The 72,089-nt window shown below is 36.2% G+C and overlaps 3 protein-coding genes and 1 non-coding gene across 5 annotated transcripts; 2 read left to right on the forward strand and 2 right to left on the reverse strand.

Moving 5' to 3' along the window:
* Positions 1-20,015: 20,015 nt before the first annotated feature.
* On the reverse strand, positions 20,016-22,612 carry LOC145133006 (UDP-URONIC ACID TRANSPORTER 1-like). 2 transcript variants are annotated; one of them, XM_079067956.1, is made up of 4 exons: positions 21,859-22,601; positions 21,471-21,574; positions 20,932-21,160; positions 20,016-20,431 (listed from the first exon to the last, which is right to left on the reverse strand). In XM_079067956.1, exons 1-4 carry the CDS (start codon positions 22,315-22,317, stop codon positions 20,285-20,287), a joined length of 939 nt encoding a protein of 312 aa, XP_078924082.1. In that variant the 5' UTR covers positions 22,318-22,601; the 3' UTR covers positions 20,016-20,284. The 2 variants fall into 2 exon arrangements, with proteins under 2 accessions (XP_078924082.1, XP_078924083.1); XM_079067957.1 differs by lacking the exon at positions 20,016-20,431 and adding an exon at positions 20,491-20,638 and having other exon boundaries at positions 21,859-22,612.
* A 24,255-nt stretch (positions 22,613-46,867) lies between these two features.
* On the forward strand, positions 46,868-49,260 carry SFGH (S-formylglutathione hydrolase). The gene is made up of 8 exons (XM_079068462.1): positions 46,868-47,152; positions 47,597-47,714; positions 47,815-47,862; positions 47,994-48,190; positions 48,279-48,377; positions 48,465-48,530; positions 48,627-48,805; positions 49,131-49,260. Exons 1-8 carry the CDS (start codon positions 47,003-47,005, stop codon positions 49,156-49,158), a joined length of 885 nt encoding a protein of 294 aa, XP_078924588.1. The 5' UTR covers positions 46,868-47,002; the 3' UTR covers positions 49,159-49,260.
* A 554-nt stretch (positions 49,261-49,814) lies between these two features.
* On the forward strand, positions 49,815-49,887 carry TRNAE-CUC (transfer RNA glutamic acid (anticodon CUC)). Its single transcript has one exon. It is a non-coding gene; the product is annotated as a tRNA-Glu (tRNA).
* A 430-nt stretch (positions 49,888-50,317) lies between these two features.
* LOC145134375 (uncharacterized) lies at positions 50,318-52,885 on the reverse strand. Its single transcript, XM_079069230.1, has 7 exons — positions 52,590-52,885; positions 52,081-52,285; positions 51,809-52,010; positions 51,541-51,734; positions 51,322-51,475; positions 51,064-51,228; positions 50,318-50,948 (listed from the first exon to the last, which is right to left on the reverse strand). The coding sequence occupies exons 1-7, from the start codon at positions 52,768-52,770 to the stop codon at positions 50,490-50,492; spliced, it is 1,560 nt and encodes a 519-aa protein (XP_078925356.1). The 5' UTR covers positions 52,771-52,885; the 3' UTR covers positions 50,318-50,489.
* Between the last annotated feature and the right edge of the window lie 19,204 nt (positions 52,886-72,089).

Raw genomic sequence — 72,089 nt, forward strand, 5'->3', positions numbered from 1 at the left:
CTTCATACGAGATCTACAACTTTCATTTAGACTTCGTTGTCTAGTTTTGACTTTATTTTTAAAGTTATATTTATAACAGTCTTAGAATGTTAAAGTCCGTTAAAAAATCATAAATCTCTTATATGACATCCGTTCCTGACTGTCTTTGTATCGACGGATAGGTATTGACGAGATCTTCAACTCTCGTTTAGATTTTTTTTTCCTAACAATCGACCGATTCTAATTTCGGTTTCTGAGACGTATACTGCTATGCTGAAATATTAGAAAAAACATAACTCCCTCCCACGAAGTCAGATTTGGGTGTTCTTTATATGTACGTAATCCTTGTAACATATACTATAACTGCGGTTAAGATTATTTATCCTAAACAGTCTTTTGTTAAAATTGTTGGGTTTTGAGCATTCTAACACTTCCTAAGTGTACATGCAACCCTATTAAACCTTGGATCTATGTTTGTCTAAGATACATGCAAAATATTATTTTCCAAGGTTTATAACCTATCTAGCATGGCATGGGGTACTTTTAAACATAAAAGAACTAGATGAGTTACATACCTTTTGTTGATTGTTGATTCCTTGGAGTTTGAGAGCCAAGCACCAATAATGTGAATGCCTCAAATGGAAATCACAAATCACCACAAACTTGGAAAATGTATGAGAGAGTATACTAACTCTTGATTTTGGCCACCACACTTACACACACACTTAGTGTCTTTTTCATGCAACATAAGCTTGTTTATATAGTGTGCATGGTTAGGGTGAAACCCTAATAACCCATGTCTTTTCCTCTTCCAAGGATCCATGGGTTAAAAGCTCCATGAATCATCCATGGACTTCCATATAAGCTTAGCCCATTAACAAATGAGCATTAGCCCACACCATATAAATACAATAGCCCATGATTTAATTAGTCTTCCTTTTAATCACTAAATCAATTCATAATTAATTCAAGATTAAAACTAATTAAATAACATGACTTTATATTAATATATTATAACTTATAATATATTAATAAATCGTAAGTATACAATTCTCATAAAATTATCCATAAACAGTTTGGGTGAAGTGCAACCCAAATGGACCATGCCGGGTCGGGTCAAGTATATACCAAATAAGTTATGGACTTAGACACCTTATCCAACAGTCTCCCACTTGGATAAGTCTAATAACTGTATTTGCGTATGTTACTTCAGGAACCAACCAGCAATCGTAGCTCTCGAAAACTCTGTTGAACTATGAAGCGCCATTTTAGATAAGTGATCATATAATCCTCTGTTCTCATGATATCAGCCGGACAAATACATGGAACAACGTCGTACTTATTGTCCAGCAGTTTGTTTCCCGATTTCCGATTTGTTTGACAAAGAACTAAATTGAACACATCAATTAGGTTCTGACCGGGCCCGGTACATAGGTCAAAACAAAATCATCGAGGGGCCCAGATATCGCTTCTAATCCTCCAAGGACTAGAAGAAACAGATAAACTTCGACTCATATACTTGTTTCTACTACTTGTTGAATTATACACAAAGGCATGTTTTATAACATCAAGTTACTGATGCGTTTACGTGCAATCAATGCATAACCAACTCATAGGTAACAACTCATATCTCTAGGTTTGAAGACTTATATGATATTACCGTCTCACGATCACTCGAGATAAATTCCATGAAGTGATACAAGTGAGCGTGGGTTGAATCCAATACTCATAACTTATGAGCACTCATGAGTGTTGTAGCCATGTCCAACATCTTAGACCTCTACAACCAACTCATGACAGTCTTGATTCATATCTACTTCCAACATATGACCGACTGTGGATGGTTTGAATAACTTAATCATTCGGAAAGAATAACCTAGTTATTATGGAAGTCAAAACATACAAAGTGAAACACAATAATAATCGAATCCAATATGGTCTCAGAACCCTTTTGAATATAAATAAAACCACCTTTTATTTATCACCATATTGATTACACATTATTCATTGTATAATGTTTCAAATAATCAACTTAATACTTGAACAAAAACAACAGTCGTCCCATGCTCCTAGCATGTACACTTTGTTTTTCTAAACAATAGTTATGCCATACTCCAAGTATGCACACTATGTTTGTCTATGATCTTTACTTTGTGAAACAGATCAATTGAACATGATTCCAATGATGCTCATTTCACAATCCCAAATCCTTATTGTAAATGTAAGAATTCCTAATTCCTACCATTTACCAAAAAACTGTTAGATTTTAAACTTATATGCACTGATCCTCTCGTAATGGTTATGCACCAGGTCACCAAAACCTTGTCATCAGTCATTACGGAGGATTCCAAAGGAGATCAACTCTATGGAAACGAAGTCTCATATTCAAAGTACATTGCTTTGAACATCCTTCTTGCATAAAAGTTTCTAACTTTCTCATAGATTCCTAATATCCAACTCCCAATATGGAAAATTTCCATATTCCTATTTCGATTATCATATCTGAACAAGAGCTACCTCTTTTCAGAATATATCCATATGGTCCTTCCAAAATTTAACACTATACTTCCAACTGTCCCTGAGCTACCAATCTTTGGAGAACTTTAGATTGTCCTCGACAATTGCTTAATCATTTTAGTCTTATCTGGTTCTATTCCTTTTTCCCTCTTAATGCTCTAAGCATTTTGAAAAATTTAGAACGGATAAATATTATAGCACATGTGACCGATCCTATATCCGAAGCATATGGGACACGATTCATGATGTCTCACATAAAGACCTGATACTAGATCAGTCTTTTGCTACAATATTTTTTATTTGCCATGTTCTCAAAAATCGACTATGAAGAGGGATGCCGCAATCATAATCGAATTTGAGAACGCAATATATATAGAATTTCCTTATGTTGAACCATTCCAACATAAAATTCATATATATATCCTTGACTAAAGATGATTAAAACTCAATCTAAGCTTTTAGAATTGAAATGAAGTATAATTTCCTCTCCCTTAATTATAGCAAAACAACTTTTTCAACCCCTACAACTTTTGTTTTTCTATAATTAACATTGCTAACTTGCAACACTAAACATAATAATCATGCTCCCACTAACATGATGATTATCAGCATAACACTTATGCTCCCACTAGCTCTGACATATTTCCAGAAATCAGCTGGACTTCTGAAATTTAGATTCGTACACCCTTTCTTAGATAGCTCACATGTGTGTCTAAACAATTTCCAGAACTATGAAAAGGGATGCCGTAATCATAGTCTTAATTGTTTAGACCTTTGCCATTTCTCACAAGTCCATGTTAGTGTGTCGGTTAACCACACACGCTCCACTAACGACTTTGAGAATGCAAACATTACAATTGCTATCTACTTAAAATCTTCTTAGTGAAAGCATTTCCTCACCATCACTTTCATGAATCGGAGAGAAACCTTATGACACTTAGATTTATGGTGTATGAGTTCCTATCCATGTGAATTTGTCAAAACCATAATCACAAGACAAGGTTAGTAACAGATTCAGCCTTACATGGATTGAACTTGTTCAATCTTAATTTCTTGTCATCTGGTAGCACAAGGCCCACCAATGCTTCCAAGCTGTTATGCACACAGTTTAGAACTAACAGAACTCATATGCATAGTCAACTTAATAGGAACAGACACAGACACAAGAATTATGTCAACTTAATAGGTTTCAAACCTTAAGTCGTGTGCTAGTGATAAAACTCAGGTTTTACTCCTGATTAAATTTTGAAATCCTTTCAGGATCTTTAAGACTCCCACTGTCCTCTTGACATATAAGTTTCCCTAGTCAAGAACCATTCCTTGACAAAACAAATATTCAAGGGATAGTGCAAATTCTTATTAAGATAAACACTTCACACAATTGGTCTTAGTTGGTCTTTGTCTTATCCAAGACATCACAACTTACCAATTTCAAATGTACAGGAGTAGAAAACATTTTACACTACATTTGATAAGTGTTTTAAACCTTACTTTATGTCACTCAATGTTACAATCTTGGAGTATGACTCTAAGAGTTGTTTTGGAACGAAGTATGATCCATCTTCTTGATTTTAACCATTCCAACAATTCATGACCCCTCATCTTAGTCATAACAATGCACTAAGATGTCCTCAGAGTATGAATTTGTGATATGGTTTCATAATCATTAACATGATCATAAAAACATGTATGATCCATCTTCTTGATTTTAACCATTCCAATAATTCATGACCCCTCATCTTAGTCATAACAATGCACTAAGATGGCCTTAGAGTATGAATTTGTGATATGGTTTCATAATCATTAAGATGATCATAAAAACATGATACTAAAGTACTCTCCCATCTTTTCAGATTTGAGAAACTTTTATCTTTCTGCCAAATTTGATTCATCTCATCCGTTCTGCCATACATTGAAACTTTTCCAATGTTACAAAATTATACTTAACCTTATAAGTATAACCATATTTACTAATCTCTAGTAAATCATGACGAATTGATCTTTGTGGTGGACCTTGACCAGCACACACCCAGTGTACCTAATTCCTTAGTCCTTCAATTGACTCACATATGCATGTGATCAATGAATTAGTCTCAATTTTACAAAGATGAAAATTCTCATTCATCATACAATACAACTTGTATGATTCCAAGTTTCTGTCTAACTGAAGCTTGGGTGATGAGAACTTTTCCTCATTTGGTAAATTCAGACACTACCACATATGAGAGAATCAAACTCATATTTCCAATATTGCTAGAAACATACAAACATCAATTTCCATAAATGCCATTGTAAGGGGATATAATATAAAATAAACTAAACAAAACTTTTATTTCTTTATTAAAATGCGGAAAAATATTCCTTACAATGCATCTTCAAATGAAAACTATGATATTACATATTTCCTAGCAACCTATCATAACTTTTAAGTAGTAGCTCAAAAAATCCGATCCTCGAACCATGCGATAGAAATCCATCTTCGTGATCAGATTCAGCACACTCTTATTTTAACCTTCCTTTTGCTCGATCCTGCTAAACATCAAGATGCAACCTAGTCACATCATGTAATAAGAATCAACAATTAGGAATTTTAACAAAGTTAGATAGTGGACTTACCTGAAGCCGAGTCAAACATTTTGTCTCTACTTGCTTTCAAATATTTTAGGTATTCAGGGCAGCTTCGCTTCCAATGTCCCTTCTCATGACAATAAAAACATATAGACTCTTTGGGAATGGTACATGAGACAATCACAGACTTAGCCTTTCCCTTTACCTTTTGGTCAACCGGGTTGACCAAGGCCGATCCCCTTTCATTGGGAAGAGAAAGCTTTTCTGGACTTCCAATGTTACCATTGTCCATGTCCATGGAAGTTTGAGAATTAGACCTTCCATCAATATTTGCTTGACCATTGCGCCAAATCATTGCTGATTCAGCAGCAACAAGCAAATAAGAAAGATCTATTAGGGTTATGTCAGGATCTGTCATATGGTAGTCTTTAATAAACTCACCATACGACTCAGGAAGTGACTGAAGAACCCAGTCAACAGCGAACTTCCTTGAAATAACAGCACCCAACATTCTCAACCTGTCAATGTGTGACTTCATTCCTAAGACATGAGTGCACACAGGTCTTCCATCTTTATGTTTCATTTCTAGTAGAGCTTGAGTGACCTTGAACCTTTCAAGTCTTCGGACTTGTGGGTCAGGGAGAATAAATGGAGGAGGTGGAGGGAGTGAAGCATGATGTTGAGGGACATCATCTTCAAGAGGAAAGCTTGTTCCAAGCGATTTGGGAAGATCATAGTTGTCTGAACCAGACATCTACAATGGGAGAAAATCAAGTTAGTTGATTCAAGTCCTTAATATAACACCCAATATGAAATATTAAGGCTAGGACCCAACACAATATTTTATAACTTGGAAGAGGGATGCCGTAATCCAAGCTATAAAATATTTGAAGGTAGGTGAATGACGATTCACCAATTTCCACCATGAAAAACGAAATAATTTATTAGGTTTTAATTGGATTTGAAACTCCTAGATCTTTTGAGATTCATTGAACTTTTCAATGGCATGTTTCAATCTCGATTGTGCCCTTCAAGTTTTGTGACTGGGATGCCGAGGATCACAAAACAAGGTGTGAATAACCATGCAAACTCACTTGGTACCCTTAATATTATCACTTAATCGATGTGCCGGTTAACCACACATGCTCCATCGATCTATGATAAACATTAAGTCACCCTTCGTGATCCTTACTAGTCCAAGTTAGTGTGCCGGTTAACCACACAGGCTCCACCAACGACTTGGTAAGGTACAAAGTGTGAATTTCATGGGTTAGCACCATATTCACATTTTCCTAAAGTAACTAAGATTGGGAATTTATAAAAGGTTTAGTTACTTTATAATATTCATTATACTTTTAATGAGAATTTAAAGTCATTGTCCTACCCGTTCGGCTAACGACCCTCCACCGATCAAGGAAGCGGTGGGTGAGAATGGACACCCATTAAGTTGCCATTTTATAGGCAACAACCTTATACCCCCCTTATAGACCGGCTTCGCGAATGAGGCCTACTAACGGTAAAACGACTTGATCTTATACATATATATAATAATTAACCATTAATGTTATAAATAGTATAAGGGTTGAATTTTAACTTTTAAAACTCTAAGGGTTTGGAATTAAAGTTTATTAAAGTGTGTGAAACTTTACAAATTCCAAAACTTGAGGGCAAGTTTTGTAACTATCCAAAACTTTTCATTTCATAACTTATGAATTAAAGGTTCATAAAATGAAGACTCTTCATTTTATGTAACTTATGTGTTTTAAATGTGTGTTTAAAAGAAGTGACCTTTGGAAATCCATAACTTGAGGACAAATTATGGATTCCATTAAAACACATAAATGATCAAGAATTAATCCTAAACAATTCAGCAAATAATTCCTATCATCTTCTAAATTCATAAGAACATGAACATGATCATCAAAGTTTCAAGAATTATATGAACACATACAAAGCATGAAATTTTGATATAAGCTATTGTAAATGGATTAGAACAACCATTACACCAACTAAAACAAGTTTTAAAACACCAAAACAGTTTAGGGTAATGTTTCTAGTCCATTTCCAGCAGCAAAAGTCGAAAAACTGCATTCTGAGGCTCCTACTCGCCGAGTGCACGAACCTACTCGGCGAGTAGGATGAGTTTACACATGAACTCGGCGAGTCCCCCCATGGACTCGGCGAGTTCATCAGTCAGACAGCAAAAAAATCGACTTTTTATCACTATTTTGCATCAAGTATCAAACAAACAAGCCTAGGCTCTGATACCACTGTTGGGTTTTGAGCATTCTAACACTTCCTAAGTGTACATGCAACCCTATTAAACCTTGGATCTATGTTTGTCTAAGATACATGCAAAATATTATTTTCCAAGGTTTATAACCTATCTAGCATGGCATGGGGTACTTTTAAACATAAAAGAACTAGATGAGTTACATACCTTTTGTTGATTGTTGATTCCTTGGAGTTTGAGAGCCAAGCACCAATAATGTGAATGCCTCAAATGGAAATCACAAATCACCACAAACTTGGAAAATGTATGAGAGAGTATACTAACTCTTGATTTTGGCCACCACACTTACACACACACTTAGTGTCTTTTTCATGCAACATAAGCTTGTTTATATAGTGTGCATGGTTAGGGTGAAACCCTAATAACCCATGTCTTTTCCTCTTCCAAGGATCCATGGGTTAAAAGCTCCATGGATCATCCATGGACTTCCATATAAGCTTAGCCCATTAACAAATGAGCATTAGCCCACACCATATAAATACAATAGCCCATGATTTAATTAGTCTTCCTTTTAATCACTAAATCAATTCATAATTAATTCAAGATTAAAACTAATTAAATAACATGACTTTATATTAATATATTATAACTTATAATATATTAATAAATCGTAAGTATACAATTCTCATAAAATTATCCATAAACAGTTTGGGTGAAGTGCAACCCAAATGGACCATGTCGGGTCGGGTCAAGTATATACCAAATAAGTTATGGACTTAGACACCTTATCCAACAAAAATATCGTTTTATCGCTTATTTGACTAGCCCCTTGATAACGTCTATTTTATACATATATTTATGATGTTTTCCTATTATTTATAATATGTTTTTATGTAATTTAGAAATAAAATATAGTTAATATGGTTTGAAATGCTCAATTACAGTTAAAATAGGAGCTGGAATGCAAAAGGAGGAGAAATGAGCTAAAAAGACGCAAAAAAAGATGTTGTTGGACAGCTTGACCCCTCGTCATTGTTTTGGCCATATATGATGACTTGTAACTCTGATTAACTAGACACAATTTTGGACGACTTTACTGTTTTGAGAAAATGCTGATTCCCACTCACCACGATGTGGTGATCTAAGCACGATGTGGTGAATGGAATATTCGCGACCAATCAAATGACAAGGAGGATACGAGATTTCGATGAGGACCACGACGTGGTGGCGCTCAACTATGATGTGGTGACTAAAAATTACCCCTAATCATAGATCTTCAAACCTAATTCGTTCTCTAAGAAAATAATGCCCTTAGTTGATTGAGAGTCTAGAAGGCGGCCGGAGGGCCGTTAAGCTGATATGGAGCGAAGATCTGAAGGATTCGAGAGCATATTCATGTCGGGAATCATTCAGTTTGCTTTTCTAATCACGATTAGTATTCCAATTGTGTTCCTACTGTTTTTACTTTTTGAATTCATGTGTTAAAACTGGTTCCTTTTGTATGGAGTAGATAAAACTCGATTTTATCTATAACATCCCAAAAATCCAAATAAAATTTTCACTTTTAAATTCATTTCAATCATACGGTAATCATATAAAAACAGTCGAGAGTATATCATAATAACATATTATCAAAGTACAAATTTCCATAATCACATGACACATAAAATCATAGGTGGATGCAGTGCGATCAGGCCGAGCCCTTCCCTTTAGAGTTGGAAGTACCTGAAACATAAACTAAAAACTATAAGCACAAAGCTTAGTGAGTTCCACCAAAATACCCCATACCATACATTCATAACAGACAATCATATATGGGTGCTCGAAACCCCTTCGGTCTCTTTCAACCTGTATTAGGTATATTTCAACCCCTTTGGTCTCTTTCAACCGGTACTAGGTATATTTCAACCCCTTCGGTCTCTTTCAACCGGTATTGGGTATATTTCAACCCCTTCAGTCTCTTTCAATCGGTATCGGGTCTATTTCACCCTCTACCACTACGACATAATAACATAACAAAAGAGTCACAGAGACATCAAGCAAATACAAGCATAACGGACAGTTGTCACGAAGACAGTCATCATACTACAAGCATAAACGAGTGGGCCGACATTGGTGCCTTCGACCCACAAATACAGTGAAGGAAACTCACCTCAGAGTGAAGATAATAAATCACACTTGGGCTGCTGACTCGCGAAATCCTATCACTAGATCACAAGTTTAAAACCCTAATTAGAAATTAGATCAATAATCTAACCTGAGAGTCCAAACCCTAAATTCAGACTTAAGGGTTAAAAGTCTGCTTAAACCCTGCCTTATTGGGTAAAAATGCATTCCAAGTCTAACTAAAAAAAAGTACCCTAAGGCCCAACCACGGGCCCAAGAAATCTATGATGGCCTAAGGCTCACAAATGACCTAATACTGCAAATGGGCCCAAGGCCCAAACTCGATCAAGGCAGAAGCCCAAAAAATCCTAAGCCCAAAAGGCCAAAGGCCCACATATAGACGTACGCGCGATGTACCTGGCACGTACGCCCGGCGTATGCTGCTAATCCGGAAATCAAGGCGTTGGCCCAGTATGCGCAGCGTACTCATGAGTACGCTCGGTGTACTGGTGAGACAGCCATTCATCAAGAGTTTGGCTTAACCCATTAAGCTTTTGACGTCCATAATCAGATCCAAGGTCATTATAGTGTATTAAGCCATAAAGTTTCAAACTTTCTACTTTTGCATGACTTAATGGGACTCAAACCATATATTAAGCCTTCTATCTCCCTTAAGTGGTCACCAACTCATGCATGGTTGAGTTCTAACCTTTAAGATATGATTTTTATGACTTCATGCACCCCTAAGAGCCCAAAACGACAACTCAAATGATTTGGATTAGTCCATACTCCAAGAGACCAAGTTATGGGACCAAAAGATGTTACGTTCTTCCCTAAATCTAGATCTAGAATTAGAATGAGCAAGTTTCCGACTTTATACCTCTAATGAGCTAGAAATGATGCACAACCCCTGGATCTACAAGCTTCTTCTTGTCCTTTGCTTCTCCTCAAGCCTCCTTCTTCCTCAACATCACAAAAGGAACACCCAAAACTTTTAGTAAGCTCAAGAATGCTCTTCAAGAAGGCTAGGGTTTCGAGATTAGCACAAAAGGCAATGGGAGCTGATAAGGTGAAAGGCTTGAGGGGTTTAATGAGCTTAAATAGGGTGCAAACCCTCAAAATTAAGCTTTTCACCTGGATCACATACGCCCTGTGTACGCATGGGTACGCCCAGCATACGTAGGGGACACCCCGTTTTTGCGCATTCATGGGAGTACACTGCATGTACCTTGTGTATACCCAGCGTACTCAGGTGTAGTCCAGGGGTAAAAGGAGTATAATTCAAGAGTTTTTACCAGGCGAATCTGGACGTTACATTATCATAATTAGAATATTATGATTTATAGCCTTAGCATAGTTAGTGATCAAGTGTCAGTATATATACATGGCATTCTCATGTATCATTCATATAATAAAAACCCCAATTACTTATCATTAAATTCTCAGTCCTAACTGATCGCAGGGTTTGTTTTTATAAGTTATTGGTTGTTGTTCAAGGTGATCGATCAAGGGTGAAGAAATTTGGTTTGTGTGAAAAACAAACTTAGTTTCACTTTTCACACGGGATTTGGTCAAGATCAAATTTTTTTTCAAAATTCTCGTTTCACAACACTAATGACTTATTTGGGGTGTTTTCACGAAATCAATTTAAAATTGAGGTAACAAAGACAACCAAATTTATTCTTTTTGTTAACAAGTCTTTGTTTTTGGTAATTTGAATTAAGAATGGGGTCCCTCCACAAAGAAATCTTGTGTTGAGGTGGAGTTTGAAATAAAGCACACAAGATGTTCAATAAAAGTCTCACGCGAGTTAACATTGTTCTTGAGGTTTAAGAACAGTGGTCTTGTTGCGTTTTCTGAAGCGGAAGTGTTAGGGAAATTGTTTGGTGAAAGATAGTGACGATCTTGATTAGTTTTCTTGGATTGAAGATGGTTCTTCTAGTGGTAAACAATATGTTACGGGGAAGAATAATATATGGTGGGTCAAGATGTTGTTTAAGACACAAGTAGTACTAAAAAAAGAGTATGGCTTCCATTTTCCAGGATAAGGTACACAAGTTGGGTGATATGCTATAATCTTGTAACATAAGAAAGGGTGGTCTAGCAAGATGTTTTTTTGGTTATGACAGAGAAAGTAAAAGACTGTCGACATTCAAGTGGTGTTGAGTGGTGTCAAGAAAAGAGTCAAATTGTTATAGTTGGGATGGTATGTAAATTTCAAAGCTATGTATTTTTAGTGGTGGAATTGTACATGGATGTTTCTCAAGGTTGAGTCGAAGGGGGTTCCCCTTCAAGTGCTTAATATGGTTCAAAAAGACAAGTTAGACCACTGGTTTGGTGCATATTCGAGGTCAGAAGAGCCTATAGGTTCAAGTGGCGGGTGACACTAGTCGGGAGGCGGTTGTATTGAATAAGGCATGTCTTTAGCTAGGAACGAAGCTAAAGAAGGTTGGACCGTTTCATAAGAACAAGGTGTGGGATCTTGTTCATTTTTCGAATTGGAAATGAGTCATGGGTTGTTAAAGGTTCTTTAAGGAAAAGACGAGTTTACGATAACCGAGCCCACATAAATCAAAGCTCGACTTGTAGCTGATGGTTATAGCCGATAAGGTGTCAAAAAGGTCGAAAAAAGTTGGGAGAACTTTTTAGTATTTGATTTGGCAAAGACGCGAGTCCCATTGGAAAGTTTTTGGATATGAGTTGGCTATCCGAGTCTTTGGGTTCGAATGCAATAAGGAGTACTACTTTTCACTAGCGGATGACTTTTTGTATTGAAAATAAAGATTGGACTTGGTCTGTAAGTTAGATGGAGATAGTAGGTAATGTTGACTTAAAACAAAAGGTCTAGGGTTATAGTCACCCACTTACTATAATTTAAGGGTCATTGGTGTAAATATGGTAAATGCAAGTTTTGACCGATTAATTAGTTTGGGGTTTCACGTAACTATTTATCTATACAAAGGTTTATGTGGTGTACGAATACATCACAGTAAAATAAAGGAAAATTAAGTAAATTAACCATTAATTTAATGTTTATTTGAAAAATAACCAAAAAAAAATTATTTTTAGCAAAAATAACTACTTGGCTATGTGAATTTTGGACCAAGAAAAAAAATTCTGACAAAAAAGTTTATTTTGAATTGTCATTCCGGATTCCAGACCAACATTCTGGATTGAAATTTTGGATTTCGAAAGGAAAAAAAAACATTGGAATTCAAAACACTTCTGAAATCCGTTGAACAATTCTAGAATTTTGCGAAAAAAAAAATATTTTTTACTTAAATGAGTTAAATCTAACAAAAAGTAAAAACAAACATAGTAAATGTGAACTATACATATCTGACCTTGACATTTTGGAGGCCTTGTACGAAAATCAAAGTGAAACCCCATAAAAATCTTCTTCTCTATGTTCTTACACAATATGTACATTACGATGCTATTCCGGAATTTTTTTGACGAAAAATCAATTGATAAATCCTCTTTAACTATGAATAAATTGTTCATTTTTTTACGTTTAGAACCACCCGATTCAGCTATCTTGATTGAATGAATCTTTTTTTAACTAAAAAAATCAATATTAATAACTTAGCTATATATATATATATATATATATATATATATATATATATATATATATATATATATATATATATATAGGGCTAGGTTATAATGTGGATGAACAACTATTGTGCGGACGTGTGGACAATGTTATTCTATGAGAATTACTAATAGAGTAGGTTGTTTAGTAATTTGACTACGTTCAATCTTATACAACTATCGTTATTTTCATGCATTCTCACTAATTATTATTCATTTTTGTTCCTACACATTGTTTTTCTCTCATTTTCATTCTTACAGAATACAACTCAATAAACATTCTGACATAATAATAATAATAATAATAAGTCTATAATAACCTTATAGACGATTTAATTAATGAGAATGTGTGAGAATGACAATAGTTATGTAAAATTGAACGTATTTATATTATTAAACAACATATTTTCTTTGTCATTCTCACAAAATAGCACTGTCCACACGTCCGCACAATAGATGTCAATCCACATTTGAACCTAGCTATATATATATATATATATATATATATATATATATATATATATATATATAATTTATCTAAAAGTTAATGTTTAAAACTCTTAGAGCATCAAACAAAATTCTTGTATTATAATCTTTCTAAGTATTAGACTATATTATATTAATACTAGAAGCTCATTGCCCCTCCCCCCATCCCACCCTAAAATCGATCAATGCCCTACTATGACTCTTCTATACCAAAATTAAAAAAGCTAAAACAATAAAGCATAGTGATAGAATGATAAACACAATTCACAAGACACTATAATATACAAAGTGACAAACCAAGAACATGGTTTTCACTTTCTCTGCTTCATTATTCATTAACTTCATTATGAATTCTAAAGTAAATCATTAAAATAAAAAGGAGCATTTATCTTGGGAGAAAAAGCAGTCAAGCACAATTGAAACCTAGGAAATTTAAAGAGATAATAGATACTAACATGTAGTCAGCGAGTCGGATAGAAAACTTAGAGGAGGACAAGACGAATACCAACGACTCAACGAGATATCAAGATTCAAGACAACAAAAAGATAGTTTTTGGCGAGAGAGACAAGTAACACTGACGATCTACTTGCATCGTTATTAGGTTTGTTAAGGTTTGATGTTTTTGGTGGTTTTATAAAAATCTATAACGTTTACTTGAACTTATATTCAGAACATATGTGTTGAAACCCAAGAAGTGATCATAACAGAATGCGGATTTGGAAACCTAATCTGTAGTTATCGTGTCATTAATAGTGTTACCATCTCAGCAGTCTATCAACACGCTCACAGTCATATCACAAATGGATCCCACCTTTGTCCCTTTTATGTTAATTTGTTTATTAATTGCATGTGCACATTAGGCAGTAGTCGGTATACTATGTACCAGATATGATACTTTTGTATTATCTTAGAGCAATGCTTCTAAGATCCGATTTGACATGTCATACGATGTTTGCCTATAAAATGCATAATGTAACGTCTTACAAAAACACTTATCTTTTCACTGAAATCATATATCTTGTTCTCCATCTCTATGCTTATAATGTCTTACTCTTAGTTTATTTGCTTACTTAGATGTTATTTATTTATTTTAAAATTCATTTGTCATGATTGTTGGAACATAAGTGTATTTTTTAAATATAAATACTTTCCTTAACATGTTGATAAATTATAAAATTTATGATAAGATTTTGATTTTTTTATTTCCATTGACTTTTTCACAATTAAAATTACTTCAAGATTGAAACCAAATGTTACATTGTGTATATAGCTAACTACTAATTTTCTTTAATAATAATACATAAAAATATATTTTATGAAAATACCAACACCATTATTATATATTTTTCCATAAATTTGGAGGTCTTTTAAATCAAAGGTCTCATGTGACTCCACCATTCGCACACCCTGAGGGGCGAGGGCTGCCACTGAAACTATATATGATATTAGTGTATAAAGTTAGACATTTTTATTGAAAAACGGTGATATTAAACATTTCGAAATAGATATTTTAGACATAAGTGAGGATATTTCTTTCAAAAAAAAATTAGAAAAAAACTAAAAAATAATTTCGGAGTTTGAAAATCAAACCCTCAATGAAGCTTTCTTTGAAAAAAAAGGAAAACTGCAATAAAGTCCATATGTATTGCCCGTATAATCGATTTAGCCCCTATGTTTTTTTTTGCAATTTAGTCCTAAATACCGGTAAACGTAATCAAAACGGGATATTTAATGGGTTAACCGGTATCTAACTGATGTGGCAGCTTACGTGGAAGTCATCATGTTAAATAACATCCTACGTGCCATTTAAGAGGGCTAAATCAATGAATCGAGCTCTTCTTCTTCATTCGACAGTCAAAGGAGCGAACGATTAGGGCAAATTGGAAACAGGAAATCGATGTCGAGTTCGTCAAGCACCAACATCAGAATGTGCTATTGTGGAGATTGGGTTGGAATGTGGACATCATGGACTCGAAAGAATCCAGGTCGGAGGTTTTTTGGTTGCCCAAATTACATGGTATAGAATCTTCAAATCTCACTTACATTCTTCTATTTCACTAAATTACCATTATTCTATGTTAAAAACATGCATCTTTCTATGTTATGTAAGATGAAGAGAAGGACTGTGGGTATTTTCGTTGGATTGATCCACCACTATTGAATAAGTGGTATAAAGAAAGAATGTATGAATTAGGAGTTGTTGCTAATGGGGGTGTAGCTATTCCTTTCAGTAACCCTGTTAATGAAGGTGAAATACCTGTTGATGGCCCTATTGCCCCTGTGAATGTTGATGTCCCTATTGCCCCTGTGAATGCTCTTGAACCTGATAATCAAATTGCAATGTGTGAGAATACACATGTGCCAGGTAATGAATTTGGATTCTGCAAGTGGATGATGGTTTGTTTCGTTTGTTTCATTGTAGGGATGATGTATGGTTAGTTTAGTGTAAGTTGTAGGGTATTATGGTATGGTAGGGATGATGTAATCTTTTGGTTTGTTATCATGATGTAATGGATAAATGTTCTTGTGGATCATGTAATGTTTTGGTTAATGAAATGGCAATATGTTATTATGGTTTGCATAAATGGTGTACACTTGACAAATATAACCATGAAGTATGCACACTTGTGGCTAAAATAATTAAACAACAAACTCCAATATGTCATTACCAACCATGTTAAGGGCATTCACAATGTTTCAATGTGTTTACAAAAGATGTACAAAATATGGCTATCAGTAATTTAAGGGCATTCACAAAAGATGTACAAAAGTAGCATTCACAAAAGATGCACAAAAGTAGCATTCACAAAAGATGTACCAAAATACCCTTACTACCCTTAACACCCTAATCCAACTCCAATGCTGAATTTGCAGAAGTCCCAACACATCCCATCTTCTTCAGCTTGGTTTTAACAATCCTCTCAGAGGGCCTTCTTCTTTTCACAATCCTAAGGTGTACTGGTAATTCCTGGGTGTCATTAATGCCTTCTTCTTCTTCTTCTTCTTCTTCTTCTTCTTCACTTTCTGGTTGTGTCTCAGGGATAATTTCTTCAGCCCCATCTTCTGTCTCAGACTGAGGTGGATACTCCTCTTCCTGTAAAACATCAAGCAATTAATAACATAAATGAATGTTAACCTTAAGGTAATATAGAGGGTTTACCATAGACATAGGAAGAACTTGTTCAATAGTGTCATTGTAATCATTGAGTTGTTTCATATGTGAATCTGTCAGACTAAGTGTATTTTTAATTTCTTCAATTGAATACCCTGATAGTTTCAAATCTTGCATTGCCTTCCATAAATGGACTAAATATTTTTCAGGAATAGTGTCATCCTCATTTTCAACTCCACCACCTTCAACTTCAGCCACTCCACCACCTTCAATTCCAACAGATGTCTTACTGCCCCTACCACCTCTTTTACTACCCCTACCACCTCTTTTACCACCTCTGTTACCCACTGCACCACCTCTTGCACCACCTGTGTTACCCACTGCACCACCTCTCTTACCCCCTGTACCACCTCTAATACCCCTTGCACCACCTCTACTACCTCTGACACCACCTCTTACACCACCTCTAGTCCAATGACTAATATCAAGATCCAGTCTTGGTCTACCCATTTTTTTCTTGGGTTTGGGTTCTGGTGTGACCTTGGGATTCTTACAGGATGCCTTGTTATGACCCCTTTGAAGACAGTTTTTGCATTGGACTGTCCTTCCTATTAGTAACCTTCATCTTATTTTGGGAGTATTTGTCTTGAGATTCAGTGACATGCCTCTTTATTTTAAGAGTTGGTCTCCCTGACATTCTTCTAGCTAAAGGGGGTAGAGGCTTTATGTATGATGTTCTAGGCCATAAATTTCTACCATTCATAGGTAGTATATTGTTTGCATATATGGCCTTGAACCTGTCCACATTAAACCACTCACTTATGAATTGAACAGGATCTTGTCCAGTGAATAATATTGCACACTGTGCATGTATACATGGGATTCCTGAGATATCCCAAAGCCTACAGCTGCACACTTTGCTTTGTAAGTCAACCACATACCCTTCTAATCCATTCCTGGCTTCAAAAATAGATGGTCCACTTGGATTCACATTCCAATTCCTACAATGACATTACTAAATGAAATCAGAACAATGAAATTAGAATAATGATGATAAGGAACAATAAAAATGCTAAGACAAACCTCAAATCCTCTCCAAACTTGTTCATTTTCTTGATAGCAGCTGGACAAACCACTGATTCCCACTTTTCTGCTTTTTGTAACATATGGTAGAACCTATCTATCATGTACAACCTAATTTCTTCAAACATTGCTAGAAGGGGTTTCTTTCTAGCATCCAATATGATGGCGTTGAAGCACTCTGCAATGCCATTTTCAACTGCCTCACATGCTACATCAGTCCTAAAAAATGCCTTGCACCATGTTTGAGGATGTCTTGCAAGCAAATGTTCATAAGCATTGGGTTTAACCTCTTTTATATCATCCATTTTCCTTAGAAATTCACTATCTACAGTTGAAAAGGAAGTTGCCCAGAACATATTCTTGAACTCCACTCCAGAATAGGTCTTCCTAAAGTTAGCATATATGTGTCTTGCACACTGTCTATGCTCCACATTTGGTAGTACTTCCTTGGTTGCTTCAAGCAATCCCTACAATGTAATGAATACATAAACATATAAGATAATGGTAAGGAAAAACAATAAATATGCTAAGAAATTACAAACCTTATGTTGATCAGATATTACAGTAAACCCTCCTCCACCTAGCAGATTAAGATCCTCTGTGAGCAGTTCCAGAAACCATTTCCAATTAGCTTTGTTTTCAATGTCAACAACTGCCCAAGCAATTGGATAAACTTGGTTGTTTGCATCCCTCCCTATTGCTGTGAGTAATTCTCCTTTACATGTCCCTTTCAAGAAAGATCCATCTAGACCAATTACCCTATGACACCCTATTTTCCAACCTTCCTTGATTGCTTTAAAACACAAATACATCCTGTGAAAGTATGTTGTTTGATCTGGATTTACAGTGACACCCACTTGGACAGTGCTACCAGGATTTGACCTTAGTAACTCATGACAATAGTCTCACACCCTAGCATAATGTTCTGTGAGTTTACCATCTATAATGGCCATTGCTCTACACCTTGTTCTGTAAGCCTTAGACCAAGACACACCACAATGAAATTTGGTCCTAATTATTGATTGCATCTCCTTACACTTCAAGTTAGGTTTCATTATCAACTCCTTCAAAAAGTGTCTTGCTAGCCATCTGGGACTCAGTAAATTTGAAATATTGAAATTTCTAACACATTTGTGCTCATCGACTAAGGTTTTAATCTGAAAAGACTTTTCTTGAGTCATCCAGGAAGCATGAACTCTGAATGGACAGGGTTGAGACTTCATCTTAGAACCACATTTGGCAGTTAATCTCACAGTGTCACACTTCGCAAATTTAATGTTATACCTTGACTTAATAGCATAATTAGTGAGACATTGTTGCAACTGATGTGGTGATTCATACCTTTCACCAAGAAGGGGCTTCATCTTATTCCACTTAACTGATGGGTCATGAATGGGGAAGCCTGCACCAACCGTATCTCCCAAATCAAGATCATTAGCCCCTGATGTGTCATTGATTTCCTCTTCTGAACCAAACCCTTCTTCATCTTCATCAACTAAGTCATTGTCTTCATTAGCTTCATTATCTTCATAATCGTAACTGAAGTTAAGGAAAGCATCCTTGCATCTCTCTTTACCCTGTGTCTTGAAATCATCTTCTTCCATTTCCACATCTATGTGCTCAGTATCGAGCACCTCCTCATCATCTTCGTATTCTTCAGAGTCGTATTCTTCAGATGAATCATGGTGAACTTCCTCTGATTCGACAGCCATTGGGTTTTACCTTCGTTTCTCTCAGTAAAACCCTACTTCCTTCGTGTTTCACTCTGTAAAAACCCTAACTTTTTCTCTCAATTGTTTTACCAGACGTCGAATGCAGTGGAAATGGAAGGGTAAAACTCTCTTGTACACGTAAGGTGCCACATGCACATAGTACTGGTGGGATACCGGCTAACCCATTAAATATCCCGTTTTGATTACGTTTACCGGTATTTATGACTAAATTGAAAAAAAAACATGGGGGCTAAATCAATTATACAGGCAATACATAGGGACTTTATTGCAGTTTTCCCAAAAAAAATTGAAAAGTAGTCTAAAATGTAAACAGCAGTTCAGAACGTGGCATTCGAGAGAAAATTATTTTGTAAAAACTGGAAAAAAAATCGTTATTAAAAAATAAAAATAAAACTCATTTATATAGATTACTTAGTTTCCCTAAAATGAAGGCATACGATTTCTTTTCCTAATTATTAGTTTAAGCTTCTTCATTGGCACAAAATTGCATATGAAAAACCATCGTTTCTTTTTGTTTATAATGACATGATAATTTTCTTTTGCAAAGGTCTATGAAGCTCGAGATTTTGGTCGTCTTTCCAAGAACATGAACTAACCATGTTATAATAATGACCTTTAAAATTACATACCACAAACCAAATCTAAGTTTCACATGAAAGCACTCACAAATTACATGACTTTCATCTGATATATAGCATGAAAGCTACATGTGAAAGCTTTTTCTCTTATATGTTCACAAAACCAAGGAGTCTATGGTGCTTCACAAAGTTGTTGAATCCAATTCAAAAAATAAACCTCTCTTAGCTCTCACTTCTAATCGTAATCAATAACTCAATGCTCTAACTGCTGCTAAAACTTTTGGTTGACAATCACTTGTATCTCCGCTTGGCTTCTCCATAAGCAATCACCCCCATAACAGTCATCGAGTAACCAGCTATTCCTACAAATGTCACGGGATTTCTGAAAAGAAGTATGGAGATAACAACAGCTACAGCTCCTTTCGCATTCCCAAGTACCTGATGATCACACACACACACACACACACACACACACATATATATATATATATATATATATATATATATATATATATATATATATCAACTTCAATTAATAAGGGTGTGAAGTCCGCACAGTTGTTCAGGGGTCAAGTCTGAGTTCGAAATCCAATGTAAATTGGGCTTCCTTGGAGGCACTGGTCCCTTATGTCAGCTACTGTAAACCTTTTGCAGAAAAAGTATGTGATGAACGTCACTCATAACTTGTTTGACTTTTTCGGTCAAATGGACAAACTATTTTATTTCAATTTTTAATAATAAAAGGAACTTTGATAATATGTGGAGTTTCGCAACAGGCATTGGAAGATTGAAACTATTAGTGTTAATTCTCAATTAAAGTTCATATGAATTTTGAACTTGTAAACTACTAGGTTTGACCTATTAAAGTCAAAATGCATCTTTTTTTCTTGGTATATACAAAGAAAGTGCATTAGGAACCAAGAGGGTGAGAGAGGAACCTGGAGTGTCAATGCACTTGTGTTCTTGGTCACCAAGAAATTGGTCAAGTTGGCTGCATAAGCCATGGTTGAATTGATCAAAATCAATAGCCACATGAATCTATGTTTCAATGCAAGAGAAATGGTAACTTCTATCACATCCGGTTCCATTATAAGTGCAGCAGGCAATAAAACAACGATAGCAATCGGGGACATATATAGCAACAAATTCATGGAATTCAACTTCTCCCTGCAAATAGATCAATCATATGGTAACTGTTAGTGAATTACATATTCAAATTGGGACTTGGCAAAATGTCACAGTATAATCATTGTATTCGAAATAAGATTTTACATATTCCAAATGGGAATTTACATGTGACTTTATAGCAAAATGTCACAGTATAATCATTGTATTGGAAATGGGCTTTTATGTACTCGAAATGAGATTTTACATGTGACTTTATAGCAAAATGTGGCAGTATAATATCATTGTATTCAATCGTTTCTCCTAAATGAGATGTTATTATCTTAACAAGAACATGAATATACAGATTTACCCCTCGGAAGAAAGTAGGATGCCTTGAAGAACTGACTTGAAGGCCCTAGCAGCGGTCGCACTTATGCACATAATAAATCCATACAAATGAAAACTTGGCTCACCCTGCCAAAAATCGAATAATTTATCCTTCTTAAAAGATCAATTTTCAAGAAATCGAAAAATGTAACAATCTATGTGAATTTACATTTATGTGACGAATTACTAACAAATTAAGAGGTTTCCAATTGTACATGTAGTTTAAGATCTAAACGAATTTACTTAAGATCAAGAAAATTGAGCATAGATCAAGATTAAATCAAGTCAAGAACAATAACCCCATAATCTGATCCTTATTTTATCCAAAAAAGAAGTTCAATAATTCAAGAAAAAAGAAAGAAAAAACATACCCCACTGGCAATCACAACACCAGTGACAACGGGAACAAGTGCACCATATGTAACCCAAGCTTCTCTCTTTAAGGTCATCAGATACGCAAACATGGCGGTGAAAAACGGTGTCGTTGCACCGACAGCTTGGTTGAAAGAAACAGGCAAAAATCTAAGAGAAATATTCCCACCGACAACCGACGCACAAAACACAATGCTGAGAGTTGCAATCCTTAAAAACTGCGACCTCGATTTGATCTTCTGAAACGGCACAACTTTGAGAAAAACAATGGAGATGTAACTGAGGATAGCACAAGCTGACATATGACACATTGTGAGAAAAATTGGGAATTTGAAGCCATAATTGGAGAGCAAGAACTTGTTGAGGAGAAGAACACCGATGTTCGATGAGTACCAGAGGATAATGAGTGATGAAATGAAGAACACTTGTGAAGAGGGTGGTGATGAAGAAGATGACATTTTTGTGGGGTTTTGGATGGATCTAATGAAGAAGAAGGAGATGGGTCATCTGTGATGAAATTACAGAAGCAAAAAGGTGGATTTTGATTAGGATCTGTGTAGGATTTGTTTTACGAAGTGGCGATGTTTGTGCCGTGATGCAATGAATCTGTGTCGGGAGGTGGAGATGGAGGTGGTGTGGGGACATGTGTGTGCCGGCGAAGAGAGAAAAAGGAGATGTTTTATGTTTAAACGTGTCTGTTTTCTATTTGTTGGTATCCTTTATCGGAATTATTTTTTAAACGAAGCCAAAGTTGGTTTTGAAAAACTTTCTAAAGAACTCATCATTTTTAAATAGATTTTGTTATGTTGAGTTTGATGGAGAACTGAAATATAAATATAAAGACATGTTATGGTAGAAAATTCGTGGACGATTATACAGGATGTTTTCGTTTTCAAAGATACGTTCAAAATCTAAAAATGGAAATAACCGATTATTTTTACTTAAAAACCATTAGCTTGTCTAAAAATCAAAGAGCTTTTAGTACCGTATGAGGTGTATTAAAAAAACATATTTTTTTAAATGGTTGGGGTTCAAGTCTTATGTGGACAAATTATATAGAATTATGGGCGAGATTAGTAGGGTGTTTGTTTGTCGTTTATTTTTAAACGAGTCATTTTTGTGCACCAATAATAGACTTTGTAACTCTCACAAACCGAAACTCGAGTTCATTTATAATTACATTGTTTTTGTGCTAGTCATTTCTCAATTTGTGACATACTGTTAGCCAATTGTTTGATCTAATCCTCGTTAAAGTTCATGAGATATAATTATTAAGTTGTAGAGTTTGCAAAATTGCTAGATGATGTGATCTACCACGACTTAGGCGATGACCAAAGGGGAGCCGCCCCTTGGGACGGCATTCCGAAAGAAACTTTTTGTAAAATGTTATTTCTATTATCATATGTTGTATCTCTTAATTGTTTGTTTTCCCTTACAGCTTAAATAACATGAATTGGAATTTCTTAACAATTTTAAATAACGATTGGATTGTGATGGTTATATCGAACCCCACAATAGGGTTATAATCAAACTAGCTTTCTTTGAAAAAATTATAATATATTATGACTTTTTAATTAAAAAAAAATCAATTAGTTAAGAAGTTATATATTCATTTTTTACGAGTTGAATAAGAAAATTAAATTAATATAACACAAGATAATTATTTATCTTGAACCATATTAGTTGAATGAATTTAAGCTTAACATCCTGTATATTCTCATAGAAACCTAAAAACAATACCATATATTGTGACATCTTCATTTTCACGGCCAGAAAATACTGATTTGTTTATGCTTTATTTTCAAATCATAGTAACTTTTTAAAGAAAAGTGTTGTGGAATTTGTTCCCAGAAAAACATGATAAATATGTTATCAAAGCATTTCCGAAAAAAATGTATTTTATTCATTTTAATACTTTGGGATGTCATCGTCAATACAGAAACATAAGCATAAACAGAACTTACATTCATTTACACTAGTGATCTACATCTCTTTAATCTCTCGGTGTAGTGTAGCTTTATATCGACACCTGTGATACAAATAAACTGAGTGGGTCATATTGGGAAACCTGGTGAGTACATAGGGTTTTCAACCCACAATAATATAGTTATTATGTTTAAACATCAAACAATCAACCCAATTACTCATCCTCATTATCTTCTTTACTCTTAAGGATCTACCCTAAGAATCACCTACTATTTATTCATTCATTCCTAAGGATTGTCCTAAGGAATAGGCACGAAGTCCATCGTCGTCAGGGTTTATACAACAGGCACTAAATCCATAGTTTCCAGGGTTCATCCAACGGGCGCTTAGTCCATAACTCTCATTTATCGACAATATTATTTGCGGGAGTCCACCCGCAATACGTGCCAATGGGTTTTTAGAGTACACCGGGTGAACATATCGTTCACAACACCTACAGATTGCGAGCCTGCTAGTGTTCCATCAGACCTTCTGGAATAGTCGGTGGTTGTCATCCATACTCTGCTAGATGACGGGGCCAACGCTTAGGTAAAGGCTTCTCTCATTTTTCACCTCTCACCCTCATCTCATGTTCTATATCACCTTTCATCTCATCCTCCAACTCATCTTTCATCACACATCAACTATTTCATCTACCCATGTTCTACCCAACATATTTGTAGATATAAAATACATATACAGTTCAAATCTGAAGAAAAGTTTAGATCTGAAAAGAAAATAAATATACGGTTCAGATCTGAAGAAAAAGTTTAGATCTGAAAAGATAATACATATACGGTTCAGATCTGAAGAAAAAGTTTAGATCTAAAAAGAAAATACGTATACGGTTCAGATCTGAAGAGAAAAAAGGTCTAGATCTAAAAAACGAGGTTTAAATCTTTCATCCAATATAGATCTCAAGTTATAAAATACATATATACAGTTTAGATCTGAAAAACAAGGTTTAAATCTTTCTTCCAGCACAGATCTCAAGTAAACAGATAATATGCATACATAGCACATAAATTATATAAAATACTTCATATCTATGTGAAAGATGAAAGTAACTATGCACACACCTGATAAGGTGGTGATTCCAACTTGGACGACGCTTCACTTCGACGAAACCGGGAGATTTGCTTGAAAACCGGGTTCTGCCCGTAAAGAGTTTCAAACCGAAAAACTCTTTTTCTCGGAGCCTCCGGGCACTCCGGGGATTTCTTCAAGTGCTAGGGAAGTTTCCTAGGCTTTTGGGGGTGTTTTGGGAGGTTTAGAGAGTGGGTAGAGAGGGAAAGAAAGGGTAAAAAGTGTGAAAAATGAAGGAACTCTCGGGTGGTATTTATAGGCTGAAAAAGTGCTGAACTCGTTGAGTTTCTGGCCCAACTTCTCGAGTTTTTGGCCCCCAACTCGGCAAGTTGCTGGTCCAACTCGTCGAGTTGGTGCCACGTTTCGTCATCTAGTGGAGAGAAAGCAATGGCTCAGATTGCGCCACGTCACCCACTTCGCTGCAGCACCCTGCCGACTTCTAAACCCCGTAACTTTCGCATACGAGCTTCGTTTTCGATGTTCTTTATATCCACGCGTAGATGGGAACATACTCTATAACATTCATTTAGAATCGGTCGGCTAATTCTTGACCGATTTTAAATTTAACAGTATGAGAAGATTACACTGTTAAACGACCGTGTAAAATTCATAACTTCTACATACGGACTCCGTTTTCATCTTTCTTTTTATCGTTGAACTCCTATTAATGAGATCTTCAATTCCCATTTTGGTTGTGTTGGCTGAAAATCATTCGATCTAAAATTCAAACTCCGGGCTGCACACTACTATGCCAAATCTTAGAAAATTCATAACTTCCTCATACGAAGTCAGATTTGGACGTTCTTTTTATGCATGCTCTCGGTTTAACGTATACTACGAATTTTGTTTAGATTGCTAAGTCTAAAAAGCACTTTATCGTAAACTCACTTTTTACGTCACACAGCGTCGTGTCGGTTTTGTCGCGGAACTTGGACAGGTCATAACTTCTTCGTTACAAATCGGATTTCGGCGTTCTTTATATCTCCGGAATCCTTGTAACGAACACTACAACTTTCTTCATAGATATCAAGTTTATCTATATTTTTATTTTTGGCGCTTATTTTCATTGTTAATTTATTATAACAATATAAACAAGTATAAAGCCCATAAATTCACATAATTCACATAATACTCGAATAATTCATTTTTAATTACTTCAAAATAGGTTACAATGATTGACCTTGACTATTACATCATCATATTAATGCTTAGCCTTGAAACACGGGCGTTACATATATATAATGACATATCTTGAATACAAAAACTCATAATATAGTAAATGTTAGTGTACTTGCATCTCATATAAAAGCTATGTTTATTCAGATCTGTATGTATAAATGAGGGTGCGACAAAATAATGTTGGAAAATGTACCAAAATGGTATTTATGAATTGAGTGGAAGTGACTTCAATTACCAGGAAAATGAAAGGAATGGAGATTATGATGATATAAGTGTGTCCAAAAGCGACAACCAATTAATACAATTAGGCAAGGATGAGAGGTTGTGTAAGAACCTAAAATTTAGAGAGAGTTGACTTTTAATCAACTATTGACCAAAAGGGCAAAATAATCATTAATGAGAATTTAGTAAGTTTATGAAGTTGTGACTTCATAGAAATGGCCAAGATGAGTTTAAGTCACTTAGAAGAGGTAAGATGAGTAAGTCCAAGAGAAGAAAAAAGCATGAGAATATGTATTTTGGCCAAAAGAGTAAATGTAACATTCAATTTTAAGGTGCATGATTTCGAGGTTTTCTTTAGCTTTTGGATGAAGTCACAACGTGAGCAATGCCTCTCACATCGTGATCCAGGGTTGACTTGTTGACCTGCATTCCTTGGGTCTCACGACATGAGCCCTTTTTTCTCACGACATGAGAGCGGCCTGATGACCAAAACTTTAATTTTTTAGTATTTAATGCAATGAGAGGGCTATGGTTGTTCACCCTCAGCCTCCTTCGCACTCTAAGCCTCCAGAAACCCTGATATCAATCATTATTGAAGCCCTTAGTCATTTTTGGTGCATTTTCTAGCTTGAAGAAGGAGAGAAGAAGAGGAAAGAAGTGCTTTAGTGGTGGAGTGGGCAAAGTATCATCATCATCATATTTTCTTGTTGTTGGACTTTTGTAAGTATCAAATGTTCAAACTTTATTACATATTATGGATAGATATAGGATTTTGTCCATATTTCTTCATGTTAAGGATGCTTGAGTGAAGTTAATCCATAAAGTTAGCAACTTTATGGATTCTAAGGGTTCCTTGATCATTATATTGTCTAGATCTGGAAGTTGGTGAAGTATAAGAGCCATGCATGAGACTTTGATGCATATTTTCTACTTTTTGACCTAGAATGGGTTGGGTCATGCATGGTACAAGCATGACCATAAAGAAAACATTTTATGGACCTTAGGGGTCCCCTTTAGCTTTTGGATGAGATGGATATAATGGCTTAACGAAATAAGGACTTAAAATCTTGAGTTTTGGCTTCAGACCGTGGTCACGACGTGACCAAAGATTAACCCCGTATATCATTGAGTTCATGGAACTCATGACGTGACTCTGTGATTCCCACGTCGTGAGGTCAGTTCAGTAAGAATTCATTGATGAGTTATATGAGTCAGGTGCGAGTTGTTAGGATCGGACATGGTCGACTCTCACGACGTGACCATGGACTAGTCACGACGTGAGACCCTATGTTAGGGCTTTTTCCAATGGATTTGACAAAGTTGACTTTTGACCTTGACCAAGATATTGACCAAGTTTGATTTAGAGGTATTTTGAGTTATAGCCTGAGTTTTGGTCACTGTTATTTGTAAAGGTGACCGGTAAAATTGGTTTCGGAGCAGCGTGTGGTTTCAGCTTATTATTCGTCTGTGAGGTGATTTTCTCATTGTATCTATGGGTCGAAGACACCAATTCTGGCCCATTACTATGGTAAGTAGGATGATAGTTGTTATGTGACTTATATGTGTTTGCATGGTTGGGTTGAAATAAACCCCAGGGCGGGGCCCACTATAGCATGTTCGGGTTGAAAGAGACCCCAGGGCGGGGCCCAATATTGTATGATTGCGTTGAAAGATACCCTAGGGCGGGGACCATATGTGTTGATCAGGTTAAAATACACCCAGAGCGAGGCCTTAGGGCTGAGCCCATATATGTGTATTGGGTTGGAACACACCCCAGGGTTAAGCCCAGTTGTATGATTGGTATGTGGTACTTTAGGGAAACTCACAAAAATTTGTGCTTACAGTTTATGTTTATGGTTTCAGGTACTTCCGGTTCGAAAGGGAAGGGCCCGACGTGATCACACAACATATTCCCCTCATGATTTTCGCATTTCAATAATTATAATTTGATATTTTGGATATTATATTTGGTGATGGTTTTGAAACAATTTAATGAATGAATATGATAGTCTTTCAATGAAAATTTTTATCATGTTTTTTGGGTTGTTACAGTAAAATGGGTACTATGATTTTTTGGCCAAGTTTGCAACTTAATAGATTAAGACCTGTATTAGGTTGGTGAGAAATAACTTAACAGACTTGTAGAGTATTTTCCCACCTTCGTGTGGATATAAAGATCATAGAAAACGGGTTTAAGAAGAAGAAGTTATGAAGGTTAGAAGATTGGAGAAAAATATCTCCAAAGCTAGAATGGAATCAGCAATGCACGTTATCGATCTCTAGGTACCGCGACGCGGTAAGTAGATCGCCACGGCGCAATGATGGATGACGATGATTTAGACGATACTCTTCGTCGTAAGTGGTAGGCAACCTACTTTGCACCACGACATGGTAAATGGGCACCACGTCGTGTAACAGCCCAAATTTCCAATAAAAATTTTCATTTTTAAGTACCAAAATCTTTTCCATAAAGTATAAAATTCCCATCACAATTGTTTTCAAAATCCATAACATCAAACATTTTATTCATAATATCAGAGTGTCCCCAAATAAAATGTCGGGGAGTGCATGTCGCGCCATCACGTCGGGCTCTTGCCCTTAGATCCTGAAGTACCCGAAACAACCAACAAATTGTAAGCTAATGCTTAGTGAGTTCCCCAGAGCATACCCCACACAATCCACATAATCACATAAACCATATTAACTATATCAGCTACATATACCACATAAGCCATGCATACAAACATATAAGGATGCCGTGGAAACCCTCCAAGGTCTTACTGCAGGATGTCGTGGGCTCTCCCCAGGGTCTTATGCCTACATGTCATGGGCTCCCCCATGGTCTTTACCTGGAATTCCATGGGCTCCCCCCATGGGCTCCCCCCGTGGTCTTCCATGTAAATGACATAGAGTCAACAAGCATACCACATATCACAGTAACATAACTATCATACTACATAACACATATATAAACATATAGGGATGCCATGGACTCCTTCCAGGGTCTTACTCCAGGATGTCGTGGGCTCCTCCTAGGGTCTTATACCTATGTGCCATGTGCTCCCCCCATGGTCTTTACCTGGAATGCCATGGGCTCCCCCATGGTCTAATATTGTAACATCCCGACTCTCAGAAGCTTGAAGGTTGAAAAGCTTGGAACGAGAAGGAGCATGTAGATCCAACATCTACATCGTCTTGGCTTTCATTTGAAGGTAAAAAGTCATTACCTTGACTTATCATTACTTAGATCTGATGGGTTTTGAGCATTCTAACACTCCTAAGTGTACATGCAACCCTAAATACCTTGGATCTATGTTTTCTCTATTATACATGCAATTATGAACTTTCCAAGGTATTACCCTATCTAGCATACAATACTTGATACTTGGGTAATCAAATGGATAGAATACATACCTTTGTTTGATGTAGCTTGTCTCCATGAAGCTTGAGTGCCTAGTGCCCCAAGTGTGACACCTCAAATGGTTCACACAACACCAAATGCACATGGAATGACTTGAGAGAAATGGAACACTCCTTGAAATCGTCTAGCCCTCATATTCACACATTAGTGTCCGATTTCTTGAGCCATGAGATTCTTTTATATGGTGGCTATTAGGGTTACACCATGTAACTCATAACTTTACCCATTCCTTATGCTCCATGGATTTTAACCTCCATGGAGTATCCATGGGTCACCCCATGGACTTAGTCCAACATAAGGAATCTTGGATCACAAGCCCACATATATAAGAATGAATGATTTACACAATCAACCCATATATTTAATTAGTCTCCTTTTGATCACTTAATTAATTCCAAATTAATTCTTGATCAATACTAATTAAATAACCTTATTAATATATTAGTACTTATAATATATTAACCAACCTTAAGTGTTATTTCTCTCATTATAGTCTATCCAAATGCATGATGCCATGCAACCCAAATGGACCATGTCGGGTCGGGTCAAGTCTTACCAATTATAGTTATGGACTTAGACATTAATCCAACAGTCTCCCACTTGGATAAGTCTAAAACTATTATTGCGTATGACTTCAGGAACCGATCAGCAATCGTAGCTCTCAAAAGCTTCTGTCGAACTCTGACCTTGTCGATGAACTCTGACCTTTGTTAATGACTTGTCCATTAGATAAGGGATCATATATTCCTCCATTCTAGATATCATATGGACTGAGACATGGATTATCAATCATTCTCTCTGTCCATTTGTTGTTTCCCGATTTCCGATTCATGATGACTGACTGATTGAACAAATCAAATCAGTCCTGGCTTGGCCAAGCACTCACATGTATCATCTTTAAATCATCGAGGGGCCCACAGATATCGCTTTTATCCCGAAGGTAAAAGGAATGGATAAACTTCGACTCATATGGTTTGTTCTACTACTTGTTGAATCATACACAAAGGCACGTTTTATAACATCGAGTTACCAATGCGTTTTCGTGCAATCAATGTATAACCAAATCATAGTAACAACTCATATCTCTAGTTTTGAAGAATATAAGATATTATCGTCTCATGATCACTCGTGATAAAATCCATGAAGTGATTCAAATGAGCGCGGGTTGAATCCAATACTCAGAACTTATGAGCACTCATGAGTGTTGTAGCACCACTTTGTCCACCAACTTGGACCTCTACAAACCAACCCATGACAGTCTTGATTCATATCTACTTCCAACATATGACTGACTGTGGATGGTTTGAATAACTTAATCATCCAGGAAGAGCGACTTAGTTATTTTGGAAGTCAAAACATGCAAAGTGAAACACAAGAATAAATGAATCAAATATGGTATCAAACCCTATGAATATAAATAAACACTTTTATTTATCACCATACTGATTACTCATTATTCATTGTTTCGGTTTTATCAACTTTATACTTGAATTAAAAACACTAGTTGTCCCATGCTCCAAGCATGTACACTATGTTTTTCTTAAACAATAGCTTTACCATACACCAAGTATGCACTCTATGTTTGTCTATGATCCTTACTTTGTGAAATAAACCAATTGAACATGATTTCAATGATTCTAATTTCACACTCCCAAATCCTTATCGAAAAATGTGAGAATTTCAAATTCCTATTATTTATCGAAATCTGTTTAGATTTTAAACTTATATGCACTGACCCTCCTGTAATGAATATGTACAAAGTCACAAAGACTTGTCAACAGTCATTATAAGGTATTCCAATGGAGATCAACTTCATGGAAACTAAGTCTCATATTCAAAGTACATTGCTTTGGACATGCTTCTTGCATTAAGTTTTCTAATCTTACACAGATAACTTCCACCTATGGAGACAACTCCATATTCTCATTTTGACTATCGCTTCTGAATAAGAGATGCCTCTTTTCAGAATATGTCAATATGGTCCTTCCAAAATTAGCACTATACTTCCAACTGTCCCTGAGCAACCAATCTTTGGTAAACCTCAGATTGTACTCGACAATTGCTTAATCATTTTAGTCATATCCAATTCTAGACCTTTTCCCTTCTTAATGCCTCTGGGCATTTGGAAAAATTTAGAAATGACAAATATTATAGCACATGCAATCGATCCTGTACCCAAAGCAAATGGTACACGATTCATGATGTCTCACGTAAAGACATGATTCTAGACCAGTCTTTTGCTACAATATTTTTATTTGCCATGTTTTCAAAATTTGACTATGAAGAGGGATGCCGTAATCATAATCGAATTTTGAGAACGCAATATATAGAATTTCCTTAAGTTGAACCAATCCAACATGAAATTCATATATATATATTCTTGACTAAAGATGATTAAGGTCTCAATCTAAGCCTTTAGAACTGAAATGAAGTATATCCTCTCCCTTAATTATAGCAAAACAACTTTTTCAATCCCTGCAGCCTCACGAATTGAAACTTTTGTTTTCTATAATTAACATTGCTAACTTGCAACACTAACAATAATTATCATGCTCCCACTAACATGATGATTATTAGCATAACACTTATGCTCCCACTAGCTTTGACATGTACTCAGAAATCAGCTGGACTTCTAGAAATCAATACTTTATTGACTTTCTTACCAAAGTTCAGATTTCTGATACGAGATGCTTTGATAAAACTTTATCAAAATCATACACCTTTCCTTAGATAGCATGCATGTGTGTCTAAACAATTTCAGAACTATGAAAAGGGATGCCGTAATCATAGTCTCAATTGTTTAGACCTTTTGCCATCTGCTTTAAATCTACTTGGTGGAAGTGTTTCCTCACCATCATTTTCATGAATCGGAGAGAAACCTTATGACCCTTAGATTTTATGGTGTATGTGTTCTTATCCATGTGAATCGTCAAAACCATAGTCACAAGACAAGGATAATGACAAATCCAAACTCATATGGACTAAACTTATGCAATCTTAACTTCTTGCCACCTGGCAGTACAGGGCCTGCCATTGCTTCAAAGTTGTTATGCAAACAATTGAGAACTTTCAGAACTCCTATGCAAAGCCAACTTTAACTGGAATGGGCACAGAATATGTCAACATGATAGGTTATAAACCTCAAGTCGTGTGCTAGTAAAGAACCTCAGGTTTTATTCTTGATTAGTTCTTGAAATTCTTTTTAGGATCTTTAAGACTCCCACTGTCCTCTTGACATATAAGACTATCTTGCCAAATATTCAAGAGATAGTGAGGATTCTTTATCAAGACAAACACTTCACACAATTGGCCTTAGTTGGTCTTTGTTTAATCCAAAACATCACAACTTACCAACTTCAAATGTACAAGAGTAGGACACTTTTACTCTTACATTTGACAAGTGTTATAAACCTTTCTTTAAGATATGTCACTCAACTTATAGTCTTGGAGTATGACTCTAAGACTTGTTTTGAAACGAAGTATGACTCATCTTCTTGATTTAACCATTTCAACAATTCATGACTCATCTTCTTAGTCATAAGAATGCACTAAGATGTCCTTAGAAGACCAATTGTGATGTGGTTCTTTAATCATTAAGATGATCACAAAACATGATACTAAAGTACTCTCCCATCTTTTCAGATTTGAGAAACTTTTATCTGTCTGCCTAATTTGATTCTTCCCATTCGTTCTGCCATACATTGAGACTTTTCCAATGTTTCAGAATTATACTTAAACTTGTAAGTATAACCATATTTACTAAAATTTAGTAAATCATGACGAATAGTCTTAACGAGCTTTGTGGTGGACTTGACCAGTGCACAAGAATGTGTACTCGATCCCTTTAGTCATTAACTTGACTCACACATCCATGTGAACAAGTCTTAATTTTCCAATGCTTGAAAGTTCTCATTCATCATACTATTCAACTTGCATGATTCCACGTTTCTATCCAACTGAAGCCTTGGGAATGAGAATCTTTCTTTATTTGGTAAATTATGACACTACCACAAATGAAAGAATCAAATCCATTTTCCAATATTGCTATCAATGGAAACATGTAAACAACAATTTTTCACAAATGCCATTGTAAGGATACTTAAAATAAATAAATCAAAACTGTTTTTTATTTTAAAACTTCCGGAAAAACTTATCCTTACAATGCAAATGCATATGAAAAACTTGTTGTTATCTATTCCTAAGCAATATATCATAACTCCTAAGTAACAGTTTCAAAAATTCTGATCACCAAACCATACGATCGAAATCCATCTTCGTGATCAGAATCAGCATGTACTTCCTTTAAGTTTCTTCACTTTTCTTTGATTCTTAAAGCATCAACATGTGACCCAGACACATCATGTAATGAGAATCTCATAATAGAAACTTAACAGAGTTAGATAATGGACTTTTACCTGAAGAAGAGTCAAACTTCTTGACTTGATCAACCTTATGATCTTTCAGGTAAATAGGCGGCTTCGCAATCAATGCCCCTTCCTTTGGCAAGATAAACATATGGACTCTTTGGTAATGGGACTATCTCAGACTTAGCCTTTCTCTTTACCAACTATGGCCAATCCCTTTCCATTGGGAAGAGAATGCTTTTTCTGGGTATCCAATGTTACCATTTTCAAAGTCCAAAGAAGTTTGGGAAGTTGATCTTCTAATCAAATTTGCTTTACTGGTCCTCCAAATCGTTGCTGATTCAGTAGCACCAAGCAAATAGATATGATCATTAAGGTTCATGTCATAGTCTGTTTCATAGTAGTCCCAAAGGAACTCACTATGTGACTTAGAAAGTGATTGAACATCCAACTTTCTCAAGACTTTGACACCCAACTCTCCCGGCTTGTCAATATGTGACTTCATCTCCAAGATGTGATCACACATAGACCTTGCCTTGCCAATAGGGTTTGAGTGACCTTGAACTTGTGGGTTAGGGAGAATAATTGGAGGAGGTGGAGGAAGTAAAGTTCCAAGAGATTTGGGAAGATCATAGATGTCTGAGCTAGACATCTTTTGGGAGATATTCAAGATAGTTGATTCAAAGTCCTTAATATAACACCCAATATGAAATATTAAGGCTAGGATCCAACAATCTAGTTATAACTGGAAGAGGGATGTCGTAATCCGAGTTATAAAATAGTTGAAGGTAGGTAAATGACGATTTACCAATTTCCACCATGAAAAACGAAATAATGTAATTAGGTTTTTAATTGGATTTGAAACTCCTAGATCTTTTGAGATTCATTGAACTTTTCAATGGCATGTTTCAATCTCGAGTGTGCCCTTCAGGTTTTGTGACTGGGATGCCGAGGATCACAAAACAAGGTGTGAAGTAACCATGCAAATATACTTGGTACCCTTAATATTTACCCCTCAATCGATGTGCCGGTTAACCACACGAGCTCCACCGATACTATGATAAATATTAAGTTACCCTTTGCCTACTTTGTTAAATCCAGGTTAGTGTGCCGGTTAACCACACACGCTCCACTAACGGTTTAAACAAAGTGCAAAGTGTAATTTCATGGATTAGCACCTTATTCACATTTTCCTAAGTAACTAAGATTGGGAATTTATAAAAAGTTTAGTTACTTAGTATTTATCATTAATACTTTTAATGAATGGAGAATTATAGTCCTTGTCCTACCCGTTCGGCTAACGACCCTCCACCAGTCAAGGAAGCGGTGGGTGAGAGTGGACACCCATTAAACTGCCATTTTATAGGCAGTAACCTTATACCCCCCTTATAGACCGGCTTCGTGAATGAGGCCTACTAACGGTAAGACTGACTTGCTCTTATACATATATTTATTATTAACTTATAATACTATAAAGTATAAGGGTTGAATTTTAACTTTTAAAATTCTAAGGGCTAACTTGGAATTAAAGTATTCATGGGGAAAACTTTACAAATTCCAAAACTTGAGGGCAAGTTTTGAAAATATTCAAAACTAATTAATTCCATAACTTATGTGTTTAAAGTAGTTTTAATTAAAAAAAAAACTCTTCAAGTTCCATAACTTGAGGACAAGTTATGGAAGACTTTAAACTAATAAAAGAATGTAACTTTTCTTTATTTTTGTAACTTATGGAACAAATTAAGGTTATACATTTTATCATTTAATGAAGTGACTCTTGAACCTCCATAACTTGAGGACAAGTTATGGAGTCATAAAACCATTTAATGAGGACAAGACTCTTCATTTTTGTAACCATTGCCAACTTTTTATGAGTTTTATGAAACTTAAATGTGACTTTTCATATAACTTGAGGACAAGTTACAAAAACACATTTTAGAATCAACTCTTAGATTAAAATGGATTGAAAACACATAATCAATTAACTTTTCTATTAATCTAATAAACTCATATGAACAAAGATAATTCACATCAAATTTTTTTTCAAGTAATTAGCATAACTTTTAAACTAATACAATTCGATTTTTCAGCTAATTTTGCAAGTATAACAAGAAAACAAACCTGGCTCTGATACCACTGATGGGTTTTGAGCATTCTAACACTCTTAAGTGTACATGCAACCCTAAATACCTTGGATCTATGTTTTCTCTATTATACATGCAATTATGAACTTTCCAAGGTATTACTCTATCTAGCATACAATACTTGATACTTGGGTAATCAAATGGATAGAATACATACCTTTGTTTGATGTAGCTTGTCTCCATGAAGCTTGAGTGCCTAGTGCCCCAAGTGTGACACCTCAAATGGTTCACACAACACCAAATGCACATGGAATGACTTGAGAGAAATGGAACACTCCTTGAAATCGTCTAGCCCTCATATTCACACATTAGTGTCCGATTTCTTGAGCCATGAGATTCTTTTATATGGTGGCTATTAGGGTTACACCATGTAACTCATAACTTTACCCATTCCTTATGCTCCATGGATTTTAACCTCCATGGAGTATCCATGGGTCACCCCATGGACTTAGTCCAACATAAGGAATCTTGGATCACAAGCCCACATATATACGAATGAATGATTTACACAATCAAACCATATATTTAATTAGTCTCCTTTTGATCACTTAATTAATTCCAAATTAATTCTTGATCAATACTAATTAAATAACCTTATTAATATATTAGAACTTATAATATATTAACCAACCTTAAGTGTTATTTCTCTCATTATAGTCTATCCAAATGCATGATGCCATGCAACCCAAATGGACCATGTCGGGTCGGGTCAAGTCTTACCAATTATAGTTATGGACTTAGACATTAATCCAACAATATCTCCCCTTGTGAAAGAAAATGGTCATTTCTAGTGCAAAATGGAGTCACTTTCGGATTTGAGCTTGTCACAAGGGCATGGTTTCAGATATGGATTCCACTAGGCCTTTATGGACATAAAGCCTCAAGCTTTATGAAGCTTTGACCCTCCTCCATGTCGAAAACCTTTTCCTAAGGCTAGTTATGAGTGTTTTAGCTTCTTGGAGCCTTGCATGCACGTAAAGTTAGCAGCTTTACGTGGTAACTACACCTTAGGAGGCTAGATCTACAATTTGGAGCTTTGGTTTCGCTCAAAATCGTCTGAATGAGAAAAGAGCCAAGGAACTCGACGAGTTGGATGAGGGTTTCCCGTTTTTTGGATTCTGCATGAACTCGGCGAGTTGGTGAGATAACTCGACAAGTTGGTTAGGGTTTTCACGATATTCTGGATACTGCATGGACTCGACGAGTTGTTTGGAAACTCAGCGAGTCGACTGGGGTTTTCATGATTCTTTGAGTTTGGAAGGTACTCGACGAGTCAGTAAGCTGCACTCGACGAGTTGGGTCAACATGGACTATTGACCTTGACTGTTAAGTGTTGACTTTGACCAAGTTTGACTCTAAGGGTATTTTGGTAATTTGGACCTTGATGGAAATTAGTCCTATGATTGTAGGTGTTTGAGTGTGGAGCTGCATTTGGGGAGTTTGACATTATCATCTAGTGCTGCTTGTGAGGTGAGTTTTCCTCACTATACTCAAGAGTCTAAGGCACCAAGGCCGGCCCTTTGGATTGTTATCCTGTTTTGTTATTGTTATGATCTGTTAGATCAGTATCCTAGTAGATAGGATGTTTCTATGTGATTATGATCTATTAGATCGGTATCCTGGTAGACAGGATGTTGCTATGCTTAGTGATCTGTAGATCAACTTGAGTGTCTATAGACTGTTATGTGATTATTTGATATGTGTGCACATGTTTGATTGGTGGTTGAGGCATCTGCTTTGTGCATGAGCCAACAGACCTGGACATTCCAACCCGATGGTTGTGGACCGGGAGTATTCCATCCCGAGGATGATTGGACTCATAGTATGTGGGCATTCCAACCCGATGGTTGTGGGTCGAGGGTATACCATCCCGAGGATGATTAGACCCATAGTATGTTGGCATTCCAACCCGATGGTTGAGGGCCTGGGGCATTCCAACCCGATGGTTGATTTGGCCCATAGTATGATGTTATTTTATATGTGTTCTAAGTTGTGCGGGTATTTTGGGGGAACTCACTAAGCTTCAGGCTTACAGTTGTTGATTTTGTTTCAGGTACTTCAGACGATCGCGGGAAGGCGAAGGCGTGATCGTGCACCTCCTCATGTTTTTATGATTTGATTTATGGGATACCCTGACATGAAACTATTTTAAAAACAATTTGTAATAATTATTGGTTTTGAATGATTTAAAAAGTTTAAAATTGGCTTGAATTTTATGGATGTTACAAATATCCAACTACCACGGGCTCCCTCTCGGGGTGTTCCATGGCTAACCAATAGAGTACTAGCACATTCACATACATACTAGGCATATCAATAATGCTTCCATAATAATCATCTCAACTAACTGAATGGGCCGAACTTGGTGCCTTCGACCCATTGGTATGGTGAGGAAACTCACCTCGAATGTGAACTGTAGTTGAATAGGTCCAAGCTCCGAGTATCAGCTCTGTCAATCCCCTAATCATAAACAACTCCTTAGATACAAATCAACCCTTCAACCCTTAAAAGTCAACCCTGGTCAAAGTCAAAGTCAAAGTCAAAGTCAACGCTCCGAGTTGACCTAACTCGTCGAGTTATTCGTGTAACTCGTCGAGTCCATCCCAAAGCCAGAATCGCGATATCGCGACCCAACTCGTCGAGTTTTCCTATAACTCGTCGAGTTTCTCCTTTTTCCAACAGAATCGGGGTAACCCTAACCCAACTCGTCGAGTTCTTCAATCTGCCAACCCACTTAATGCATTAAGCCCTTTTTTCTTGAGTCCAAAGGTTCCAAAATTCATATCCCTAACCAAAGAGACGTCTAGAAGGGTAAAGTTTCCAACTTTACCCCCAAGGATCATCTAATAAGCTCTAAACCCAAACCCTAGTCCCTTTAAGGAAGGTCTTGAATCATTAAGCCCTTAAACTCTCATCCCATCGTCCCAAAACACAGATCTGACGTCCAAAGGTGGACAAATCACGTAAAGTTTCTAACTTTACGCCCATGCATGCTTGAAACACTCTCCAAGGTCCATTTTAGGCTTCATAGTGGACATATTGCATGAATGGGACATGGAGGCTATTAAAGTTTGCAACTTTAATCCTCTAGAGGTCACATAGAGGCCAAATTCACACCCTCAACCTCTGGAACCCTCTTTTCTTCGAACATCCAAGCCAAAGTCCCAAAACCAAGCCCTAAACTACAAAAGATGAGATCTAATAAGCTACATGTCAAGGTTACGACTTTATACCTCCAAGATGCAGCCTTTGATGTAGAGTTTCTGGATCCAGGATCACTCCTCCAAGCTTGCTACTTCTCTCTTCAATAATTCCTTCAAGAATCACTCCAAAACTCTCAAAACTCAATGAATAAGTGAGGAAAACGATCTAGGGTTTCTTTTGGGCAAGGGAGGATGGTAAGGAGGCCAACCCTAGATGTTAAGTCCTTTAAATAGGGTACAATTGAAACGTCCCAAAAATACAGTCCAAAAAAATTCCGTTTTTAAACCATTAATAAAACCATAAAGATCTTCATCATATAAAATCATAAGTCATGTATCACAGTCACATGTCAACATAAATCAGAGTGAAAACATCCCAGGTTAAACAAATGGTGCGTGCACTGCAATCTTCCCGAGCTCCTCTTTTGAAAACTGAGTACCTGAAACCAAAACTGAAAACCGTAAGCACGAAGCTTAGTGAGTCTCCCCAATCTACCACATACCATGCACATATAACATGCAACTAGGAGATACGGGTCCCGCCCACACTCATGGAGATATGGGCCCCGCCCACACTCCGCTATCTCTAAGATACGGGCCCCACCCACACTCAGCTACTTCGAGATACGGGGCCCGCCCACACTCGACTACTGCGAGATACAGGCTCCGTCCACACTCAGCTGCTATGCCAAAACATACAAGTATCACACAGACAATATGTATAGCTAATCTATCGTTCAATCATATATCATAATCGAGTACAGCTACGAGATACGGGCCCCACCCACACTCGACTAATAAGAGATACGGGCCCCGCCCACACTCAGCTACTATGAGATACGGGCCCCGCCCACACTCAGCTACTATGAGATACGGGCCCCGCCCACACTCAGCTACTATGAAAATACATACAAGCTCTAAACGAACAACAAATATCACTAGCATATAAATATGTACCATATCAGCTATCTATGAGATACGGGCCCTGCCCACACTCGACTACTATGAGATACGGGCCCCGCCCACACTCGCATTCCTAACAACACATACAAGCATCACACAGACAACAAGTATAGCAATCCAATAATCTGACTGATATCTATACTCAAATAATAATGAGATACGGGCCCCGCCCACACTCAGCTACTATCACATCTCATATACGGGCCGACCTTGGTGCCTTAGACCCGTTCCTACTGGAAGAGGACTCACCTCGTACTGCTGAAGTCCCGCGAATAAATCCCGGGCTGCTGGCTGACAGATCATCAAGCTGTCAACATCCAAATAAACCCAATTAAAAATTGGATCCCAAATACATATCCATAAGTCCTTGCTTGGGTAAAATACTACTTTACCCCTAACTTAGCTTGATTCAAACCCAAGGCCCAATCCAAAGGCCCAATAGTCTGATAATCAACTAAAGCCCAACTATGGCCCAATTTTCTGAATTGGGCCTAAATCCTTCACATGGTCTTACTTTAATGGACCAACCATCTATTTTGGTCCAAACACTTGGAAATCCAATATTCCAATACCTCATAATCTTCAAGGCCCAGTTATGGCCCATCTATAGCCCAATTTTCCAAATTGGGCCCAAGCCTGTCCAATGGGCCTTATCCTATAGCCCAGTCTAATACTCTATTCCTTATACTTGTTCCTGGATGGTCCATCAATAGTCCAAAACATCTAGGCCCAACAGGAGGCCCAACTCCAACCCAACAAAATTAGGGTTTTCACATGAAATGATGATTAGGGTTAAGTGTTCTCACTTAACCCATTAAGGACTTAACCCATTAAGTCCATTATTCCTCTAGGTAATCATACAATGGAATCAGAATGAGTCATAACTACAGTCCACTGGTCCAAACGCGGGTCCGAAAAGGCCCAAACCATCAAACTCACAATAAGGGTTTTCTAAACCCTAATTAGGGTTTCTAGCTCAGTAGTGAACCAACCAAGCCCAACATTAAGCTTTTAGGCCCACTAGGGTTCTACTAGGCCGGGCACCACCCACTGCCACCTTGGGCAGTGGTGGTCAGCAGCGGCTCACGGCGGCAGGCGGTGGTAGCCACCATTTCCAATGGTGGTGGCTTGGAATCTTGACTCAAAAATCGCGTATTCAAATTCATATCCATAAAATACCCACTCCCACACACAATAACGCACACACAACCACCTCTCACGGTGGCTGGTGGTGGCAGAAACAATGATAGTGGCGGCAGCCACCACCTTGAGGTGGTGGTGGTGGGTTTTCCGGCCAATAACTCGCACATAGAACCTCCCAAGCCGTGAACAGCCTAACTACTTGACCGTTTCTATATTCAGCCACCTCACAGGTGGCTGCCGTCACCGGAAAAAGGTAGTAGGTGCGGTCAGAAGGTCACCGGCGGCAGCGGTGACGCGTCTGACGTCGAGCATGCACGAAAAGGGACGGAGGAGAGGGGAGAAAGAAATGGCAGAGGGTCTTACCAGGGATTTCCGACCATTTGCGAATCCAATCCGCCGAACACAGCTTCGATTGTGGGTCTCGGTGATGTCTCCGGCTGCCACGACGTCTCCGGCAACAGGCTTCGGTGGCTATTAGACGGCAAAGGTGCAGCGCTACAATGGCGAGGCAGCAGCAGCGGACGGCATGGTGACGAAGGCGGCGACTGAGGCTGTTACGAAGGGTGGTGGCGGATGGAGTAAAATGGTGGGGTTAGGGTTTGCATCTCCAACATAACAGGAGGGAACAACTGCCAAGTTCTAATCCCGCATCCCTTCAAACTTTAATTCAATTGTCTAACTTTAGTCCCTCCTCCCAATTTTGTATTCAATTTAAATCCGAATTTTTACCTTTTGAACCCTGACTTCAAAAGTCCCTTCATACGAGGTCCTTAAATTTCCAAATCAGCCCCCCACGCCTTCAATCTTTTCAATTTAAGCCCATTAATTACCAAATGCACCCTGACCACTGAAAACCCTTTTCAAATTAAATCCATAACTTACACTTTTAACCCCCAACTTCTGAAATTGTAACAATTAACCCTCGATACCAATGCCTTGCTATATAATTATTGATTTTAGGGCTACTGTACACTCATCAATTTATTTATTTATTTATTTAATAAATGGGGTGTTACAACAATGCCCAAAAAATTAGGGTTTTCATCCCCAACGTCAACTCGTCGAGCTGGGGCCTTCCAACTCGTCGAGTAGACCCTTAATCCCGCGTCGAAAAAGATTCCTACACGACGACTTGAAGCTCCCTCGCTCGTCGAGTTCCAGCCCAAACCCTAAAATATTGAGAAATAAATAATACCTGGATCAAGCGTTACACGTCGCAGTGGAAAAAGTAGAATGTTGTTGTGGAAAGTCACTGCGGCTCGGATAGAGGATGAACGCGAGTTCATTAGACGCACCACAATGCGGTGAGAGACCCACCGCAGAGCAGTGTCGCAAACAGATTAAAGGTTGTTAAGCCGTCATTCTCGTCATAATGCACCCCAAAACCCTCCATACCCAAGCTCTAGCGATTTTGAGATTTGGAGAAGGATCAAGAAGTGATGAAGGGGGCTTGTGGCTTTGATTAGACATTGAAACCTCATAAGGTAATCATCTTCTTCATCCTTGAGATTTTAGGGATTTAATGGTGATTATTGAATTTGACTTAAATGTGAAAGATTACTTTAAGGAAGCTTGTTATTGATGCCATTAAGAGTGTTTAGGAGCTTTGAACAAGCTCTATATGTGATTTCCAAGGTGAAATCTATAAATGAGAAGTTAGGGTTTGAAACCCTAACTACTGGTAATGTTAAATTGATGCACTAGAGATTAGAGTGTAATGAATCAGGTAATATGAGATGCATAGTTCATTGTTTGGATTGAATTTAGAAGTAGAAAATGAAATGTTAGAATTATGATCAATTAAGTGATCATTTTGACATTATGAAGTAGATAATCTCTTAATAGGATAAGACAAGTATTAAGAAACTTGTATATGTGTATGAATAAGCCTAAGAGCAAAGAAGATGGATCAAGATCCTATTGGGGTTTTCAGGTTACAATCAATTTGTACATGCGGAATTTCACATTACTCTTAAGTGTACAAGCAACCTAAATTGGATCTATGTATTTTCTCAATTAATAACAACATACTTATGAAACAAAAACTAAAAATCCTATGAAATCAAATTTCATGAATAGAAACACCTACCTTTTGCTTGATTCGAAACAAGCTAACCAAAAGCCTAGTAGTATCCTTGAAAAACTAGCTCCAAAAGTATGGCCGCCTTTAATGCGTCATACCCAAAACTCAAAAACCCTAAGATTGAGGGAGAGAGGGGAGAAAGAGATATATATATATATATATATATATATATATATATATATATATATATATATATATAATTTTCAGAATTCACTTGTGTGTTAGGAGTGACCAAAAATCACAAGGGGTTATCCCCTTTATATAGCTGCATGATTATCCCAGAAATCCTAGATTTGAACTTAAAATAATTATATTTCAAATCAGTAATTATCTAGTTTCCTTTTATCAGTTGGAGGTTTCTAGAAGCTCTATCAAGAGCCTCCAAAACCGTCCAAGGCTAGGAGGATTCTAGATCATCTCTTTTGTTCAACCCAAAATTAATTCTTATTAATTATTAATTAATTATTACCATATCTAATTAATATATTAATCATGTAATATATTAATAAATCATTTATCTGAACTTCCGGTGATGGTTTCCTCTTCGTCTTTTTCATAGATATAAAACCACTACCATCACTTTTTCGTCTTCGTCTTTCTAGATCTGAGGTGGTTTACATTTTGTAAACCCTAGCTCCCAAACGACTTTGCAGATCTCCGTCTTCCCATTCTCACTGCCTTCTCTGAAGCCGTCGAACGACCACCAGAACAGATCTGGAAATATATGTCGTCTTTCATCTCCACTGGAAAAATGGAAAAGAACTCTTGAATTATATGACATCACCGATGAAGGAAACTCGAGCAGAGAAGGATAGATTTGAGCCACAATTTGTCGGAAACTCGAGCCACAATTCGTCGACGACGATGCAAGGGGGCACCCGAATTTGTAAACGTGTGCAAACCATTTGGAAATCACCATCGCCGTCTGCTAGAAATCGAGTCCGAGAAGGATGACTTGAGAAAGAGGGTGACGGCTCCAGTGTCGAACATATATGGAAATATGCAGCGAGGGTTTTCAGATCGACGGCGTTCCGACGAAGTGGTCCATGTCGTCTTTCAGATATTCCAGCGACAACGATGGCGGTTTCTGGCGAAAATGGTTGCGGTTTCCGATGGTGACGGTGGTTTCCGACAGTAGGGGTGGTTTTCGACGAAGTATTAGAGAGAAAGAGAGAGAGGTGGGATTTGGGTGGGTTTATTAGGGGTAAATTTATTTTTATTTTCTTGTTTTAAAAAAAAAAACTGAAAATCAGAAAAATAAATAGAAAAAATAAAGAAAATCATATTAATAGGGGCAAATCTGTCATTTTGAAAAGACTAAACTGCACAAATGGTCCATGTGGTTAGCTTAAAACTGCCACTTTGGTCCAAAAAGGTTTGGACTAGCACCAGAGGTCCAAAGTTTTCATTTTGTTGCGAGTTTGGTCCAATTACTTTAAACTTTTTTGTAATAACGATTTTACCCTTGTTTTTTTATATTTCAGTTTTTTTATTTATTTAAATATTTTTATGATTAAAAAAAGTAATAAAAATATACCTCCCTCTCTCTCTCTCTCACACACACAATCCAAAACACACCATAATTCTAAAGTTCTTCAAAAAAAAAAAACACACATACAAAACAAACAAACTCATAAATTTGAAACATTTCTGGAACTAAATAAACAAAAAAAAAAAATCCTAAAATCGAATGTGAAGCACCAAAAAAACCCATAAAATGATATGAAATCGTATGTTCTTCAAAATTATTTCTGGAACTAAAAAACCCAGAAAACAAATCTGTAATCGATTTGTGTGTATGGGATAGATCAAGAAACATCACCGATCAAGAAACAACACCCATTTGACAGGATCCACTGGACAACATTTGGTTTCTCCCTTGAAATATGATCGTAAGAAAGATCAGTAACCTGAATAGAAAACCCAATCGGCTTCAACCCGCCATTAAAATCGATTTACAGCCAAATCGAGCTCGTCGTAAAGGTGGAAATATTGGAAAAAAACAACGATTAGATCTCGGCTACACGAAGAACTCGAACTCTTCATCACCACCGCTGGAAACCCTAGCTGTGCCGCCTGTCCAAACCATAGCGCCACCATCAGATGGGAATAGTCTCCATGAAACCCTAGCCGCCACGAACATCCCAAATCTGTGAGGTAGTAGCAGACAAGGGCAGATCTTTATTAGGGCTAGGGGGGGGGGGGCTGTGGCCCCCCCCCTGATTTTTTTATCACAATTAGTCCCTATACTTTAATTTTATACATATTAGGCCCAAAAATATAAAATTTTGACTGTGACCCCCCCTGCTCATCGATTTTTATACATATTATATTTCCGGCCCCCCAAATAAAATGTTGAAGCTCCGCCCCTGGTAGCAGATGAAGAAGAAGGTAGATGAAGAAGCATAGTTCGTCGGTGGACTTGAATCAGATGCACAAGGGATTTGAATCAAATGTCGCTATGAACGTCTCCAACTGGATGGAGAAAGGTGATGGTGGCGGAGTGGGGAGACGCTGAAGTTGAATCATATGCAAGGGGGATGAGAGGAACATATTTATGGTTTGAGGCCAAATTTCTTTTGATTTTCATACCCATACACTAAAACCAAAGAAGATTAATGGTGTTAAGGTTTTAGATGTGGGAGGCAGACGATGACTTGAGAGAGAGAGAGAGAGAGAGAGAGAGAGAGAGAGAGAGAGAGAGAGAGAGAGAGATTTATTTTTATTTTTATTTTCTTGTTTTTTTTAATCTAAGAATCAGGAGAGAGAGAGACTTTTATTTTTATTTTTATTTTTTGGTTTTTTTAATCTGAAAACCAGGAGAGAGAGAGATTTATTTTTATTTTCTTGTTTTTTTTTTTTTAAATCTGAAAGTCAGAAAAACAAATAAGAAAAAAGAGAAAATCATATTAACATGGGTAAATCCGTCATTTTGAAAAAAAAATCAGAATAGATTGGACTAAAGACGCAACAAAATGAAAGTTTTGAACCACCGGTGCTAGTCCAAACTTTTTGAACCAAAATGACAATTTTCGACAAACCACAAGACCATTTGTGCATTTGAGTCTTTTGAAAAAAATCAAAATAAATTAAACAAAAAGACAACAAAATAAAAATTTTAGAGCACTAATAATGATTCAAACTCTTTTGAATGTGTTGCGCTTTTGTCTTGTAGATAATTGGATCACCTAAACTTACAAAATTATTGAGAAGAGACGCCCACCTTATCAATCTAAACAGGGGCTTATGTGGTTCATAGCGAGCTCGACTCCCCACATATAAAAACCCTTTTTCTTACTAACATTTAACAGCAGCACTCAATCTCATCATCTCACCAACAAATCCAAAACGCACAACCAAAGCAACAACGATGGCGAGCAGCAAACCAACGGAAATCGGCAGCTCCAAAATGTTTGAAGGTTTCAACAAACGATACAAGCATCAATCCCCGACCCTCGGTTGCTCTATGAACTTCCACATCTATTTCCCTCCCTCAACTTCTCCTGATCAAAGATTCCCTGTAAATCTACTTCGCCATATAAGTCAACAACTCGTTGATCCTTATTTTGTTTACATGCTTACATTTTAAAAGTGTTTTAGGTTGTTTACTGCTTATCATTTTATGACATTTGTTATTAGATCGTTGTTTTACTGTTTTGGTTTAGGGTTTTCGATCGTGGGGTTTGTGCAGTTTAGTCATTTTGATCTTAGTTGCTTTTAGATGTCTGGGAAAACAAGAAGTATAATCACTAGGGCTAAACATAGAGGGATGAAAAGGGGATCTATGTTAATATACAAATCCATGCAAGAAAACATATATGTCTGCCCTTAACCACACATACATACATCAACAAATACGAAAAGAGAATACATATTGTTATCTTTTAATAAATTTCATCACAAATTTCTTTCCTTGTTTGGGTAAAAGTGTTCTAACAGACTTCAATATTTGGTTATGGTTTAGGTACTATACTGGCTCTCCGGTCTTACTTGCAATGATGAAAACTTCATTATCAAGTCAGGTGCTCAGCGAGTTGCATCAACTGAAGGCATTGCTTTAATTGTTCCAGATACATCTCCAAGTAATTCACCCATTTCTTTTTTCATTTGAAACCTTTTTTTCATATATCTGGTTTTTACTTAAGATCATGGAAATTACTAGCTCTTTATGTTCCGATATAGGAGGCCTAAATGTGGAGGGGGAAGCAGACAGCTATGATTTTGGTGTTGGTATGTTACAGGAAATCAAAAACTTTATATTAATATTATTAGTTATTAGTTAATGTCTTTGTATCTCTTCTTGGTGCAAAAAATAACCAGAAACAAAAAGTTTGACTTGAAAATGTTTACATTTAAATCAGGTGCTGGATTTTATCTTAATGCTACTGTGGAGAAATGGAAGAACTGGCAAATGTATGACTACATAGTCAAGGAACTTCCGCAACTTCTAAGTGATAACTTCCCTCAGCTTGATACATCAAGGGCATCCATAAGTGGTCACTCTATGGGTGGACATGGAGCACTTACAATCTATTTAAAGAACCTAGACAAATACAAGGTATGTTTGATGTTTGATGTTTCATAATCATATGATGTTTATCACTTTATTGGGATCTTTTTCTTCATCTTAGTTCTTCTTTTTGCAGTCGGTGTCAGCATTTGCACCTATTGTGAATCCTATTAATTGTCCATGGGGTCAAAAGGCATTCACAAACTATTTGGGTGATGATAAGACTGCTTGGGAGGTATATATATCTTTAAATATAAATTCTTGCATATAGCAACAAGAAACACGTGTTCATAGTCTTTGAAATAACTCATGAAATATGCAGGAATATGATGCAACTTGCCTGATTAAAAAGTTCAATGATGTTGCAGCTACAATCATGATTGACCAGGTTGAAATTTGGAAATTAAAATTGATCTTTTTCAGTTGTATATAATTGGGTAACATCCCCTTAGTCTTATAACTTTGTTTATTATTGTTTGTGTAGGGAGATGATGACAAGTTTTTTCATGAGAATCAGTTGTTGCCAAACAAGTTTGATGAGGCATGTAGGAATGTGAAAGCTCCTCTTTTGTTGCGTATGCAGCCTGGTTATGATCACTCTTATTATTTCATAGCCTCTTTCATTGATGATCACATTCGTCATCATGCTCAAGCTCTTAATCCGTAAGCTTTTAAAGCATATGTTGTTGATGCTTTTATGGACATGATGATAACTTCAAACTTTAGAGAAACTTGTTGGTTGTGTGTGTGTGTGTGCGGGTGTTTCATCTTGTTGTTTTTTTATGAATCGGATGAAGACACGTGTTTTTTTTTTTTTTTTGACTGAAAGAATTATGCATTGGAGCAGAGTGAACCTGGACCATGTTTATGTAATGGTTGCAGAGTTGTGAACTATAGTCTGATATTATATGATATTATCCACTTTTTAAATATGATGAGATGTAATGTTTCTTAGAGATGGTAGTTTTTTTTTCAATTATATTGGTAGGTCAAGGGTGGGGAACAGCAGAATTTGATTGATTGGCACTACTTATCATCATGGATGCTGCTTGGATTGCCTTTTAATTGAAGTGTATAACTTTTTAAACAATGTGACTGAGATAAGTTTCTTTTGATTATCAAGTTTGTCTAAATCTAGATTAATAGAAAGCAAAAATAATACAAAAGAAAGAAAAGGGTCATGTATCAGAAAAGAAATGGACAAAATAGTGCCAATACGACTGGTTTTGATTCTTATTAGAAGATGTATATATTTCTGTTTGATCCTAATACAACTCGAATCAGTCCAATCAATAAAGATTTTATGCAACAAACGTATGATATTTTTTGTCAACAAATATACTAGACAAATATGAAGATCACATGTAATTTTGTTAAAACATTGTTGATTTTTCTGTTGTTTGAGTATCACGGTGGGATAAAAGGATAACATGTATTTGTAATAATAATGTAGAAATATAGAACGTCTAAAAACAATCACATTTTTATTGTCACGTAAAACATTCGTAGTAGCATAAAAAGATGTATAGAAAAAAAAAAAAAAGAAGGATAGACGTGCAGTCATTGTGCCAACATAAAATTTATTTCGAGACACAGGGGCGACAACTAGGTAAAGGGTTCATACATCAGAAACGTAAATTGATATATCGAATTGCTAAACGTAAAGCATAGATCCGTTGTAGTCTAGTTGGTTAGGATACTCGGCTCTCACCCGAGAGACCCGGGTTCAAGTCCCGGCAACGGAATTTTTTTTCGAGCTGTTAGATGAATGGCTACTTTATATTTTTCAATTTTTTTTCGAGCTGTTAGATGAATGGCTACTTTATATTCATAACTTTATAAACTTAAAAGACTTTATGTACATTTATATAAGACTAATATTCATACCTTTACCAAATTAAAGAGAATAAAATGTTGGCTTTTTTATATAAATTGTATAATTACCACATTGATTAAGTAAATGAAAGTAATGTATTCTATACTTCAAATAATTCTTTAATTTGCCCTCATAACCGTCTTTCCATTACCCTTCCATTTAATTATGATTTTGTTATCCCATTTTTAGAGTTGTTGATCTAGTTCATCCAACTGTTTATCTGTGACTCTTATGCATTAGTAAATTATAATTTTATATTAGAAATTCAAAACTGATGTGTATTGGTATATTATATCGAATACAAGTAAATGATGTGTAGTTTTTTTTCATTAGATGCTGAATTTTTTTTGTTGAGTGATACAAACAATAAAAAAGAAAAAGCAAAAGTCCAAACGATAACATTCACCTACCAAATACACAACTGACAATGCCATAATCTAACTTTATTCTAAGCAAGAAAACTAAATCCCCTCAGCTTGAAAAAGCATGCCCATCCTGCAACGGCTGAACAGGTACAGCATAAGGAGAATCCCAGTCAGCATCAAATATCTTCTGAAGCTGCCCCACAATTCCCGGATTATACGTCCCAAAACTTACCCCAACTGTCGCGTAAAAATAATCCCACATCAAATTACTTGTCCCTATATGTGCACGCGTGTCACTAACCGCATATTTACCATGGTTAACCCTACCAAAACCAGGATACTTATTTCCTGTACTTGTCCCATTAATAACAGCAGCCCCAGTTGAATTATAACCAGGGACCATATAGTATTTTATCTCGATTTTCCCAGCACATTTGTTGTCTGGTGAAGAAGAGCATAGATTATTGGAATAAAGAAGAGACTTCAAATATTGATCTGTGTTTGCTATAAAATGTGACCAGTATGCTACTAGTATCTTCACTTTTGCATGCTTCGAGAAGATGACCTGTGTTTGTCAGCATAGTTTAAAAGGTTAAATGAAAGAAATACCAACATACTTTCATTTATTTGAAAAAAAACCTAAATGTAAAATGCCTTAACAAGAAAAAATTGAATGGAACCTCTGATATTGCTGTGGATAAAGATGACCAGTAAATTGTTTGTTTTGAGTATTCAGACTGACCAAGCCAATCCATGGTACTGATTCGCACAGTTTCACCATCTTTTACTGATTTAATTGTTTCAATCCATGCCTGTTCATCCGCCTGGTACTTCCCAAATGAGAGCTGCAGTTCATAAATCATGGCATTTATATGAACATATAGAACCATATTATGAAACTACAAATATGGAATCAATGAGACCAAAAGATTTTGGACCTCTGGTGGAGCAAAAGAGAGATAGCTTGATTGAGGTTTTGAATTTGAATAATTGCATCCAGGGGTTTGAATGGATGTTTTGAAAGTTGAAGGGTCTGTTAGTAGTGGATAGCCAGATGTGTGTGGAACTTCAACATAAGGAGGAAGAGGAGATCTGCAGAGATATTGATTAACTTGTAATGAAAATTTTGTAAAAAGATAAACAAATTATTGACATACCTGCATCTTTGTTTAGATGGTATGAAATGTGACCAACAAGGTACTGTTCTACTGATCTGCCATTGTTGATCCCATATCTTTCGTGTGTAATCAGAAGAATTCAAAGATCCGAGTTTCCATAAGTTATTATAGAAGATTTCAACCTTTTTGGCTATATCTGGACAGTTAACAAGATAGATTCCAACTTCCTTCACCTATAAAATCAAATATTAATACAAATCAGCAAGTCATTTTGAAAATTATACTGTAAAAATTTATAAAAAGTTACCTGAGTGAGAGATTTCCAATCATTGTTAGCAGATCCAATATAAACATCTCGAGAATCTGATATCCAAACCTTAGCATGGAGCACACCTGATTCAAACCAATCCTTAATCAATAAGGTTACATTCTTTACATTTGGCCTCCCTGAAGCAAGCGCAGAGGGTTCTTCAGTGTAATCAGGATATACTCCTGAATGCTGCAAAAGCCTGTAAAAATGTAGAACAAATTATAGATATGACCGATGTTAAAGTAAACAATAAAATCTCTAGCGTATACCTAACATTGACATCACGATCAGCAGCGTCTTCAATGGATTTATATACACTTGAGCCATCACCAGAACCAAAATTCTTCATGCTTTCTTCAGAGTATCCATAATCTCCAGAACGAGGATCATTAGGTTGTGCTATTAGTTGCCAGTACTGTGCCATTATGTCCAATTTGTCCGAAGAGTTTCCAGCTAACCATCTAAACACGTCCGCTGATCATATGCATTAAATCATAAACGTGCTAAGTTAAACAAATTGAATTTACTGGTGAGGATAAATGACGAATATGAGGAAACATAACGGATTCTCAGTGGTAAAGCGATGCGATTGTTACAGATTTCGAATGAGAATTATTACGAACAATCTGACGATTACATACCGCTAGAACAATCCGTATTTCAAATTTGATACCAGAAATGCTAATTTTCCAATTTCAAAATCAGAAGTGAAATCGAATTGATACGTGCGTAATCAACGAATATACCTAATGAAAACAAGGCGTGATAGACGACTTACCGGTGGATAGAACGCCGGGAACGAGAGAGAGCTGAGGCATGTCAGTGGGAATGGATTGGACAAGCCAAGCTTTGCACTGATCATGATGGAACTCTGGCTTTACTGCTAGCAACACAAACCGATTGCTACTACTCAACAACAAGAACAACAATGAAATCAAAATCAGAAATGCTTGTTTCATTGTGGCTTGGATAGGGTTTCTGGTTTACTCAAGCACATGATAAAGTCATAAATGGAATATCATCTTGTTGACTTTTCACACCAACGTTCAACCCGGAACGAATCTCGTTTCGTTTTGAAAACGAACTTTAATAAATTAACAAACTATTAAAAATAACTGGAAAACTGTAATTCAATAATCGAACTGCTTTTACAAAACTACATTGTTGAAGAAAAACTGAAAGAAATTTTTATGGCCGGTTCATTTTTTTTTTTTTTTTTTAAATTTTAGAACCGAGCTAAATCATATTTAATACACATCAATTTTACAATATATATGTTTTTTCATTTGATTAGCTATTTAACTTTTTCCGAATCATCATTACACTCCAATTAGCTCTGTTTAGACTTCAATAAGTTTATGTATTCGGTTGCTATTTTGTTACTTTATACATTTGGAACCCATAAAAAAGCACAATCGCTTTGTTGAGGCAAGCAGATTATTTTAGTTTGATTTTCAATTGCGAAACTGAACCGTGTCATCATATTTTGTTATTATATCTAACAACGTAATATACCCTTTTAATCTATATACGGTTATTTTTTTAATCCTTTAATGTAACCAGCTATCTATTATTCTAGGTAAAATTTTGCAATAATGTTAGGACCATTTTACATGCATAATTAGAAAGGCTTCTATCAAAATTCGTGCTACACACCGTAAATTAGTTCATCATTGTTTTTTCATGCATTGCATCAGGGGCAGTTTTTACAAGGTCTCGGTGTTGCACCGACAACACCTATTTTTTCTGTCTGCAGTGGAAAAAATTTCGATTTTCTTTTTACCTATTTTTCATGTATCGACAACACCTACTATTTATTTCTGCGTCCGCCCCTGCATTGCATATAATTTTGGGAAATATACTTAACACCTCAATGTTCATGGATGAGATAATTAGCTCAACATCCATGACATTATCTGCAATGATGTATAATGATAGCAGAAAACAGTCTAAACCATATCCTAATCAAAATCTACCAAGTCGTGGATGTTACGAAGTTCAAAAGCCATAGAGATGACATACATTAAGTTCGTGCCTTTTTTATATCTTAAATGTAAATATCTAAGGTTCTTTTCTCCTCCCATAAGCTAATCCCTATGTGCTCATCATTTCACGATACTCAAAATTTGTGCAACTGATGGGTTTTGAGCACTACATCATTCCTATGGTGTACATGCAAACCCTAAAGCTTTGGATCTAGTTTGTCTAATGAACATGCAATAATCATCCAAAGCCATAAACCCTAGATCTAGCATACAATAATCAAATTAACATATGAATTAGGGTTTAGATCTTACCTTGATTGTTATGTAGCAATAACAATATCAATTCCTCCTTGTAATTGACTTCTGAAAGCTTAGTGTCACAAGTGTCACACCTCTAATGGCTCACAAACACCAAGAGCAAGATGATGACTTACGAGAAGAAAGGGAGGCACCAAAAAACGTCCAAGAACCCTTAGGGATTACTTCCATACATTTTGGGGGCCTTAGGGGTTCCTTATATAGTGAGGCTATTAGGGTTTTGAACTAGGAAACCCTAATCTGACTGCTTAGGCTCTAAGCAGCCCATGGACTCCCTCCTTAGAGGCCTTGGACGAATTCTCATGGGTTTCCCCATAGATTTCGTCCACTCAAACCTCTATGGAGTCCATTAGCCCAATATCCAACTATCACACAATTGACAGTTCTAGTCCCCTTTATTTAATTAATGCCTTTTAGCCACAAAATTAATTAATTCTTGACTAATATTAATTAAACAATATGATTTCTCTTTTAATATATTATTCATATAATATATTAATGAATAATAATTAATCTCTTTCTCCACAAATCATCCTATCAAGTTGCTTTGGTGAAGGGAACCCAAAAGGACCATGCTCACAATCGGGTCAAGTACATACCAAAATAGTTTTGGGCTTAGACACCTAATCCAACAGTATCCCACTTGGATAAGTCTAATAACTATTTTACAGATACGACTTCGGAACCTGATCAGCAATCGTAGCTTTCAAAAGCCGTTGTCGAACTCTGATCTCATCAGATACGCGTCCTTTAGATAAGGGATCATATATTCCTCCATTCTAGATATCGTATGAACTGAGACATGGATTTTAATCATACTCTCTGTTCATGTGTTGTTTCCCGTTTTCCGATTTATGACGACTGACAACAGACTACAATTAAACACATCAACTTAGTCCAGGCTTGGCCAAGCGCTTAGGGTGTCATCACTAAATCATCGAGGGGCCCACAGATATTGCTTTTATCCAACATTGGGTAAAAGGAACGGATAAACTTTGACTCAATGCTCGCTTGTACCTAGTCATCAATTCACACACAGCAATATGTTTTATGACACCAAGTTACTGGTGCGTTTACATATTATCAATGCGCAACCGACTTGTAAATTACAACTCACACGTCTCGGTTTCAAGAATATAAGATATTATCGTCTCACCAATCACTCGTGATAAAATCCATGAAGCGATCCAAGTGAGCGTGGGTTTAATCCAATGCTCAAATCTCAATTCATAAGCACTCATGAACGTTGCAACAAACTTTTGCTATGTCTAATACACTTTAGACAATCTACAAACCAATTCATGACAATCTTCTTTCATACCTACTCCCAAAGTATGAGCGACTGCAGAACTTTCGAATAATCTTATTATTCAGGAAGTTAAAACATGCAAAGTGAAACCCAATAATAATCGAATCCAATATGGCCCCAAACTTTTGAGTATAAATAAAACTCCTTTTATTTAGTCACCATACTGATTACACATTATTCATTGTATAATGTTTCAGATAATCAACTTATTACTTGAATTATAACAACAGTTGTCCCATGCACCAAGCATGCACACTTTGTTTACCTATGGTCCATACTTTGTGAAATAGATCAATTGAAAACATTTCCAATGATGCTTATTTCACAACTCCTAATCCTTATCGTTAGTGTAAGAACACAATTCTCGCCACTACTAGAATATGTTAGATTCTAACATTTTATGCAATGATCATTTTGTAATATTATTGCACAAAAGTCACCAAGACTTTGCCAATGATATTACAAAGTGCTCTGTTGGAGATTGTTACAAGACAACTCCATGGATTTGAAGTTTCTCATTCAAAGTACATTTCTTTGAACATCCTTCTCGCATAAAAGTTTCTAATCTAGACATAAATTTTTAACGTCCAACTCCCAATATGGAAACATTTCCATATTTTCCATACAACAACTCATTATTAATAGAATCATATCTAATCATAATAATGTCATTATGGTCCATTCATTACTATACTTCCAACTGCTCACAAACGACCAATCCTTAGGGAACCTCAGATTGTCCTTGACAGTTGTTTAATTATTTTAGTCGAATCCGGTTCTAGTCCTTTTTCCCTCTTGATGCCCTAGGCATTTGGAAAATTTTAGAACAGTCAAATATTACAGCATATGCAATCGAACCTATACCCGAAGCGTATGAGACACAATTCATAATGAAAAACGTGATACTTTACCAGTTCCTTGCTATAATATTGCCATATATAGAATCCGTTTAAGTTGAATCTTTTCAACATAACATCCATATATGTCCTTTGACTAAATTTGATTAAAATTTCTCGATCCAAGCTTTTATATTTTGAAACGAAGTATAATATTCTCTCCCTTAATTATAGCAAAACAACTTTTCAACCCCTGTAACTTTGCAAAGTGAAACTATTGTTTTCTATAATTAATATTGCTAACTTGCAATACTTAAAATAATAATAATCATGCTCCCACTAACATGATGATTATATCCTTACCAACATAACACTTATGCTCCCACTAGCTTTGACATGTATTCGAAATCTGCTAAACTTTTAGAAAACAATACTTATTGATTTCCAAAGATCATATTTCTAATACGATATGCTTCGACAATCTTTTATCTAAGCTTCTAGAAAACAACTCATACACCTTTCCTTAGATAGCTCACATGTGTGTCTAAACAATTCTAGAACTTATATCAATAAGTCTCGAATGTTCAAACTAATTGCCAAATCTCACAATTCGAACTATGAAGAGGGATGCCGTAATCATAATCGAATTTGAGAATGTAATTTACACAATCCCTATCTCCTTAAAATCTTCTTTTAGTGAAAGCGTTTCCTCACAATCATTTTCATGAAGGAGAGAAAACTTATGACACTTAGATTTTACGGTGTATGTGTTCCTATCCATGTGAATTTGTCATAACCATAATCATAAGATAATGTTTGTGACAAATCCAAACTCTTATGGACATAACTTGTTCATTCTTAATTTCTTGCCATCAAGGGTCCCACCATTGCTTCCAATATATTTAGCAGCTCACCCTACCTATCAATGTACTTTCCATTGATTAGGGTGCTTGCCCTTATGTAGGCAATTGAGAAATCATAGAACTCATATGCATAAGTAACTTTACTGGAATGGCACAGAAACAAGAATATGTCAACATGATAGGTTAAAAACCTCAAGTCGTGTGCTAATGTTTAATAAGTTTACTCTCGATTAGTTCTTGAACCTTTTCAAGATCATTTAGACTCCCACTGACCTCTTGACATATAAGATTCTCTTGTCAAGAAACATTTCTTGACAAACAAATATTCAAGAGTTAGTGCGAATTCTTATCAAGACAAACCACTACACACAATTGGTCTTAGTTGGTCTTTGTCTTACCCAAGACATCACAACCTACCAATTTCAAACGTACAAGAGTAAGAAAAACAATTTTTCTACTCTACATTTTATGAGTGTGTTAAAACTTCTTAAGATATGTCACTCAAGTCACAATCTTGGAGTATGACTCTAAGACTTGATTTTGGAACGAAGTATGATTCACCTATTGATTTAACCATTTCAACAATTTCCGATTCCTCTTCTTAGCCATACTAGTGCACTAAGATTTACTTAGAGGATTAATTGTGATATGGTTTCACAATCAATAAGACAATCATAAAACATGATACAAAAGCACTCTCCCTTCTTTCCAGATTGGAGAAACTTTTATCTTTCTGCCTAATTGATTCTTCTTATTCGTTCTGCTATTATTGAAACTTTTCAATGATTCAGAATTACACTTTATCTTGTAAGCATAACCATATTTACTAGACTTTTAGTAAATCATGACGAGTATTTTATCATTATTTGTGGTGGACTTGACCAGTGCGCAACTATGTGTACCAGCTCTCCTAGTCCTTCACTTGACTCTTTGTCAAGGAATTAGTCTCAATTTTCCAAATATGAAGGTTCTCATTCATCATACAATACAAGTTGTATGATTCCAAGTTTCTATCCAATTGAAACTTGGGTGATGAGAATCTTTCCTTATTTGGTAAATTTCTGACATTACCACAAATACCCTAACTAAGAATCAAATCCATTCACAATATTGCTAACAATAGAAACATTCAAACACCAATTTTTATAAAATCCATCGCAAGGAAACATAAATAAGACAAAATCAAAATTTATTTTATTACAGAAAAATCTTGTCCTTACAATGCGATTACACATGAAAACTATGTAAATATTATTTAGCAATCTGTCCTAACTCTAAAGTAGCAGCTAAAAAATACGATCTTTGAACCATGCGATCGAAATCTATTTCTTCATGACCAGATTCAACTTACTTCTTTCTTTTAGGCTTCCTTTCTTTTCTTCGATCCTACAAAACACCAAATGTAATCATATCACATCATGTATTAAGAATCTAAAAATGAGCTTAATAGAGTTAGATAGTGGATTTTACCTGAAGCAGAGTCATACATCTTGACTCTCTCATCTCTTAGATCTCTCAGGTAGTTAGGGAAGCTTTAGGACCAATGCCCCTTCTCTTGGCAGTTGAAACACACAAATTCTTTGGGAATGACACAAGGGACTATCTCAGACTTAGCCTTTCTCTTGCGTAGAGAAAACTTTTCTGGACTTCCAATGTTGCCATTGTCCATAGAAGGTTGAGACAATGATTTACAAGACAAATTTGCTTGACTAGTGCGCCAAATCATTTCTGATTCAGCAGCAATAAGCAAATAAGTCAAATCAATGAGGGTCACGTCGTGGTCCATCATATAGTACTCTCTAACGAACTTACCATATGATTTGGGAAGTGACTGAAGAACCAAGTCAACAACCAACTTCCCCGAGACATCGACACCCAACATTCCCAATCTATCAATATACAACTTCATATCCAAGACATGAGCGCATACTAACTTTTCATCTTCGTGTCTTTTCGCCAATAGGGCTTGAGTGACCTTGAACTTTTCAAGTCTTCGAACACGTGGGTCAGGGAGAATTATTGGAGGAGGTGGAGGAAGTGAAGCATGATTTCCATTTCCACAATCCAATCACGGAACATCATCTTCATGTGAAAAACTTTTTCCTAAGGATCTGGGAAGACCATATTTGTTAGACTTTAACATTTATAAAACGGGAAAAATTCAAGTTAGTTGATTGAGTCCTTAATAAAACACCCAAATGAGATATTAAGGCTAGGACCCAACACAATATTCTACAACTTGGAAGAGGGATGCCGTAATCCAAATCGCAGAACATTTGAAGGTAGGTAAATGACGATTTACCAATTTCCACCATGAAAAACGAAAATTGAAGGCTTAAGTTTTAAATGAATTGAAACTCCTAGATCTTTTGAGATTCATTGAACTTTTCAATGGCATGTTTAATCTCGACTATGCCCTTCATTTGTGACTGGGATGCCGAGGATCACAAATAAGGTGTGAATAACCATGCGAATGTACGAGGTGCCCTCAATGTTGCAGTCACCTAATCGACGTGCCGGTTAACCACACACGCTCCGTCGATCTATGAAAAACATTGAGTCACCCTTTTCTACCAATGCCAATATCAACTTAGTGTGCCGGTTAACCACACATGCTCCACTAACTGTCTCGGCAAGGGTACAAAGTGTAATTCCATGGAATTGCATCAATTTCACTTTTCCTAAAGTAACTAAGATTTGGGAATTTATAAAAGCGTTTAGTTACTTCATATTTCATTATAATTATAATGGAAGGGTGTGTCCTATCCTACCCGTTCGGCTAACGACCCTCCACTAGTCAGAGTGCGGTGGGTAAGAGTGGATACCCGTTCAATCGCCATTTTATAGGCAATTTCCTTAAACACCCCTTAGAGACCAGCTTCGTGAATGAGGCCTACTAATGGTAAGACTGACTCTTTACTCATACATATATAATATGTTAAACTTTCAAATGTTATATAGTATAAGGTGTATTTTACACTTTTAAAATACTATGTGGTCTAATTTAATAAATTATACTTTTAATTTAATTAAATGTAAACCAAATTATTATAGATTTATTAACTCTCTTTTAATTATACACTTAATTAAATTAATAAAACCATAAGGGTGTAATTTGAACTTTTAAAAAAAAAAACTAGGGTTTTAGAATTTAATATTTCAAAATTAAACTTTTAATCAAAATTTTAAATTCCAAAACTTGAGGGCAAGTTTTGAAACTTTTCAAAACATTATCAAGAACATTCTAGATCAAATTACAAATAATAACAATTAAATAATTAGTTGGTGATTATCTAAATTTGACCTAATTCAATTTCTTACAAGATAATTCAAAGCAAAATTACAAATAATTAATATTTATTTTATAAAACAAGTAATTATCTTAATTTTGACAATTATTTTCTATTTTGGTAAGGATAATCACCAAATATTGATAAAATTCGGATTTTATTAATGAAAAACATTTTTGGTAATTATCCCACAGCAAAATAGGTCAAAATCCCACAAAATCAGCCATCTGCGACTCTGACTCGTCGAGTCAGCACTGGACTCGTCGAGTTGCCAGTGAACTCGGCGAGTTCAGATATGGACTCGGCGAGTCCAGCCTCCAAAAAGCAGAATTTTGCGATTTTAAGCTTGAATGATTATGAAATACATCAAATACATTATACAAACAGCCTAGGCTCTGATACCACTGATGGGTTTTGAGCACTACATCATTCATATGGTGTACATGCAAACCCTAAAGCTTTGGATCTAGTTTGTCTAATGAACATGCAATAATCATCCAAAGCCATAAACCCTAGATCTAGCATACAATAATTAAATTAACATATAAATTAGGGTTTAGATCTTACCTTGATTGTTATGTAGCAATAACAATATCAATTCCTCCTTGTAATTGACTTCTGAAAGCTTAGTGTCACAAGTGTCACACCTCTAATGGCTCACAAACACCAAGAGCAAGAGGATGACTTAGGAGAAGAGAAGGAGGCACCAAAAAACGTCCAAGAACCCTTAGGGATTACTTCCATACATTTTTGGGGCCTTAGGGGTTCCTTATATAGTGAGGCTATTAGGGTTTTGAACTAGGAAACCCTAATCTGACTGCTTAGGCTCTAAGCAGCCCATGGACTCCCTCCTTAGAGGCATTGGATGAATTCTCATGGGTTTCCCCATAGATTTCGTCCACTCCAACCTCTATGGAGCCCATTAGCCCAATATCTAACTATCACACAATTGACAGTTCTAGTCCCATATAATTAATTAATGCCTTTTAGCCACAAAATTAATTAATTCTTGACTAATATTAATTAAACAATATGATTTCTCTTTTAATATATTATTCATATAATATATTAATAAATCGTAATTAATCTCTTTCTCCACAAATCATCCTATCAAGTTGCTTTGGTGAAGGCAACCCAAAACGACCATGCTCACAATCGGGTCAAGTACATACCAAAATAGTTTTGGGCTTAGACACCTAATCCAACACCTACATCGAGCACTAGTAGTCTTCACTTTTGTCTTGTACCTGACATACATGTTAAAAATGGAGTATGTGAGACATAATTCACTTAAATGAATACCACAAATTATCGTGAACTTGGACCGAACATATTGACTCAATAACGACACATCACTTTCTAGTATTTAATATGTGTAGGGGCTATTGTTGTATTTCTCTTATTTCTTCATTCCTTTATTGTATATTTTGTATCTATTTATAGATACCTCCTGATGTCATATGGATTCACTCGATTCATTTTACTGTCATGGTATAGAGCCTTAAACCCCCCTTCCCCTTCATATTCTGCTTTCTCTCCCTGCCCCGCTCGCTTCCGTACTTTCTTCTTCCTCTGTTCTTCCCTCCTCCTTCCATGGCCAACACCTCTGATGCTTCAATCCCGTTGAATACTTGGCTGCACATGATAACAGTTAAACTCAATTCCACAAATTACTTGTTGCGGAAGAATCAAATGAACCCTATCTTAACCTATCAAAACTTGATCTCGCATGTCGATGGATCCCTCACATGCCCACCCAACACCATCACTGTTGAAAACAAAGCTGTCGTGAATCCTGAATTCACGTCCTGGGTCAGTGCCGATCAGCGAATCATCATCATTCTGCAAGCTTCGTTATCGGAAGAAGCTATCACCGTTATCGTGGGTATGACTACCGCTAGACAAATATGGGTTGCCCTCGAAAAAGCTTATGGTAACTCATCAATTGAAAGGGTTCATAACTGTCACAACCCCAAACCAGAACGGCGGAAATGTCTGGGGGCGGATAACTTAAGGTACAATATCATAACAATTGAATATTAGCAATCAAAGCATCACAACCATTGTATTGAATATTTAATAAGTTTACATTGTACTCAAGAACATTGTTTACATGATATCAAATGCATATGATAAAATAAATAACGTGATGCGGCGACGTCCCATCCACCAAAAACTCTTGTGGTTACCTGTCTATTGATTTCCTGAGAATACAAGTGATTTTGAAAAGTGTCAACAATTAAGTTGGTGAGTTCATAAGCGTTTTGTATGAGGAAGATTTGTAACTGTTTCATGTAAAATAGTAGTGTATGCTTCCAGAAAATCCAATATTCTCTTTAAAATGAACTGTAAGTCTTAATCCAAAGACTAAAAAAATGCAAGTAATGCTGTAGTGAAAAGTTGTGTTATGAAGTTTTATAAAAATACTTAAATGTATGTTAACCTTGTTGTAAGTCTTAACCCGAGACAAAAATGTAGGTAATACTGTACGGGAAAGTAGTGTTTTTATCTTTATATAAAACTACTTGAATGTATGTTAACCTTGTTGTAAGTCTCAACCCAAGACTAAAATGTGAGTAATACTGTGCTGGAAATTAGTATTTTTATATGTATATAAAACTACTTAGATGTATGTTAATCTCGTTGTAAGTCTTAATCCAAGACTAAAATGTAGGTAATACTGTACTAGAAAGTAATGTTTTTATATGTATATAAAACTACTTGAATGTATGTTAACCTTGTTGTAAGTCTTAACCCAAGACTAAAATGTACGTAATGCGGTACTGGAAAGTAGTTTTAGTAAGATTTATCATTCTGTGAAACTATTTGAGTGTACGCTAGCTCATAAACCCAATGTTTTGTCAATACTCTAATATGAGTTATTATAACCATACTAATGCGGCTGGTTGCCTGAACGACGCGCTTCGGACGTCGGAACTGTTTACGACATTTGTCACCCCAGACCTGCCGGTCTAACTGTAGCTAACAGTTTAGGTGCGAGGTTGTCAATCCCGTATAGATCTATACACAAGTGTCACGCTCTCCCTCTAAGAGACTCTGGTTATAATGCTGGTCTTAGTTGTGTACTCTGGTAGGTACGGTGAAGCCAAAAGTCTCACATGTTTGTATCAACTAGTTTACGTCTATTGTACTGAAAATTCGTTTTCTTGTAAACAAAAGTATTATTCTTCCATAATGGATACATAGTATGAAAATAATTATACCTTTAAACAATTATCTGTTTCTTCTGAAATGATAGTGTAGTTTTGTGACTCCCCAAGCTATACAAATTATAGTTTATCATGTTTGTTTGTTAAAAACATTTATATAATCATTTATATATAAATATATAGTAATTATCTTGTCTAGTTTCAAAATGTAAGGTCAAACATCATATTTTTGAGTGGTAACCCACAAAATAGTGAAATAACTAGAATGTACTATTTTTTGATAGAAAAGCTATATTTTAGTAAAAAGCTTCATAAACCATGTAGTTTTGCAAATCATAAATTTTCTTATGATGATATAACATAAATTATCTTTGTTTGGTTAGTTTTTCATTTCAAAACTAATATATCACAAATAATTATACAAAAGCTAGTGATAACCATATCTTATGCAAATAATATCTTATATTTAACATAAAGATGAAAACATGTAAGTATTTGTGTGATAAACAAAGTTTTACTTGTATTCCCCCCTAAAACATGAAAAACTTGAAAATATGGGGGTATGAACTCACCTTGAGTGGATTTGTGGGTTGTTTGAAGAGATGGTGTGAAGATTTCCAAGCCTAAACTCTTGAATGGGGGTTGATGAACTCTTTGAAGATGATGTTACCCTAAGGGTTTTAACACATAATAATATGTGTAAATAATATGAAACTAACGAGAAAGTGTAATAAAACACTAGATTAGTGAGATAAACTTACCAAATTACCAAGAATAAACTTTGAGAAATAAATCCTTGGAGGCTTTGTGCTTAATCCTTGAGAGAATTTAGAGTAGAATGGAGAAATGGAAATGGTGGGGATTTGGGTGTTTCCTGTCGTGTATATAAAGGAGAAGATGAGGTGATATTTACTTGGATATTTGTTGGGCAATAGCATGGATACATGCTGGATATTAGTTTGCATGGGAACAAATAGAAACTTCAAATCACCAAGTCAACTGTCCTTTTCTACTTTTCCAGCCGAAATCACTTTGGGAGGGAAATCAAATTGGTGATTTCGGCCAAGCATGACCGAAATCACCTTGTATACCACCAAGGTCCATGCGATTTAGGTCCTAGATCCTTCCTAGCTTGAGATTTCAGTACTAATGCTTTTGGTATCACCCATTAAAGGGGTTTTCGACCCTAGTGGTCTTAATCATGGGATTTCAGTTTTGTAGTACCCACCAAGAGGGATTTCGGCCTTAAGCAAACCGAAATCACCAAGGTGGTGGCGTCCTAGGTCTAAAACTATAAAGCAAAGTCTTAATTCATGATTTATGTTCCAACTATTTGACTTGTCTTGACTTGTTATAACTTGTTTACTTTCAAGAGTTTATTATAAATATGATTTCCAAATTATATATATATATATATATATATATATATATATATATATATATATATATATATATATATATATCTGTATACCTATGTATATATACTTATACAACTAATGCCCTTTTGGCTTTCAAAGTTTTATTGTAACAAGGTTACATTGTGAATTTATTTATACATAGTTACAACTTAGACCTTACTTGTTCCAAAATTTTCCAGTTGTCACAATAACCTCCCTGGTCAGCTTCGTTTGATTCAGAAGGGAACCAAATCTGTTGCAGAATTGGGTGTGCCTTCAAAGCCCTATGTGATCAGTTGGTTGCGATAAAGTTTCCCGTTAATGAAGATGATCAATTGCACTAGTTCTTATGCGGCCTCGGACCCTTCTTTGAAACCTTTTCCACTACCATTCATTCAACTAGGCCTGCCCTGTCCTTCGCTGACTTACTCGCTCGGGTTAAAAGCCACACGTTATTCATCAGGGCACTTCATCACTCCGCCACACCCCCAGTTGCCTTCAATGCTAATTCTGGACCACTGATGACTGCTTCTGGAAATCATGGGGGCCATGGACCTTATCGTGGTGGTAACAATGGTGGGTATCGAGGTGGTAGACGCAGTCCCCACTGCCAATTGTGTCACACTAATGGGTACTATGCTAATGTGTGTCCCGATATAAAGATGTTTGCTGTTGGGATCGATGTGAAGGATAATGACTTAGCCTATGCTTTCTTATCTCAATGACATGTCAAGTTTCCAATCCCTGATTGGTTCGTTGACTCAGGTGCAACGGATCACATGAATTCCACCACTCAATCGGTCTCCGAGGCTTCCTTTACCATAGGTAACAAATCTGTTACATTTGGTAATGGTAAGTCCCTCCCTGTCACTCACAAAGAGCACTCAATCCTCAATAACCATATACGTTTAAATGACATATTGGATGTACCAAATCTCACTTACAATCTTTTATCTATTAGTAAACTAACTAAAGATAACTTGGTAGATGTATTACTCTCTTATCCTTCCTTTTCCATTGAGGACCGTCACACCAAACAGGTCCTAGCCAGAGGAAGCTGTGAGAATGGTCTCTATGTCATCAACCCGAGTCATCAAGCGTTTGTGTCTCATTCAAGCCCCAAAGAATATTTTGAAGTATGGCATTCCCGTTTGGGACATGCTAATTTTGATATTATTACCTCTTTACAAAAACTTGGTTATCTTGTCGTGAATGCACTTTTACCTAAACCGGGCTTATGTTCCCCGTGTCAACTTGCTAAAAGTCAACGTTTACCATTTGACATAAATAAAACTCGTGCCTTAAATTTATTAGATCTTGTTCGTTGTGATCTATGCGGACCCTCTCCTGTTGCTTCAAACGACAACTATAGATATTATGTCATATTCGTTGATGACCTTTCTCGCTTTTCTTGGTTGTACCCACTAAAGGAAAAATCTGAATTTTCACGTGTATTAGTGGGTTTCATACAAATGGTACAAACCCAATTTTCTAGGAAATTCAAAAATTTTCAAAGTGATGGGGGCACTGTATTTTTTAATAACCGAGTCAAGTCAATTTTTGAAGAAAATGGCAGCCTAAATCGGTCCTCGTGCCCATATACTCCGCAACAAAATGGACGAGCCGAAAGAAAACACCGTCACATAGTTGAAACAAGTTTGGAAATGATGTTTAATTTCCACCTGCCCTCCATTTATTGGATTGATGCCTTTTCATCGGCCGTCTACATAATTAACAGACTAGCCTCTAAAGTTCTGAATGGTAAATCTCCATTTGAGATAGTGCATTCCACACCACCAAATTATTCAACATTTAGGGCATTTGGGTGTCGGGTCTTTCCTTACCTACGTGACTACTCGGAAAATAAACCTGCACCACGTAGTATACCGTGTGTTTTCATTGGATATAGTCCTATGTATAAAGGATATCGGTGCCTTGATCCTATCACATCGCGGATATATGTTTCCCGACATGCAATATTTGATGAAAATGTCTTCCCATTTATGGATAATACAAAACCTAGCTTTCTCACCAATCTTGAAATTAGCACATTCCTTGACCACTCACATAAATTCATGTCCAAACCTAGCACCCCTATCACTCCCATACAAACTGCAAATACCGAAAACTCCGCCGCATGCAAATTGTGCTCAGAAAACACCACTCCAAACCCCCATCCAAGCCCGCCCCAAAGCACAACATCGATCCACACCTCTAACCCAACAATCGATTCCTCCCTCATCCCCTTTCTCTCAACATTCTGTGAATCCTCCCAACCCTGTTCCCCCTCCACGACCTCCTCCACCTCCAATATCAACCCAACCTATGACCACTCGAGCCAAGGCAAACATTTTACTGTTAGACTCTCATACAATATTGTGGCACCATGATCGGTAACTAGAATGGGAAGAATATATTAACTCATCATAGCATCATCTAGTCCAAGGTTTCACCGTTGTCGAACACTTATAGACAACTACTTAATGTATTTTTATTACCATTTTATTGAAACTCATAACTTTAGATGCACCCATGCGACACATAATATAGTATTTTCATACATGTCTATGCTCAGAAGACACTCCTTTTCTTTTTGTCATTTCATTCATCATGTAATGTAATGCAACGTGATGAAACATATAAAAATTTCTTTCATCTTAACTATTCAAAATTATTTTGTGTTATAATTAACTTATACATATATCATACCATTACATAATGACCTTGCTTGGATATAACATGATTTCACCTTTATCACCGCCAACTCCACCATCAGTACCTCTGCCACCCACCACCATAATCATATATGAATAATCACTTATGAATAGACAATATATGAATAAATCATATATGAATAATCATAAGTGGATACACCACACAATATTCATATATGAATATACTTAATTTTATATTCACTTATGAATATTACATCTTTTGTTGCACCAGTATGGTACGCTGGAGCTCTCAAGCAACATATGATGAAATATGTGGCACAGATTCATTTTCGCGTTCTCAACCTTTTTTAATCTGAATTGATATTTCTTCTTCTTCTTCTTCTTCTCCCGCTCTCTCTCTCTCTCTCTCTCTCTCTCTCTTTCTCTCTCTCTCTCTCTCTCTTTCTTTCTCTCTCTCTCTCTATATATATATATATATATATATATATATATATATATATATATATATATATATATATATATATATATATATATATATATATATGAACAAAACACTAAAATATGACAACATCAACAATTCTTTTATTGCAAGTAAGAATCAGTTGGTTTTAAAGGAACTTACATTTGAAAACTCACTACAACACTGTATCACTCATTACAACAATCCTCACTACAACACTTTAACCTATATTGGAGAGAACACGAAGAGAGAGTGTGTGTGTGTGAGTAATCCGTGAATAATGAGCTGATACGCACATAAACTACATAATATACTACATATCTCAACCGAGTACGGGGAAGACCCGCATGTCGTCTGAAGTTTAGAAGAAGTGAGCCGCGGTCCAAAGATCTTCAAGACTTGACAAATTCTACCCTCCTGCAACAATCCTTTGCAAAAAATATCAGACACATTTGTAAACAACATTTTATACTTAAATAAATTAAATATAAAAAAAGGATATAGAAAATGAAGAGTTTGACTAGGAGAAATGTCTCATATTTCAACACCCCCCCACACACACAAACTGACCATTGTTGCATAAAAGGATCTATCAACCCCATCTTATTACACAAATAACCATGTTAACCATATGTCAACCCTTTAGTTAAAATATCTTAAACATTCTGTTCGAAAGCAATTCTAACAACCCGAACTACCTTCTTTGAGACCTTTTCCCTTATATAGTGAGCATCAACATCAAAGTGATTTGTTTTTTCGTGAAAAAATGGATTCAACACCAACTTAATGGCATAATCATTATCACAATATATAATTTGGAGCAGGTGTAAGATCTTTTATTCCAACATTAAATAAAACCTTTAAGACCCAAATAATCTCACAAGTAATTGAGCCAAGACCCTTGTATTATGATTCAGTGGAAGAATGAGAAACAATATCTTGTTTCTTGCTTTTCCATGAAATCAATTTTTTACCAAGAAACAGAGCAAAACCTGTTACAAACATACGTGACACTAGGAACTTTGCCCAGTCAGCACCAACAAAGCCTTTTAAAGACAAATAATAAGATTTTATAATACTAATTCCTTTACTAGGATTATTTTTCAAAAAACGCAATAACCTAAGAGCAACCCTCAAATGAGATTTTCTGGGGCTTTATGCATAAATTGACTAAGCACCTGAACAATATAGCATATGTCAGGTCTGGTTATACCTAAATAGATCAATTTTCCAATGAGTTTTTGAAAATCATTAATATTTGTTAACAATGAATCAAAATTTTCAACACCATATGCTGTTATAACAGTATTAGAATCAAGATGCGTTTTAATAGTATTGCACCCAAGCATTCCAAATTCATGTAACAGTTTCAAACAACACTTCTTTGAGACAAAAAAATTCCATTATCAACATTTATAACCTCGATTCCAAGGAAAAATTTTAACATCCCCGAATTCTTAATTAAAATTTTGATTTTAAAAAATATTTAACTTTGTTAATTTCACCCAAACTATCTCCAATAAAAATGATATCATCAACACAAATTAATAACACAACAACAGTATCATTTATGTTTCTAACAAATAAGGAAAAATCATTTATACTTTGAACAAATCCAAAATAAAAAATAAAGGAGCATAGCGTTTCATTCCACTTTCTTGAGCCTATTTTAGACCAGAGAGAGATTTTAACAACTTACAAACTCTTTTGTCCACTTTCTTGAGCCTACTTTCTTGAGCCTATTTTAGACCAGAGAGAGATTTTGTGCACCTTTTTGCACACCTTTTAGTCCCATTTCATGCATCTATTTAGCATAATTGTTCTTCCTTTTCTTGCATTTCATCATATTCATGTTAGTCTCTAGAACAACCTTATTTGTACACTTTCATGTCTTTTTAGGTAAACCGGAGCTTGGAATGCGCTTTGGGAGGTTCCAGGAAGCATTGGTAAAGATTTCGGGATGATCGGACGAAGAACGAAAAAGTTGAAAAAATCAAGTTGGGAGTCGGAGTCAGAAGGGTACACGGGCCGTGTTGGATTTACACTGCAAAGTCAACACGGGCCGTGTTGACCAAAAAGGAAAGCTGTTGACCAAGCTGAACACGGGCCGTGTTCGACCCAAGAAAACTAACTTTTGGCAGTTTTTCTATTTTTCATATTACGGGAAATTGGGTCATTTGGGGACACACACAACATATTAGAGCATATTTTGAGAAGGGAATTCGAATGTTATTGCAAGGGATTGATCTATAATCATTTGGAAACATTATTTCTAGCATTTTGTAAGTTGTAATCACACATTTTTCCATCTTTTGTTCTTGTGATTTGTTCTTAGTCATTTGTGGCTAAGAAACCCTAGTTTCTAGTTCTTGTTCAAAACATGTTGATTGCTTGACTTGAAGCATATGATTTGATGTTTGATTTGTGATTCTATTCTAGTCATTATGTTTTTGTTTAAACTAGAACCCTTAAATTTGATTTGTGTTTGATTGGCCACTTTCATGAATTGAATTTTTGTGCAGTTAATTAACTTTTAGGGCACCTAATCGTTCTATTAAGTTAATAATTGGTAACAAGCAATAAGTTTTCTTATTGTAAACATATATCACATGTTTTCACACTTCCGAGCGTATGAGAAGAAATGAACATTGTTGGGAAGCTTGTATAAAACTTAATGCAGTTTTTCAATACAATCTAAGAGCGTGTTTAGGTTGAATTAGTAAAGCTAGGTCTAGTCAAAGAGCGTGTTTTGGTTAGATAATTTGGCAAGAGAGAGGTGTTAGAGCGTGTTAATATCTTTCAGTACCAACTTAGAATAGCAATCTTGAATTACATCAAGTCATAATCAAGTTGAACAACAACATTGAGAACTAGAACTGGAAGCACTTTTACAACTTGTTTACAAATCTATTTCATTTTCTGCATGTTTCAAAGTTGATTGTTATTTTCATTATTTGACCTTTGCAAAACAAACCCCCCTTTGTGACCAAAGTACCTTACACAAAGAGGTATAGACTCTTATCCTGTGTCTCTGTGGTTCGACCCTGCTTGCCCTGTACTACCTTTTTAGTGCATTAAAGCAGTGTATTTGGAGTCTATTGTACCCCTATTATTTGTTGGGTTTGACACGCCTAACAAATTGGCGCCGTTGCCGGGGACACGGTGTTACTAATTGTTTATGCCTAGATCTTTCCGTATAGGTACACCATTGGCAATTGACTCGGAGATAGAGAAGACTGCAAAGAAGCTACGGAAGCAAGCAAAGCTTCGTAAGAGGCAACCGGTTTCCGGAACTTCTTCATCATCTACCCCTCCGGTCATCAACATTTGGGAGGATATACCCCTGTCAAGTGTGGTCGCATCCGAAACAGAAAACCCCTCATCATCATCTCAACCACCCTCACCCATAAATACCACCCCTCTCTCTTCACCTACTCATAACATCTCAAACACTACACCCACAGAAACCTCAATTCCTACTCATACCATGGGAGATAACCATGGAGGGAATCCCCCTCCAAACCCACCACCCGAGAAAACTCTCCGTCAATGGTCGAGGAAAGAGGTTACTCAACAACCTCTTTGCATCACATATCCAGCAGCCACAAATCTTGAACTTAAATCCAGACTCATCCACCTACTCCCTACCTTTAGAGGTTTGGAAAATGAAGATCCTCACAAGTTCCTCACTGAGTTCCATGTTGTATGTGTGGGCATGAAACCACACAATGTCACAGAGGATCAAATCAAGCTTAGGGCATTCCCCTTCGCAGTGCAAGATGCAGCCAAAGACTGGCTTTATGACCTCCCACCGGGGACGGTAACTACTTGGGTAGATCTTGCAAGGTTGTTTTTGGATAAGTACTTTCCCGAGATGAAAGCTTCAGCCCTACGGAGGGAAATCATTGGAATCAAGCAACACAAGAGAGAAGCTTTTCACATATATTGGGAAAGGTTCAAGAAACTTTGTGCCCG

This window comes from Lactuca virosa, chromosome 8 (genome assembly GCF_052849685.1).
Source record: "Lactuca virosa cultivar CGN04683 chromosome 8, Lactuca_virosa_CGN04683_v6, whole genome shotgun sequence".
Lineage (NCBI taxonomy): Eukaryota > Viridiplantae > Streptophyta > Magnoliopsida > Asterales > Asteraceae > Lactuca > Lactuca virosa.

Coding starts and splice junctions, on each gene's coding strand:
- SFGH (XM_079068462.1), top strand. CDS start 47,003: ATGGCGAGCAGCAAACCAACGGAAATCGGCAGCTCCAAAATGTTTGAA. Junction 48,191..48,278: donor AGAACCTAGACAAATACAAG/GTATGTTTGATG, acceptor TTCTTTTTGCAG/TCGGTGTCAGCATTTGCACC. Junction 48,531..48,626: donor CTACAATCATGATTGACCAG/GTTGAAATTTGG, acceptor TTGTTTGTGTAG/GGAGATGATGACAAGTTTTT.
- LOC145134375 (XM_079069230.1), bottom strand. CDS start 52,770: ATGAAACAAGCATTTCTGATTTTGATTTCATTGTTGTTCTTGTTGTTG. Junction 52,286..52,589: donor TCCCGGCGTTCTATCCACCG/GTAAGTCGTCTA, acceptor GCATATGATCAG/CGGACGTGTTTAGATGGTTA. Junction 51,735..51,808: donor ATTGGAAATCTCTCACTCAG/GTAACTTTTTAT, acceptor TTGATTTTATAG/GTGAAGGAAGTTGGAATCTA.
- LOC145133006 (XM_079067956.1), bottom strand. CDS start 22,317: ATGTCATCTTCTTCATCACCACCCTCTTCACAAGTGTTCTTCATTTCA. Junction 21,161..21,470: donor ATCCTACTTTCTTCCGAGGG/GTAAATCTGTAT, acceptor ATCTATTTGCAG/GGAGAAGTTGAATTCCATGA. Junction 20,432..20,931: donor CAAGTGCATTGACACTCCAG/GTTCCTCTCTCA, acceptor TGTGATCATCAG/GTACTTGGGAATGCGAAAGG.